This window comes from Mauremys mutica, chromosome 12 (assembly GCF_020497125.1).
Source record: "Mauremys mutica isolate MM-2020 ecotype Southern chromosome 12, ASM2049712v1, whole genome shotgun sequence".
Classification (NCBI taxonomy): domain Eukaryota; kingdom Metazoa; phylum Chordata; order Testudines; family Geoemydidae; genus Mauremys; species Mauremys mutica.
Window position 1 is genome coordinate 9,129,187 of NC_059083.1, and position 69,609 is coordinate 9,198,795.

Genomic DNA, 69,609 nt, shown 5'->3' on the forward strand with positions numbered 1-69,609 from the left:
GACCGCTCGCATGGGCGGCAGGTTTGTGGAAATGGTGGTGGTGCCCAAACTCCACCCCCCCCCCACCTGCCCAAGGATTTGGGAGGGAGTTTGGGTGGGGGAGGAGGTCAGGGGTGCAGGTGCTGGGAGGGAGTCTGGGGATGGGAGGGGGTGTGGAGGTAGGGGGTGCAGGCTCTGGGAGGGATGAGAGCTCTGTCTGGGGCTGGGAATGGGAGGTTTGGGGAGTGGGAGGGGCTCAGGGCTGGGGCAGAGGGTTGGGGTGTGGGGGGTGAGGGCTCTGGCTGGGACTGGGGATGAGGCATTTGGGGTGTTGGAGGGGCTCAGGGCTAGGGCAGAGAGTTGGGGTGTGGGGTGTGAGGGCTCTGGCTGGGACTGGGGATGAGGCATTTGGGGTGTTGGAGGGGCTCAGGGCTAGGGCAGAGAGTTGGGGTGTGGGGTGTGAGGGCTCTGGCTGGGACTGGGGATGAGGCATTTGGGGTGTTGGAGGGGCTCAGGGCTAGGGTTGAGGGTGTGGAGGGGGGGGTGAAAGCTCTGGGGTGGAGCAGGGCTGGGGATGAGTGTGGGGTGCAGGCAGGCTGCTCCAGGACAGGGGCCAGAGAGGAGGCCCCCCCAGCCCTTTCCTTGCCAGCAGCAACGAGCTCTGGGCAGGGTGATCAGATAGTAAGCGTGAAAAATCGGGACAGGGGGTGGTGGGTAATTGGGGGGAGGGATAGCTCAGTGGTTTGAGCATTGGCCTGCTAAACCCAGGGTTGTGAGTTCAATCCTTGAGGAGGCCACTTAGGGATCTGGGGCAAAAATTGGTCCTGCTAGTGAAGGCAGGGGGCTGGACTAGATGACCTTTCAGGGTCCCTTCCAGCTCTAGGAGATTGGTATATCTCCAATTATTACCTATTACCTATATAAGAAAAAACCCCAAATATTGGGACTGTCCCTTTAAAATTGGAACATCTGGTCACCCTAACTCTGGGGGAGGAGCCCCCTTTTCTGCCCCCCCCCAACACCACACTCACCCACACCACTGTCACTGCATGGGCTCCTAGGGCCCCTCTCAGGTCCAGGAATCTCCCTCACCTCGTGCAGGAGCCGGGGTGGGGGGGATGCTGCGTGCACCTCCGCCCCTGCTGTTGCCCCTGACTGTAGCCTCACTGGGTCTGAGGGATGGGGCTGCCTCCGGGCGGATGGGAGGGCGACGGGGCTGTGCTATTGGAGGCAGGGCGGGCTCCAGGACCCAGCTGACCAATCACGTGCTTGGGGGCGGCACCTTGGGGCGGGGCGGGGTTGTGGGGTTTTTTTGGTTCCTCAGGGCAGCGCTGAGGGGATTTTTTTTTTTGTTTCTGTGCACGGGCGATGGGGGGCGGGGCTTATGGGGGCGGGGCTTGGGCGGTTCATGGGGTGCTTGGGGGGCGGGGGCTTGGCGCGTCGCTCGGAGGGGGGCGGGGGCTTGGGGCGGGGCGTTGGGGTGGGCGGAGGCTGAGCGCGGCACATTGCTTTAAGGGGGCGGGGCTTCGGGCCGCTTGAGGCTGTGCGGGCGGGACTGTGCTTTGGGTACAAAAATAGGTTAGTGGCTCAGTTGACCCCGGTTACCCGGAGGGTATAAAAAGGCCGGTGCCGGAGTCTCTGCTCCCATCCCGCTCCCGGGGGCATTTCGCTGTGGGGGCTGCTGACCTGCTCCGCTGAGCGGGGCTGCAGCAGCGGGACCCTCTCCCCGAGCCGGGCAGCTCCCGGCCGGGCAGCCCGTCCCCTCGCTGCTCCCTCTGCCCGCCAGCCGGGTTCGCTCCTAGCCCGCTCCCCGGGGGGCTCCGGGGGACACGAGCCTGGGCGAGCTGCGAGCCGAGCTCCGGCTGCCCGCGGAGCGATCGGGGGCTGCGGGTCTGCGCCGACAGGTGAGGCGGGGCTGGCGTTGTGCACGGACCGGGGAGGGGGGCGAGCAGGGAGCTGGGTGGGTGCATCGATCACACTGGGGAACCGGGGTCTATTGGGGAGGGGGCTGTGCGCTGATCGGGTGGGGAGGGGTCGGGCGGGGGGTAGTGGGGAGGGGGCTGTGCGCTGATCGGGAGGGGGTCGGGGGGGAGGGGGGTGGGGGCTGTGCGCTGATCGGGTGGGGAGGGGGTCGGGAGAGGGGGCTGTGCGATGATCGCGGGGGGAAGTGGGGGAGGGGGCTGTGCGCTGATCGGGAGGGGGTCGGGCGGGGGTAGTAGGGTGGGGGCTGTGCGCTGATTGGGTGGGGAGGGGGGTCTATTGGGTTGGGGGCAAAATAAGTGGTTAAATTGCAGGAGCTGAAGTTTCCTCCTGAGACGAGAACTCCGCTGCCCGGGGAACAAATCACGGGAGCGGATGGTTTTGGGGTGGGAGGGAAAATGACGTTTCTCTGTGCTGAGAAAAGCGTCCCCGTTGTTCCCCTGCTACCCGGGGCAGACTCTGTTTCTTTGCCTTTGAACTCATGGGCAAAAGCGTCCTAATGCCCCCTCTGAACTGCATCCCCACAGCCAGGGGTGGCTCCAGGCACCAGCGCTTGGGGTGTCAAGGGGGGGGGGCTCTGCAAGTCGCTGCCAGGGCGGCAGGCAGGCTGGCTTGCCTGCAGAGGGTCCGCTGGTCCCCGCTTTGGTGGACCTCCTGCAGGTACAGCTGTGGGAGGTTGGGGGGGGCAAAATGCCTAGAGCCCCTGGCTGCAACAGCCGCCAGCGCCATTGGGCTCCCCAGTCGCTCTCCTGCCTCGTGCCGCCGCTGGCAGGAGGCTGCCAGGGACCAAGTGCGGACACATTGTGAGGACACATTGCGAGGCACATTGTGAGGACACACCGGCTTAATTTACAAGATCTGGAGCGCTGCCCGGGAGCGTCTGGGGTGGGTGTGACCAATCGGATCCCGCATCCGTGAATAAATTAGTCCAGGTCAGGTGACTCCCAGCTCCCGACTTTAACAGCCACCCCCCCAGCCCGCTCTTGGCAGGAGCAGCTTCACCCCCAGCGCTCGCCGCCTTGCAGTTGCGCCGCGTCCCCTTTTCTTTTTCTAACTTGCTACGTTCTCTCCCCTCCCTCTGGCGGAGGGACGCTAAGCAGCGCGGTGCCTGGCGAAGTGGAGCGGGCTGGGGCCGGGTTGCTCCGCTTCGCGCTGCTGCCAGGGAGTGTGGGGTCGCTGGGGGAAGAGGTGGAATGGGGGCGGGCTGGGGGCAGAGCAGGGGGGGAGGGTAAGAGGTGGGGTGGAGGGAGTCCCCCCCCCCCCCGGGACGGCCCTAACCCCTGCAGTGGGCGCAGCCCGTGGGGGGGGGGGGGGGGGATGTGGCCAGGGCATAGGGCTGGTCAACGGGGCTGGGGCTGCCGCGTATGCAGCACGCAGCTGCCATGGGCACCATGACATTTGGGGCAATGTAGTCCCCACTCAGCTGCTGTGTGCTGCGTATGCCTGGGGATGGCCCTGCATGGGCGAGGTGGTGTCACAGATCCACAGGATGGGAGCTGCACCCCAGCTTTTACCCAGGCTCTTGGAGGGTGCCAGACCCGCAAGGGGTCTCACTGCCTCCTAGCTTGAGCCCCTGGGCTCCAGCCCTTCTGGGTCACACTGACACAGGCTCCTGCTCAGAGACTTTTACTGGCTTCAGGGACCAGTGCCCCAGCCAGTATTTGCAGTGACTAAAGCAGCGTTTTCACAACAGCTGGGTTTGTTATTCGTCTGGCACACAGCGAAGTCCTTAGCTTAGCAGAGCCACAGAAAGGTGGGACCAGAGTAAACCAGTGGCCAAGCTGTAGTGGTTCCATCTCAGGCTCTGACTCCTTTGTGAGTGGAGGGAGAGAGCAGCCAGCTTGCTCCAGGAGCTCACACTTTCTCCTCTGCTGGGCAGGTCTCAGTCCTTTTGTCCTCAAGCTGGTCTGCGCTCAGGTTCCCTGCAGAGATGTGGGAGGAAAACCTCCTTGTGCTCCTTGGTTTTTAGGTGTCAGTGTTTTGGTCAGTGGGGGGTTTTCCATTGTCTCTTTGGGCCCCTTGTTGATCTGGGTCCCTTTCAACCAATTCCTTAATGACCCTGTTTGCTGCAGCCCAGACATCAAGGCGACACCCACACCTTGTGTGCTGTAGTGCCCCCAAGAGAAGACTTAACCCCTTTCCCTCCACTGGGTAACAGGTCTGAGTGCAGAGGGAAACTGAGGTAGACGTAGGATTCATGAAAATTACAGAAAATTCCAACTTTGTCATGGGGGGGGGGATAGATGCTGATGGGTGGGTTCCACAGCAGATCAGATCTCTGACGCTCTTTGGGGTTGGAGGGGCCAATGGGGTTTCAGGTCGTGGATAGTTCTCTGAAAACATCCACTCAATGTGCAATCAAAAAAGTGAACAGAATGTTGGGAATTGTTAAGAAAGGGATAGATAATAAGACAGAAAATGTATTGCCTCTATATAAACCCATGGTACACCCACACCTTGAATTCTGTGTGCAGATGTGGTTGCCCCATCTCAAAAAGATCTACTGGAATTCTAAAAAATTCAAAAAAGGGCAACAAAACTGATCGGGGTATGGAACGGCTTCCCTATGAGGAGAGATGAATAAGACTGGGATTCTTCAGCTTGGAGAAGAGACAACTAACGGGGGATATGATGGAGGTCTGTAAAAATCATGATTGATGTGGAGAAAGTAAATAAGGAAGTGTTGTGTTATGAGAAGGAGTAAACAAGAACCAGGGGTCACCCAATGAAATTAATAGGCAGCAGGTTTAAAACAAAGTATTTCTTCACACAACGCCCGCTCAACCTGTGGAACTCCTTGCCAGAGGATGTTGTGAAGGCCAACACTATAGCAGGGTTCAAAAAAGAACTAGATAAATTCAGGGAGGACAGGTCCATCAATGGCTGTTAGCCAGGTTGGGCAGGGATGGTGTCCTTAGCCTCTGTTTGCCAGAAGCTGGGAATAGTAGGCGATGGGGGTGGATCACTTGATGGTTCCCTGTTCTGTTCATTCCCTGTGGGGCACCTGGCATTGGCCATTGTCAGAAGATGGGATATTGGGCTGGATGGACCTTTGGTCTGACCCAGTCTGGCCGTCCTTATCTTATGTAATCATTGTGGCATCATCTCTGGCAGAGCGTTGGGCTGCTGGGCCGGGAATGAGAAACCACAAATCAAACCCCCCCCCCCACCTCTGACCTGTCCTGCTTGTTCCGTCTTGGCTTTCAGATCAGCTGCAGAGTCCGGCGCAGGGAGGAGACCAGGGCCAGGACCTCCGCCCTGGCTTGGCTTCGTGGCTGCCGGATCAGACTCAGTCAGACAGAGGAGCCAACCTCAGCCCAGCGCCTGCAGCAGCGTCTCTAGCCTGAGTGTCGCTGAGAGACAATGGGGCCAGCACCTGGGGCTGCTGAGAGTGAAGTGCCGCTGCAGGAGTTGCGTGTTGATGGCGATGGACACCAGGAGACCGGCAAGGAGCCAGGTAATGGGGCGTCGCTGCCTGGGACCAGGCTGGAGAGAGACCCTGAGGCTGCCCCACATGGGGCCATGTTCTCAGTGGCAGCAGCCAGTGCCCAGCAACCCCCTGTCTGTGGGCAGCAGGGACTGGGTCTCCCCCAGGGGCTCTCAGAGCTCCGATCCCGGCTCACAGCTGCTGCCTGGCGCACACAGCGGTGCCCATGGGGCTGTGCAGGAGCCTCCTGGGCTGGGTGTGTCAGACCCCCTGGGACAGCCCTGGCCCAGCTCTGCCTGGTTCCTTCTCCCCCCTTCTGCTGTGTGTGGCCAGTGCGAGACCCCAGTGTGCGGGGACAGGTGCACTCGGCAGTGTGGGCCCAGCCAGCGCTCGGCAGGGGCAGAGCGGGGGTGGGGATGGGGGGGGCAGCTTGAGTTCCTGCCACCAGAACATGCGGGTCCTTGTCTCTGTGCCCCTGAGCTCACCAGGCCCCGTGACAGCCTGGCTGGGGGTGCCCGGGGGGCACTGGGCTGAGGGGAAGGAGGGACTGTTCTGCCAGCCCCAGCCTGCCTGAGCCTCCGGGCTCCTCTCCCAGAGCGTCTGACGGGAGCAATCGACAGAACGGGGCATGTTCTAGGGCAGCTCCAGCCCTGGTGCTGTCGGTGAGACGTGTCCTTGCAGCCCAGGCTGACGGGTCTTTGTGTTTCAGAACCTCCTCGTAATGGCAAGAAATGTAACTACAAGAAAGTTGTGCTCACAGTCGCCCTCGCAGTTGTGTTCTTGGGTCTCATCATCGCTGTTATTGTCCTGGCAGGTGAGTTCTCAGCCCTCCCATCCCCCTCTCTGCACATCCCATTCCCCCTGGAGCCACCACAGTCACAGTCTCTCCTCCCGGCCTGTCTGGCTTCTGCCCCTGGGACAGAGGATTCCTGGGGGATGTTCCTCCACGACCCTCCTCCTGCTCCCCCCAGACCCCGACACCTGGGCGCTCTCTGTGTTGGACGATCTGACTGACATTAGCTCCCCCCAGTCCAGCTCTGAGCACTTTGGGCCAGAGTCACCTTTACCATGTGCCATGAAGCAGTGACTTACCAGGGTGTCCCATGGGACAGGGCGCAGAGCAGCAATGAGCCCTTTGCCTGCACTGTGTTGCTCTGAGGTTACCAGCCTGGCCTTCCTGCATCTTCAGGTCATGCCGGTGGCTGGGTGGCCGGTGCTGCCGTATTATTCAAATGAGCTGTAAAATTCAGTATAGACCCCTCCATCAACGCTGCATTGAAACCCACCAATCGCTGGTCTTGGCCATGAAGGGTCCCTGAGCACCATTCACTCCCCCGGGCTGCACAGACTGCACATGCTAGTGCAGAGGGTATGCGGTGAACATGAACCCTGCTGTATCTGCCAGTAGTCTGGGGCAGGGGGTGTTGTAAGATGGTCAGGGGGGTTGGATTTATCTATTGCCCTGGGGTCAGATAACTGGACCCCAGGAGGGTTTAGTAGCTGGCAGAGGGTATTGAATCCGGGTCTGTCTGCTTTAGGAATCCTTTGTGCCAATGTCATGACCTCAGTCCAGTTGAATTGGTGCAAACGGCTACAGTAGACGCACTGCACTGGGGCACAAAGGAGCTTGCCTGGGTGCAGTTCGCTGCAGGAGTTACCAGAGTGAGCCGTGCTCCTCCAGCACATCTCCAGGAGGGTTTGCCCTGATGGAACTGCGTCACTGTGATTACACTGGTGCAAATTGCTCTGATACAGATGGGCCTTGAATCCCGGCTCCTGCTGCAATGGCGGGCTGTTGCAATGGGCAGCATTGGCTGTCACTCTGTAAGGTGGGATCTGTGAGCTTAGGGTTGGTTACACTCCTACAGGTGCAGGGAGCTCTGCAGAACATGTGGCCTCTGAGCTGGAGATGGATGGTAGAGACAGCCTGTGCCATCAGCTGTTAGTCACTGACTTCTCTGCTCAGTTCTGTAGGGGAGGGTGTGGCTTACTGTGCGCTGCACAGTTAAAGCTACAGGGTGAGACATGTCTTGTGAGTGAGGGGAGCCCATGCTCATATTTTGATCACCGCTGCCACATTTCCAAACTCTTCCAGACTTAGGGTGTCTGTTCCTCCCTGAGCACCAGCCACATGGGAAGGCTTAAAAACCAGCTACCGAGTTACTGTGGTGCAAAAAAAAGTGATGTGCTCAAAAATGTCTGGAGGGGTTTGAGTGAGACTCCTCTGAACCCCAAAAAGGAAACAGCAGGAAATACCCCGAAGGGTGAAAATGAGCAGGAGTGATTCTTGCAGGGTTGAGAATGGTTTTGTGGCTCTGACCCACCATGATCTCATAACTCTGCCTCTGGTTATTCACCAACTAGACAGGCATTAAAATAACTCCGTTAAGTACACTTTTTTTAAAATTAGACATAAGTATGTGTCTAAAGCTAAACCTCCTGGAGACAATGAACTCTTGCTCTTGTTTGTTACTGTTCTGATAAATTCAAATTTTAAAATATTCGACCATTTTTTGACACATTCGACTGGTCAATTGACCGATTATTTTTTGTACTAGTCAAATGCCCAATTCTAGATGCAACTCTTACCCCACATGTTACTTTCTCATTCTCAGTGCAGGCATCTAAGCTTTCATCAGCTGATCTGTGTCCTGCATGCCCGGACGGCTGGATGGGATACCGAGGGAAATGCTACTATTTTTCTGAGACTGAAGGGAACTGGACCTACAGCCAGAGCCGCTGCTCTGCACCGGGTGCCTCCTTGGCTGGGATTGACAGTGAGCAGGAAATGGTGAGAGACTCCCTCATTGCGATACACTGGCCTTGGCACAGTGACGGCTGCTGCTGCAATAGGACCTGGGCTCTGCCCCTGCAGGGCCAGGAGCAGCTCTGACTCCTCTTGTGCTGGAAGGCCAGAGCGAATGGACTTCCAGCCCCTGAATGCCAGGCCTGGCTGGGCCCAGGGCCTTAGTGTCTGTGTGTGATCACAGGGATTGCCCATTCTCAGCTGCCCCGTCCCAAGATAGGGAGACAGCCCCTCTCTAGGGCAGGGCTGGCTTGGGCGTCTCCTGGCTGCTGGAGTGGGACTGAGAACACAGGCAGCGCTCCTGGTTTGGGGATGGGAAAGGAGCAGCCAGCTGAGGATGGGGGGGGGGATCCTCTCACGTTGACCCCTCCCACTTCAGCATGACTCACTTCCTCCTCCTACCTTGCTGTAGTGAGTGGCAGGTGCTCTGTGAGAAGAGATCTCTGCAGAGAGCTCAGACCCAGCAGCTGCCCCCAGCCCAGGGGAACTTGGGGTGCAGGTGACTGGGAGCACAGGGGCAGGGCTGCTGTGTGCGGTGGGAGGGTTAATACTGCCTGGGTGATCTTGTGCTTTGCAAGAGGGAGGGGGAAATCCAGCGTCCTTCTGAAAATAAATTGAGCCTCTCAATGTGTGACTGGGATTCTCTGCAGCACATGGGCCTGGAGGGGAAGCACCAGATCTGAGGCTGATCCGTGCTCTCCCTCGGCTTTCTTTAAGGCCTTTCTGCTGCGCCATAAGGATGCCCATGACCACTGGATCGGCCTCCGGAGGGAGCAGGGGCAGCCCTGGAAATGGACCAATGGCACCATATTCAACCACACGTGAGTCTCTCTCCTCCTCTGTACTAATTCCCTGGGCTTGGGGTTTTTGGTGTCTGAGCTGTTTGAGTTCAGGCAGATCCACCATTCAGTGCTAGTGAAACAACCAGACGTGACCCTGGTCCGTTCGCGTCCTGCGTGTATCCGAGACCGATGGGAGCCGGTGTGTCCCTGGAACTCTCGGCTCCTCCCCGCAGCGCGGTGCTGGGCCAGAGACAGAGCCCGCCATAGCCAGAGGTGCCCTCGCCGTGCCCAGCCCTGCATGGTGGGTGCGGGTCCTGCTGGGAATTGCAGCCAGCGGGTTTGAGTGACTCGGCTGGTGAGGCCTCTGAATCCACAACAAGGCACCGACATTAAAGGAGCCTGCGGTTCACAGGTGCTGGACGCCTGGGTTTCCCACAGTAGTGATGGCTGCCCAGACAACACCCCATGTGGATTTCAGTGGGCTCCAAGTGGGATCACAAAACCAGCGCTGCTCGAGCCCAGAGCAGGGATTGAACCCTGAGACTTCAGCACTAGAAGCATCAGCCTCTGCCATTGGAGCTAAAGAATCCACTTCTTTAAGTGAAAACCCCTCCTGATTGATAAAGCTCTTACACAGGCCAGGCACTAGCGGGGGATGGAGACCCCCCACTTCCCTGGTCTGGGTTATTTCAGTACTTTGAAAAATCAGGCTGTTATGGCCCTGGGTCAGTGCTCCCCAAGGCCAGTCCCCATTGTGCTGTATTGGACCCAACCTTTGGATCCCACCTGCTTCCAGCTCCACTGGGTCTGAATAGCTGCCAGACACTGTCCCTACTTCAGGCCTCTGTGGCACACTGTTGGGGTACAGACTCCCTGTCTGGTACCCTCCTTAGGATGTGGGACCCTGCAGTCCAGCTGCTGTGGGACCCAAAACCAGTGCTGAACCCTCCCAAACCTCCCTAGAGGCCATGCTGTCCCTAGAGCTCCACCCTCCACTCCAGATGAACTCTGGGAGGGTCACGTGACGGTTACAAACAAGGAACACCTGCTTTCGCAAAGGAACTTCTCAAACACTCTCTTCCCCCATTCCCAGTGGACAGCTCAAGAGTTAGATCAATGGAAGAGGAAACCCCTGAATGCAATTTCTTCTTTCAGTATCAGAGGGGGAGCCGTGTTAGTCTGGATCTGTAAAAGCAGCAGAGTCTTGTGGCACCTTATAGACTAACAGACGTTTTGGAGCATGAGCTTTCGTGGGTGAATACCCACTTCTTCGGATGCAAGGTGTCTTCTTTCAGTGTCATCTTGGTTCTGCTCAGAGTGTTTTAAGGAGGCAAGATCCCTCCTGCCCCCCACTTTCCCTGCTCAGTCATCTAGTTCTGGTGATGATCTGCCCCTCTTGTTAGAGGACCGGTCCCTTTTGAAAATCAGTCTCTCAAATTCTCTCCCTCCTGCTGGGGACTTTCCATTCTCCAGCCCCCCTGTGGGCTGCTCAGCATAGAGGGTCACTAACAGTCAGCGGTTCTGCAAAGCCCCCACTGCCCCATTGCATTGCTGGTGGCCCGGCTGTACCTTCCCAGATGTAGCACTCTGTGCCAGGGCCCTGCTAGCAAATGGATAAACTAATTCACAATCAAATTACCTGTCACAAAGCAAATAGGAACCCAGGAGTTGATGCAGGTCTATATTCCCCAAAACTGTCACAGGCCACTGCCATTCAGGTGCCCAGTATAAATCTAGGAAGCGAACTCATATGCCCAGTCAGGGCTGGATTAGGGGCCGGGCACTATAGTCTATTTCTGGGGCCCCAGATCCTGGAGTCATGTGATTGCAGTTGAGTCACATACAAAGAAAAGTGTCTTCTCTTTGTGGTTGTTGGGAAATGTGACCTGAGTGTAACCAACACAGCAGCACCTGCCTCAGTCTGCAGAGAGCCTGAGCCAATAGCTCAGAAGGGGGAGCTGCCCCGTACATCTCAATGGGATGTTAATTCTGAAACTTGCTGCCCTGGGGGGCTCCCCCAACTCCCAAGCCTATCCCAGTAGCGGACTCTTTGTGGGGAGTCCTCGCTGCTGCCACCTCAAGGCTCGACTTAGGTGGTGCCAACAGGGGATCCCACCCAGCATCCAGAGTGGCGCTGCCCCCCTTGCAGACGACTATTCTGTATGTGACCCCTGCCACTAGTTAGGGTGGGAACGTGGGAAGCCCCATGTGGAGGTTTGCCTTGATCCTGCCCTTCACCCAGGTCTGAAGTGCTGCCTCCAGCGCTAACGTGAGGCACTGCAAGAGCTGATGTCATCTCTCAGCGCTGCTGGGTTTGTGCTGCAGTCCCTGTGCTGCCGCCATTTCGCTCCAGCCTCCCCGGTGCAGTGTGTCCTGACGAGACGATGGAAACTGTCCAGGGTGCCCCCATCTGGCTCTTCCACCTGGTGGTTACAGCTGCTCCCTGCCGTGCAGACGCCTCTGGAGTCTCTGCCCCGGGGCAGCCTGGCTGGGTTGTTCTGGGGAGTCTGGACCTGCAGGGGCCCATCCTAACCCAGGCTGGGCAGGAGTGAGCTGGGAGTGGGATCAAAACATCCACCCATCTTCATGGCGACCAGTCCATCTTCTTACACCCCCCTCCCTGTTCTGTTGCCCCCTGTGTAATGGTCCCTGTCTGCCAGGGTGATGCTGGGCCTGGAGCCTGTCGCTTGTGCAGTTGGGGGAGTCCTGAATAGAGTCAGGCCAATATTATCCCCCCAGCAAATGAAAAATGCATTTTGGAGTGGGGGAGGGGGCGGCGGATGAATTTTTAAAACGGTGAAATGGTTGGTTTTGGCTGTTTCCAAGCTAAACGTTTTGACTTTCTGGTTTGCACTGATGTTTTGTTTTCGAAATTTAGCGATTTCTTTAAAAAACCCCAAAAGGTGAAAAACACCCAAAACTGAAATGAAAAACTGAAAAACTTGGTTTTGGGTTAAATAAAATGTTTCTTTTGACCAACGTCATTTTTTTTTCCTTGGTGTTTCATTTTGTTTTCGGGTGTCTTCTGACCTGAAATGAATTGTTTTCATTTCAGTGTGGGGGGAGGGGTAGGACAGACCAAGAAACAATCAGTTGTGTGTGTTTCAGTTTGGCCCCTGAGCTGAACGATGAACGATTTGCTCCGCTCTGCTCCTGAGGGGCTGTGAGAGTAGCTGCTCCGCACTCAGGCCTGCACTGTGGAGAGGCTCCCCTGGCTGTGACGGGTGTGAAATGCCCGGGCTCTGCCTGACTGCAGCTCCCCGGCTTCTGTGTTGCAGGTTTCAGATAAGAGGAGGCGGTGACTGCGCGTATCTGAATGACGAGAATTGGGTCAGCAGCTCACGGTGCTACATGGAAAGACGGTGGATCTGTAGCAAACTGAGGTGTATGTGATGGGAAAAGGGACGGCACTGGAAGGAGCTCAAAATAAGCCTCCTAGAAATGACACTGATACAACTCACACGTACTGTTCTTGAATGAGCCGTGTCCCCATTTATCAGCCTGGCCAAGCTCAAGATCTCAATCAGGCAGTGGGGCCCTCAAGGTGTGTGTAGTTTAAACTGTGGATTCTTTGTATGTGCTTCTGCTTCTGAACCTTTACACTCAGGGACACATTGTCAAGCTTTTCTCTGCAGCTGAGAGGGTGAGATCTTATGATCTCTCGCTGGGGAAGTAAGGGAAGGGGAGGCCTTGCTGACAGGGGCGGCTCTAGGATTTGCGCTGCCCCAAGCACGGTGGCATACCGTGGGGGGCGCTCTGGCGGTCGCCGGTCCCGCGGCTCTGGTGGACCTCCCGCAGACGTGCCTGCGGAGGGTCCACTGGTCCTGCGGCTCTGGTGGACCTCCCGCAGGCACCAGCGGACCCTCCGCAGGCATGTCTGCGGGAGGTCCACCGGAGCCGCCTGCCGCCCTTCCGCGGGACACCGCCCCAAGCGCACACTTGGTTCGCTGGGGTCTGGAGCTGGCCCTGCTTGCTAGTTTGGACTCCAGAACAGCATTTCTGAAATGTGGCCACCAGCTGATTGTTTTGCAGCCACGAGAGCCTCCAAAGTGGTCAAACAATCGCTGAGATGTTAGGTATTGAAGTTCCTTGTAAATGCCATAAATCATAATGCGCGCTCCCCTCTAAATAGAGCTAAACTACACGGGTGTGGTTTTCTTTCAAGTCACAAAGTATATTCATTGGCTAATCACTATGTTTACATCTCATGTTACTGTAGCTCTGTAAGCGGCTATTGGCCATCTCCCTGCGTGGTGTTTGGGTAGGTTGCAATTGTTCATGGGAGGAGGTGAAAGTTAAAAATGTGAACGGGGATCAGAAAGTATTTCAAATAATCTAGTGCCAGAAAATGACCCTGTCATAAGCAGATAGTTAAGGGTTAAGGTCTCTTTTACCTGTAAAGGGTTAACAAGCTCAGTAACCTGATGAACACCTGACCAGAGGACCGATTAAGGGACAAGATAATTTCAAATTTCTGTGGAGGGAAGCCTTTGTCTGTGTTCTTTGTTTGGGTCTTTGTTCTCTCTTTGGATCTAAGAGGGGCCAGACATATTTCCAAGCTCTCCAAGTTCCCTGAAGTATTTTCTTCTATTCAGTATAGTGAGTATTAGAAAGGCGGATTAGTCTTATAATTAATTTCTGTATTTGCAAATGTGTGTTTGCTGGAGAAATCTCTTTATTTCTGTTTGCTGTTACTTTGATTATTCTGAGAAAGGAGATGGGGGCGGGAAGTCTCTCCAGTTTTATAAGTTAGACCCTGTAAATTTTTCCATCCTGGTGTTACAGAGAGAGTGTACTTTCTTTCTTTTAATAAAATCCTTTTCTTTTTGGAACCTGATTGATTTCTTCCCTTGTTTGGATTTTCAGAGGAAGGGGAGAGGGGGGAAAAGTGAATCCCTCTTTGTTTTGATTCAAGGAGTTTGAATCAAGGTGATCTCTCCCAGCGACTAGGGGAGGGGGAAGGAGGTGGGCGGAATGGTTTATTTCCCTTTGTGTTAAGATCCAAGGAAGTTGGGATCTGTGTTCCCCAGGGAAAGTTTGGGGGAACAGGGAATGTGCTAGACACTGGAATTTCTAGCTGGTGGCAGCTTTTACCAGATCTAAACTAGGATTTCAGTTTAGAGGAGCCCATGCAGGTCCCCATCTTGTGGACGCTAAAGTTCAAAGTGGGAAATAAACCTATGACAGACCTTGAATGTGATAGCAAGTGGCTCCTCTGGGACAGTCTGCTAAAAAAGGAAAATCTAGAAAGAAAAATGAACAGTTCAGCACCAGGGGGAAAGGCAGTTTCTTGTGTTTCTGAAGCCGTCCGATTCCCTTTCTGAGCAAGTTGCAGTGTGCGCTGTTTGTAAGAGAGAAATTCATCACATTGAAATGTATGTAGTGCAGTGTCCCTATAGCACTCATGCAGGGGAAGTTGAACAAAATTACCACAAAAAAAGAACTGGAGTATTTGTGGCACCTTAGAGACTAACAAATGTATTTCAGCATGAGCTTTCGTGAGCTACAGCTCACTTCTTTGGATGCACAGAATGGAACACACAGACAGGAGATATTTATACATACAGAGAACATGAAAAGGTGGAAGTATGCATACCAACAGGAAGAGTCTAATCAATTGAGATGAGCTATCATCAGCAGGAGAGAAAAAAACCCTTTTGAAGTGATAATTAAGATGACCCATAAAATTACCACGGTGAGTTTCAGAGGTGCAAGCTGTTAAATGATGCAAAAACCAAGCTCAAAAGACAACAGCAACAGCTCAGATTTTGTTGTTACTATTATCTTTATTATTACTGGTCATATTTTAGATTGGTCTTTTTGTCTGTGAAAGAAATTTTGGACATTGGCAGATACATTCTTTCATTATTATTTGGACTTCTGTTATGTAAAGCACTTATAATTCTAAACTAAATGTATTGTACAGCCATCCACCTCTTACCAAAAAAGCAAAAGAACAACAAAAAAGACCAGAATGTGCAAAGCACTTGTTTGTTTTTAGGTCCACTAAAGAGTAAACACAACTGTGCCTCCTTATTTCTTATTGAATCTGCAAAAAGCCCCAGTGTAAATATGCACATGTAATTTATTTGTTTGTTTTTCCTACAGTTAGTTAAGTATTGTCAGAGCTGCATTCTGAGGCGGCCAAAAATTTGTGAGAACCCCGGCTCTAGAAAGTATTATCATTTTGTTTTCTACGTAGGGGTGGCTCCAAGCACCAGCAGGCTCGTGCCAAGGGCCGCAAGCCGTGGGGGGCGGCCTGCCGGTTGTTGTGAGGGTGGCATGCCTGCAGGAGGTCCACCAGTCCCGCAGCTTTGGCGGTAATTCAGTGGCAGGGATGCTGAAGGCGCGGCACTGGCGGACCTCCAGCAGGCATGCCGCCGAATCCGCGTGGCCAGCGGACCGCCCGCAGGCGTGCCATCGGAAGCCGCCTGACTGCCATGCTTGGGGCAGCAAAAACCATAGAGCCGCCCCTGGGTAGAGGGGCCTGCCGGAAAAGGGAAAGGTCTGAGGGGGAAGGGGAGGTTCAGAGTCAGTCTGCCCTGGCAGTGAGGTGGGCGGCACTAGGACCCTACGGCAGCAGTTGCTGCAGGGAGGCACCATGGAGCTGCAGGGAAGAGGGAGGGATGCTCTGCTCCTTCTGGGGCCAGGGACGTGCACGGGGCCAGCAAGGGGGGGGTTGGGGGACACTCGAGGGAGGCGCGGGGGGGGAGACCAGATGGGAGACCCGGCCCCCAACATTGGTGGAGCTGGGCCCCCGGGCACCATGTGGGTATATAACTTGCCGCCCATGGTGATGTTGGGACCATGGGAAGCTGGATCTGATCAAGCGCAGCCCAGGCAGCCGTTTGACACCCATCGACAGGATGAGATGAGGGTGGGGTGATGGTGCACGTGGGCTGGTATCGTACGTGCCCCCAGCTGCACTGGACAATCCCAGCTCCTTATAGGGACTCTTCAGAGCAGGTCCCTTTGCTCCTCCCCCGCCCAAGGGAGGAGGGAATCTCAAAGACTTCCAGAAAGAAGGATGCCCCAGAGGAAAGGTCACTGCTTCAGTCACTGCAGGGTGTGCGGTATCAATCTCCCGGGGGGGCACTGGTAGGGTGACCAGATGTCCTGATTTTATAGGGACAGTCCCGATACTTGGGGCTTTTTCTTATATAGGCTCCTATTACCCCCCACCCCGGGTCCCGATTTTTCACACTTGCTGTCTGGTCACCTTAGGCACTGGGGGGGGGAGAGAGAGTAGGAATGAGCGGGTCTCTCTCCAGCAGTGCTGGGAACTCTGGGTGGAGTCCCTGGATTGCATCGGCTGTGCAAGGAGTAGGACCCAGTCAGCCTCCGAGACAGAGCAATGGGGAAACAGGCTTGTTTCAGTTGAAGAAAATTGTTGATGCCCGTGACCCAGTGGGTGTGGGAGGGGCTCAGGGCTGGGGCAGGGGGTTGGGGTGTGGGGGTGAGGGCTGGCAATGAGGGGTTCAGGGTGTGGGAGGGGGCTCTGGGCTGGGGCAGGAGGTTGGGGTGCAAGAGGGGGTCAGGGCTCTGGGCTGGGGCTGAGGGCTGCAGGGGGCCTCAGGGCTGGGGCAGGAGGTTGGGGTCAAGGAGGGGTCAGAGCTATGGGCTGGGGGTGCAGGCTGTGGGTGGGGATGAGGGGTTTGGGGTTCAGGAGGGGGAGCTGGGTTTTAGGGGGCTGGGTAGGGGTTGGGATGCAGGGGGGTCAGGGCTCTGGGTGCAGGCTCTGGGGTACAGCTGGGGACGAGGGGTTTGGGGTGCAGGAAGGGGCTCTGGGTTTGGGGGCAGCTCAGGGCTGGGGCCAAGAGAGGGAAAATTGCTTTTGTAATGAGCCAGCCACTCCCAGTCCCTATTCAAGCCCAAATTGCTGGTGTTAAGTTTGCAAATGAAAAAGCAATTTTCCCTCTATTGGTATTGACACCTCCTCATCAATTATTGGGAGTGGACCACATCCAACCTGATTGAATTGGTTCCCCTCTTGGAAGGTAACTCCCTTCTCTTCAGGTGCCAATATATATTTATGCCTCTATCTGTAATTTTCACTCCATGCATCTGAAGAAGAGGGTTTTTTTACCCATGAAACCTTGTGCCCAAATAAATCCATTAGTCTTTAAGGTCCCACTGGGCTCCTTGTTGTATTACTGCGGGCCAGGGTTGTGTGTGATCTCTCTCTACAGGGAAGATGTGATGTGAACACTGGGAACTTCAAAGGACTGTAGCCAACCATGGTCCGGGCAAGAATTGAGTTTGGGACTAAGCAGGTCAAGGGGTTTGCCTGTGGGACCTCTAGGGGGAGGAGAATGCACATTTCCCAGTTCCACATAGGCAAAGCCCAGGCTTCCGAAGCTACGCCCCACCACGGAGAGGGGCGTTGTCTGCTGATCGCCTGATGCGGGAATCTGAGCAACAGCGGCTCAAGCAGGATTAAGGAACTTACTGATCTCTCCATGGGCTGCCTGGTCTGAGCTAAGGCTGTTACAAACTTGTAACTACAGAAACTCACCGTGTGGGGTGTCAGGGACTGACTCCTAGCAGAGGCCCGGGTGGTTGTTGCAATGGGGGTGATCTCTGCTAGGTGTATTTGTATGTGTGTTGGTTGTTTTAAATATCACATGTGCTGACTTTCATTTTTCTGGGTGGCTGCTCCACCCCAAAGATGTGGGGGTGGGGCTATGAGTTGCATGTGTGTGGGGGTAAGGGGGAAATGGACCTTCCCCTCTTGGGTACAGGACCAGCCCAATCCCCTGCACTATGGGGCTTGGCTGGACCCGGGACTTGCCCTAGGTGACCCTGGTGTGCTCGGGAGGTGGGGGGGCTCCTGCCCATGTGTCTTGTCCTTACCCAGCTCTCACTAAACAGGCCTGAATCGTCCCTGCGCCGGCCTGGGCAGAGGCCAGGTGGCTGCCCTGGGGGAGCTCTCCTGGGCGCGGGGGTCTCCCTCTGGCCTGGATGGAGGGACGGGGTGTGTGTTCTCTGCTCAGCCACGGACTGGACTCTACGCTGAGTTCACATAGCCTGGGTCCTGCTGGTTCTTCCTGGCCCTGAGCTCTCTGGCCTGGGGGCAAGGACCAATCATGGCAGCAGCACTGCGGCCCCCTCCTGCCCCTTGGTGGCTGGCTGGCCCCATTCTCCCCCAGGGCTGGGGCTGGGCTGGCTCTAACTTTTTTTCCACCCCAACCAAAAAAAAAAAAAAAAAAAAAAAAAAAGAGCACCGCCCAACCGTAACACCCCTCCCCGTGAACGCCACACCCCTGAACCCCCCACAAGCGCCGCGCCAGCCCCCAAGCGCCACGCCACCGAAACATGCCCCCTCCCTCTGAGCGCCGCCCAGCCCAAACAAAAAACAAACAAAAAAAAACCCTCCAGCGCCACCCAGCTGAACCAAAACCAAAACCCAAGTGCCGCCCTGCCGCAAGGTGCCACCCCCAAGCACGTGCTTGGTCGGCTGGTGCCTGGAGCCGGCCCTGGATGTGAAACAATTACAGACCTTGCAAAGGATCGGGCCCCGCTGAGAGGAGGGAGGCAGCTGGCTCCTCTCAGAGCGACAGGCGCAGAGCAGGGAGGCGGCACTGCCCACGGTCACACACATTGTGCCAACAAAAGCCCCCAAAGAGACACTTCTCCAAAGTGGAGCCAGGCTGAAGCCGTAGCAACCCCGGGTGCCTGTTTCGAGCCGGCATTCCCCTCAGGGGCGCTTGGTGCATTCAGGCCATGGGGCCCAGTGCTTGCCCCCTGCAGACACCCCACAGCACCCTGGGAACGTCACAGGTTTATTTTCACTTTGTAACAAAACATTTTAGAAAATTCATTTGAAGCAGCTCCCCTGAACCTGCAGCCCCTGCATGCCTCCAGCCAGCCCCTCCCCCATTTCCCACAAGCCTGCATTGAGTGCTGGCGTCCCCCTGCTTCTGGGCCCCGGCCCCACGCACAGCTGGGCAACTGCAGGGCAGGTTTTGGCTTGGCTGGGCCACAGGGCAGGGCCCAGGGGGTTGGGGCAGCAGATCGGGCAGAACCAGCCAGCAGAAGGGGAGAAAAAGGGGGATCAGGCACTGCCTGGGCACAGCCCCCATTCCCTGAGTTCCACCCCTGAGCAGGGCCCTACCCTGCAGGAAGCTCTGCCCCCATGTTGCTACGTGGGGCTGGAGAAACCGTGACTGCTGGCAGCAGCTTCACTCACACTCAGTACCCGGCCGGGTCCAGCCACCCCCATTCCTGGGCAGTGGCCATGCAAGAGTGCGGACTCCGGTCAGGGCCAGGCCAGGCCCATCCCCGCATGCGGGGCGTGGGAGGCACCGGATGCCGGTGCTGTCCTGGAGGCTGGGATGTCACTCAGCAGCATGCACCCGCTGGTGCAGCAGGAGGTTGGAGCTGCGGGTGAAGCCACGGCCGCACTGCGCGCAGCGGAAGGGGCGCTCCCCGGCATGGGCGCGCTGGTGGCGGAGCAGGGCCGAGTGGTGGCGGAAGCAGCGCCCGCAGCGGGGGCACGCGTGGGGTTTCTCGCCCGTGTGCCGCCGGCGGTGCTCCACCAGACTGGCCAGCTGGGCAAAGCGCCGCCCGCACTCAGCGCAGGGGTGGGGCCGGGCGGCCGTGTGGCCCCGCTGGTGCCGCAGGAGGTTGGTGCGGTCGGCGAAGGCCTGGCCGCAGTCAGGGCAGGTGTGGGGGCGCTGGCCAGCGTGGGCACTGCGCTGGTGCTGGCGCAGGTAGGAGCTCTGCGTGTAGCTGCGCCCGCACTCCTCACAGCGGTGGGGCCGCTCGCCCGTGTGCACCAGCTGGTGCCGCAGCAACGTGGCGCTCAGGGCAAAGGCTTTGCCGCAGACCGGGCAGGGGAAGGGGCGCTCGCCCGTGTGCGCCAGCCGGTGCCGGAGCAGGTGGGCGCGGTGGCGGAAGCGGCGGGGGCAGTCGGGGCAGGCGTGGGGCTGCTCGACACGGTGCGTCCGCAAGTGCTGCGCCAGCGTGCAGCGCAGCCCGAAGCTCCTGCCGCAATGAGCGCAGGCGTGGGGGCGCGGGCCGGCGTGGGTGCCCTGCTGGTGCTGCGCCAGGTGGGCGCTCTGCCGGAAGCTCTGCCCGCACTCCCCGCAGCGGTAGGGGCGCTCGCCGGTGTGCACGCGCTGGTGCACCAGCAGCGCCGAGCTGCCGGCAAAGGCCTTGCCGCACGCCAGGCAGGGGAAGGGGCGCTCGCCCGTGTGCCCCCGTTGGTGCGCGGCCAGCGCCGCGCCGTCGCAAAAGCCTTTGCTGCAGGTGGTGCAGACATAAGGCCTCTCGCTCGCATGCAGCAGCTGGTGCCTGGTCAGCGTGGCGCTCTGCCGGAAGCTCTTCCCACACTCGCCGGATTTAAAGGGCCACCTGACGGTGGGGTCTCTGTGCTGCGCCGGCTCTGCATCGGCGCTATCTCCCGGCACCGCCTCCTCCACCGTGGCGCCGCCTCCTGGCACTGCCTCCTCTGCCCCCGCAGCAGGGTCTTTGTGCCACGCTCCTCCCACCAGCTCCACATCAGTGCTGGTGCTGCCCCTTCCCGGTGCAGCATCCTCTGCCCCGGCCACGCTCGCCAGCCTCTCACCTGCAGGAACAAACGGGCAATCAGGCCTGAGCCACCCCCACAGGAAGACAGGGCCCCAACTACGGCAGTCGGAGCCCCAGGCATCGCCATGTGGCCCCGCCCCTCCCTGGAGGGGGTTTCCGAGCTGGGATTGAAGGGGGCGGTCCCACCTCTTGCAGCTTTTTCAGGCTGCTGCTGACTCAGGCAGGCATCAGCACCACCCCGCTCACGTTCACAGGCCTTTCTTCGCCTCTGTGCGGGCTGGAAATATTATTGGCTTTTTCAGTGAGAGCCAAGACCTGGCTCTCATATGGTTCTGGGGGCCCTGGCACAGGTGGTTGGATGGGTGCCAGGTGCACACAGACCATGGAGAGGGTGGCGACAGCCTCGGAGAGGAGCTGGGCCAGGAGGGCTTGCAGGGGTGGCTGTGGGGGTCCCAGCTGCCCCCACCCCTCTCAGCTGGGCTTATTTATCCCCCACCTGTTTGGGGGCTCGGCCAGCTCTCGTCGTCCGCGCCTTTGCTGAGATCTGGGACTTGCAGCTCTTCCCCTCGCTCCATCCGGTATTGGGACTGGGACCCTGCTGGGAGAGAACAGAGCAGGTGGGATCCAGGCAAACACCCAGCTCAGCGTTCATCTGCCACTCGGGGCTGGCACAGACGGGACAGCCAGGAAACGCCCGTGGAAACACAGGAGGGTCAATTCAGACACAAACAATCAGAGTGGAGAGGAGGGGCCATAGTGCCAGCGTGGCCCCACAGCCGCTCACTAACACAGGGGTAGAAAAGCCCCTTGAACCAAACTGGCTCAGTGCAGTGCCAGGACTGAGCCTCTGAACGGGACGGGTGGGAAACAGCTGGCCTGGCTACGGCCACCCAGTGTGGTGAACACCAACTCTGTGCAAAGGAGCAAGCCAGGGAAACGCCAGTTACCTCAGCCCACGTACCGTGAGCCAACGGCCCCACCGGGGACCCCACTGCATGGGGCAGAGCCAGCGATCCCCGCGGTCACAAGGGGGTGGCAGAGACGCCTGCACTTTCCAGAGCAGACTGTGTACTCAGGCCCTGCAGGTCCTTCCCGAAAGAGCCCCCAACCAGCCCCAGAGCACAGGGCCTGGCCACCAGAGCTCTATGGGGAATAGTTGTGTGGTCTTCTGAGCCACAGAGCCCTGAGCGTGCTCCTGCTGGAAACATATGACAGCATCACCCCACTGGATTCGACCTAGCACCTCACGCTAATGAGGAAACCCCCCTTACTCCACAGAACGCCCAGGGACCCTGCTCTGCCACCCCTGCCGCTGGGACAGCACCCCAACTCCTTGGCACAAGGAGCGTCCTCGTTCTGTGCTCATGCAGGGCCCAGCGCCGTGAGGCCTGATCTCCAAACGGCTCTGAGTGCTACTGCCGGCCAAAGAGCCATCGCAAAGCAGCACCTCTCCTGACTCCCCCTCATCATAGGATTGGAAGGGACCTCGAGAGGTCATCGAGTCCAGTCCCCTGCACTCGTGGCAGGACTAAGCATTATCCCCGACAGGTGTTTCTCTAACCCGCTCCTAGAAATCTCCAGTGATGGAGATTCCACAGCCTCCCTAGGCAATTTATTCCAGCGCTCAACCACCCTGACAGGAAGTTTTTCCTAATGTCCAACCTAAACTGCCTTTGCTGCAATTTAAGCCCATTGCTTCTTTATCCTCAGAGATTAAAGAGAACAATTTACCTCCCTCCTCAGGGTAAGAACCTTTTTATGTACTGTTAGCATGTCCCCTCTCCGTCTTTTCTTCTCCAGACTAAACAAACCCAGTTTTTTCAATCTTCCCTCATAAGTCATGATTTTTAGACCTTTAATCATTTTTGTTGCTCTTCTCTGGATTTTTTCCAATTTGTCCACCTCTTTCCTGAAATGTGGCGCCCAGAGCTGAACACAGTATCCAGTTGAGGGCATATCAATGTGGCGTAAAGCGGCAGAATTACGTCTCGTGTCTTGCTTACACCACTCTGGCTAATACATCCCGGAATAATGTTCGATTTTTTGGCAACAGTATAACACTATTGACTCATAATTAGCTTGTGATCCACTCTGCCCCCCAGACCACTTTCCACAGTTCTCCTTTCTAGGCAGTCATTTCCCAGTTTGTACGTTGTTCAACTCATTGTTCCTTCCTATGTGGAGTACTTGGCTTTTGTCCCTACTGAATTTCATCCTGTTTACTTCAGACCATTTCTCCAGTTTGGCCAGATCATTCTGAATTCTAATTCTATCCTCCAAAGCACTTGCAACCCCTCCCAGCTTGGTATCATCCACAAACTTTATAAGTGTGCTCTCTGCCCCATTATCTGAATCATTGAAGATATTGAACAGAACTGGACAGAACCCTAACCCAGAACTGATCCCTGTGGGACCCCCACTCGTTATGCCCTTCCAGCATGACTGTGAACCACTGATAACTACTCTCTGGGAAAGATTTTCCAACCAGTTCTGCACCCACCTTATGGTAGCTCAGGGTGGATAATCAATTATTTAAAAAAAATCAGATTTTTTTTATTTAAATCAGATTTTTTTGATAAAATGCTTTTTGAGGAAAAATCCTACCTAATGATAGTTTTAATTAAGATATATTATAGCGCAAAGATATCTCATCATGGAACAGGGATTATAAATTCTAATCCTATAGTATGAGACAATATATTCATGTCATGTTTAAGAAAAGTTTTGTAAATGAGTTCCAGTAGTTCATGGATTAGGGATCCAATCTTATGGGGTTCCAGGGGCTTCTGTATAGATTATTTAGGTTAATCTTGCTATCTACCCCCTGGGACTCAGTGCTCAGTCTAGAAGATACCATCAGAGACCCTTAGTTTTGCAGTTCTCAAAATTTGGATTTGTCTCTCCAGAGATAACATGCTTGAATAGATCTGGACAAGGAGAAGAAGTCTGGAGATAAACGTGAGAAGGGAGGGACAGGCAATAGAAACAAAAGTGAAACTGTTTGAGCAGCATATTCCAGAAGTCTTGAGGTCTTTCTGAGTGGAGCCTTCATTGATTTGAGATCTACCATTCCATTCTCTCACTTGAAGGGAAAACCTATAATGGCAGCAGGCCATAAAAGAGACCCAGTTTGGGAATATTTTAGTGAAGTTCCTCTACCTGTGGGTAGGACAGACATGCGTGCAAAATGCAAACAGTGCAACAAAGACATGCAAGGCCTGGTTGAGCAAATGAAACATCATGAGAAGTGTTCCCTCTCAGGAGGAAGCTGCCTTGAAGATGATGAAAGCAACATGACTGAACATGCAGGATCTTGAGGTTGGTAAACTTTTTTATTTCATACTTCTTTCTTAAGGACTGCCTGTCTTCCTTCTGGACTATACTTGAATTCTCATGTTTGAGCAAAAAATATAGTTGTTATTTTCTGGTACTATCATTTTAGATGCAGTTGTGATAAAAAATAAATAGCTGAAATAGGCAGATCTTCCTTTTACAGATCTTCCTTCACCTTTAAAGTAGTACTGAGTGTCAGTGAATGCAATGAGTAATACTAAATGAGCAGTACGGTAATAATGAAATAACTGCATTGCCTTATTTCATTTAGGAGAATCCATCCTCAACATACAGGATTCTGAAGACTATCCACCTTCAAGATCACCATCATTTTCTATAGTTTCAGAGTTATCTGCCAATGATAGTGTTTCAGTCACATCATGTAGGTTACATAGCCACAGTAGATCACCTGTAGCAAAAAGAAAAAAAACCCTCCATTACCCAGAAACAACCATAGATAAGTTTGTGATAAGAACCAGCAGATTACAAGAAGAGGTAATTGATGAAAAAAATGCCCGGTTTGTTTATGCAACAGACTCTCCTTTCCGTATGATTGAGAACCGACACTTCATTAACATGGTTCAGTCATTAAGACCAGGATACAGTCCACCCAACAGAGCAGATGTCGCAGGCAAATTGCTCGATAAAATGTATGAAAGAGAAATTGAGCAGTGTGCAAGAGATCTAGGGGGTGAAATTGTTAACCTGAATCTTGATGGGTGGAGCAATATCCACAATGATCCTGTTATATGATCTTGTGTGACAACAGAAGAAAGGAATGTCTTCCTTACAGAAACAATGGATACATCAGGAAATGCACACACAGCAGAATATGTACAAGAAGTAGCAGTAAAAGCTATAACAAACTGTGAAAAAAAATTCAAATGTCTAGAAGCAGTTTGGTCACAGACAATGCTGCTAATGTATCCAAGGTGAGAAGAAATTATTTAGAAGAGAGTCCCAAATTAATAACATATGTTTGCAGTGCTCATTTGATGCACCTCCTAGCCAAAGACTTCATTGTTCCAGAAATAAAGGCTAATGTTGAAATTCCAAAATACTTCCCTAACAACCACTTTGCAGCAGCTGCTCTGAAAAAAGTGGGAGGAGCCGAGCTAACTCTCCCACAAGACATGGGATGGAACTCAGTAGTGGACTGTTTTGAGCACTATATCAAGAACTGGCCTAATCAGATGACAGTTTGTGAACAAAATCATGAAAAACTAGATGGCACCGTCACAGCCAAAGTTTGGAAGGAACTGAGTGAGACCTTAAAAAGAGAAATATGCAATGACAGACTTAAATTACAAGCATTAAAAAACCCCAGATGGACAAGGCACTATCTCCAGCTCATTTTCTTACAAATATTCTCAATACTCAGTACCAGGCTCAAACCTTAACTGCTGAAGAAGAGGAGTTGGCTATGACATGGACATGCAGCAATCATCCCTTCATAATGCCAACTAGAATAAACTTCAGAGCTAAGGGGGAACCATTCAAGAAATACATGTTTGCTGATCTTTTCAAGAAAGTCACACCAGTGAACCAGTGGAAGTCACTTAAGTACTTGGATTCGGAGACTGCTGAAGTAATAATCTCACTTTTAACAGCAGTAGCTTCTTCTTCTTCTGTCAGTGTAGAAAGACTATTTTCTTCATTTGAACTGATTCATTCCAAACTGAGAAATTGTTTGGAACCTGACAAAGCAGGAAAGCTTATTTTTCTTTTCCAGAATATGAAAAAGCAGGTTAAGACGACTGAGTTAGCTGCAGAAGCCAGTATTTTAAGTTTTCATGTTGACCTGGTGGACAGTCGATTTAATTTTTGTTGGTTTTAATTTTTTTTTAATATTTTCATTTAACTATTTTAGTGGGAAACAATTTTAACAAAAACAAACCTGATTTTAAAAAACTTGAATGTTTAACTACATTTAAAAATTCATATGCTTGTTTTGTTAAAATATTATGTTTGCGGTTGAAGAGAAAAATCCAGAATACATAACATTGTTGTTTTAGTTAAATACAACAATTTAAATGTCTGTCTGGTGATGTTTTCCTCCTAATATAGCATAGCAAGAAATTCCTCCAAATATTAATGATTAATTTGTTGAACTGGAGATAGTTCACATTCCAATGACTTCATAACTATCTGCTTCAATTACCTTTGGTAAACAAAATTCATTTTCTGATATAACTGTAAAACTAATCTGAAAAGTTTTCAAAATAAATCACTGTTTAAAAATGTATAGTGTGTACCTTCTAAAAATGAAACCTACATCTATCTCCGAGTTGTGAAGAATATGTATTTAGGTTATAACAACCAACAAGAATGCACTTTTATGTAGAAATCTATGATTTAAATCACTAGTCAAGAAGACTTGATTTAAACCATGAATTAAATCATGATTTAAATCAATTTGATATAAATCAAATCCAACCTGTCCCCCCATAGAGCCCTGCACAGAGAACACCCAAACCCGCACACACACCCCTGCACAGACACCCATCCCTCCCCCACAGAGCCCTGCACAGAGAGCACCCAACCCCCCACCATACACACACCCTGCACAGACACCCATCCCTCCCACACAGAGCCCTGCACAGAGAGCACCCAACCCCCCATCATACACACCCCTGCACAGACACCGATCCCCCCCCCAGACAGAGCAGCCATACACACCCTGCACAGACACGGACCCCCCCCAGAGCCCTGCACAGAGAGCACCTAACCCCCCCACCCTACACACCCCCTGCACAGACACCGATCCCCCCTCCCCCACAGAGCAGCCATTCACCCCCTGCACAGACCCAGCTCACACACTCCCCCCGAGCCCTGCACAGACACAGGACACCCCCTCCCACACCAGCGCACCGTACCAGCTGTCCCGGAGCTGGCTGGGGGCGGGGCCGATCCCGCGGGCTGGAGTGCAGCGAGCTGACCGACGGGGGGACGGACCCGGCTGGCTGCAGCGAGCCGCTCTGCAGGGGGCTGGGGGCCGCTGGGCTGCGCGCCCCGCCCCGCTTCCGGCCCCCCCGCGCTCAGCCCGGCCCCCGCAGGACCCGCCTTTACCGAGCTCCGGCCGCAGCCCGCGCCCTCCACCCCGCTCGGCTCCAGCCTGGCCTCGGCTGTTTACCAGGGGCCTCGCCCGCGGGCCGCGGCGCTGCAGCGCGGGGACCCCTAGCGGCCGCCGGGGGCAGGGCCGGGGCAGGGCTGGGGCCTCTCCCCGCGGGACTGGCTGCGCTCACGCGGGTCCTGCCCCCCCCCCCCCTCATCGTCTGGCCAGGCCCAGCGCCTATGGAAAGTCGCTGCTAGATACAGATCTCAGGGCAAGAGCCCGTGTTCAGAAAGGTCACCAGCGTCCAGGACTGGCCTGCACTGCAAAGCCAGCGGCCTCATTAGCGGCCTGTTGATGCCAATACTCCACTACAGAGCAGCGTGTGCCCGGTGGGACGTGACAAACTGCCACCCCATGTAGCATCATAGACCATTAGGGCTGGAGGAGACCTCAGGAGGTCATCATCTAGTCCTAGGTCTCAGGGCCCTCCTGCCTTTTGGATAGAGCCTGAGCCCTTTGCAGAGGCACCCAAGGGAATTAAATTATCTGGGCAAGATCACTCCCTTAGGGACCTTTGAAAAGCCGAGCTTGGAAGACTTTCGGGGTTGTGAAAAATGCCTGTATATTTAGGTTGTAAATCCTCGACCCTGTGTTCAAATCACTCCATGTTTCCCAGGAAAATTCCAGCCTAGATCCAGTCTTGAGGCTGAGCTGATTTTTTTTTTTTGTTTCCAGCCCTACGTTTCTATGATTCTACGTAGCTTTATAATGTTTCTGAAGTAATATGATAAAACAGCCGTATGGTGGGCTAACATCAGATGCATATCTGGGGGCTGTTGTACTAATGGCTTAATAGCTTGTCCGTGGTCAGTATCTAGACACACCCACACATATATAAACACTGTTCTCCCAAGAGCAGGAATATTTACATTTACAGGAGATAATATATATGGAGATATACCTATCTCATGAAACTGGAAGGGACCCTGAAGGGTCATCGAGTCCAGCCCCCTGCCTTCACTAGCAAGACCAAGTACTGATTTTTGCCCCAGATCCATCAGTGACCCTCAAGGATTGAATTTACAACCCTGGGTTTAGCAGGCCAAGGCTAGCTTTGTTCACCTGACCAAACCCCAGCCCAAGATCTGGTCTCATTCATTCAAAGTCCAGTGGAAGTATCTGCGGGACACAGGCGTCTCCTTTCTGGCTTTTCCAAAATTGCTGACTCATGTTGCTGGCAGCTGCTGCTACATTCCGTTCCACTCCACTTCACAGATACAGACTAACAGGGCGGCTACTCTGAATCCACTTCAGTGGAACGTGACCACATCTCTGCACAGCCCAGCGAGCTGGGTCTTTAGGCGCTTGGGGATTTTTAGGGAGAGTAAGGGGGCTAATTAAATGGAAGATCATGAATTTACTGATAGCCAGTCTGGATGTGTGCATTGGTAAGGGGAGCAGTGAATGAAAAGAGGAATCCCCAGGCTTAGCACACTAACCCCAGACTGGTCCATCTGGAATTCCAGGAGTGGAAGAAGCTGTGAAAGGGGAGAAATTCTGGGTCCCAGTCTCTGCAGCTGATTGCAACCGACTATGCTGACTCGGCCTCAGAGGAGCCCAGGACTCACTCCCCAGGGCCTCACAGAAAGATTGGGGAGAAACAGCAATTGGAGCAGCCCCTGAAAGGCAATGGAAACCCAGAGAGGTCAGGAGAAGCATTCAGTGAAGGGAGACTACAAGAGGATCTGGAACGGCAAAGACCCAGAGACAGGCCTGTGTGAGGCTGACCCATTATGAAGCTACAGCAATCGCTTGGAAGGTCAATTTGCAGCTGAATTCGGATTTCATTGTTAGCCTGATTTACTCTCCCTTTCAGGGCCGTCCTTAGGGTTTATGGTGCCCCTATGCCCAAGGTTCGCATGTGTATTTTAGATAAGGGGGGGTCTTTTGAAGGATGTATTTAAAAAACAATATGGCTGTAAATCCAAGCATTAAAGGCTAAAGATGAATACTCAGATTGCACATCTAAAAATCTATGCAAGGATTTTTTAGAGAAGTGATTTTATTTGGGGGGGGGGTGCTCCATCTCTGCCCCAAGGCCCCACCCTTGCTCCACCTCTTCCCATCCCAGCCCCCAGTGCCCTGCCTTCACTCCACCTCTTTTCTTTGTAGTTTTTCACTGTAAGAATCAATGCTTGCTTATAAAGGGCTGTGGAGTAACTTACAACTGCTGGCAATTACAGCTGTTCCTAGCCTCTGGAGAGACACCGAGGTGCGGACACTAGCCTGTTTAGGCCGTCTGGCTTGCTGGGGGAATGTCACACTGTAAGGCAGGGAACTGTGGAGCCTGGAAAAACCCTGGTCGGGAGGGAGAGAGACGTGGGGCTCTGCCCAAGAGAGGTGATGGCTGAGGAGCCAGGAGCCTAGAACGCGTGTGCTCGAGGGACCACAGAGGAGGAATATAGTTGCAGTTGCCCTGGACTGTGACAGTCCCATCTTCCCAAAGCAGAGGAGAATAAGGCCACATGATTCTTTATTTGGCCAGGAGGAAAAATCCAGACTCTCACTTTCCACGTAACGGCCTTACAGCGGAGGAGGAAGGTTTGCAAAGGAAGCAGATTGGTAGCACGTAATCCTGTGCAGCATGTGGAGCTGGCAGAGAACCAAGGAAAACAGAGACTGGGGTGGAGGGAAGAATGCAGGGGGGGAAAAAACAACAACCCTGGTACTAGAGGAGAAAGAAAACCAGACAAAAACCAAACATGAGAGCACAACATTTTTTAAATTTTTTTTTAAAAATGCATCAGATGAAGTGGGTTCCAGCCCATGAAAGCTAATACCCAAAGAAACGTGTTAGTCTCTAAGGTGCCACAAGAGAGGGGCAAGGTTATTTTAGGGTGGTCGAGGTATTGCCACCCTTACTTCAGTGCTGCTGCCTTCACAGCTGGGTGGCCAGAGAGTGAATTTGGTAGGGCCCTAACCCTAGTGGGGGTCAGGTGTGGCACGGTCAAATATAGTGATTGTACCCTCTGAAGGATAAACAGCAGCAACTTTTCTTTAGTCACATTGATGGATTTAAAGTGCAGGGTGCCACTGCCAGCAGCTGGATCACAGGCACTGGCTTTTGTTTTTCCCAGTGGGGGCTTCACCCCTGCTCCACTCTCCCTCCACCTCGTCCCACCCGCCACTTGCTCCTCCCTGAGCACCTCCTGCTAGCCGCTTGCGGATCCACAGCCAGCCCTGCAGGTTCCGGAACAGTTGAGGAAAAAGCAGATTCTGAGAGGCTCTGGACCACCTTCACTTGCACAGAAACAAGATACAGCACGTCACTAGCGCCCTCACCCTCCTGCTGCCTCAAATACGTTGAGTAGAAAAGTCGGGGCGGGGGTGCATGTGTCCCTGTGCATACAGTAGCACTTCAGCTGAGCTCCGACATCTCTGCTTGCCCTTGTGCGCCATTCTCCTCTCTCAGCGTAAGTCCGGCAGGCTTGCTGCAGATCCAGTAGCGCACCGTGTTGCACCAAGAAGAGGTGACGGCTTCGTCGTTCAGATACGCGCACTCACCCTGTGCTCTGACTTCGAACCTGCATTGCAAGCACCACGGAATTAAAGTCAAGGCTTCATATTCTATGCAGCTCAGCGGACAGAAAGCAAGCGGCTAGGGCCTCTACGTTATGAACACCGTCCCCTTTCACTTTTGTATAGTCCAGTTAGTCCAACATGCCTGGCTATGGTTCACATTCAACGCTGCTCTCCAATTTTTAATTGCACTGTGATGCACAATTTTGGTGCAAAGTTCCAAACACAATTGCATCACAGAAGTTGTCAAGGGAAACTGGGAAGCAGCTAGGATAGGGACAGCTGGGGCTTTTCTTATCTAGGAAAATACAGAGTTTTGGGACCCAGCGAGCAGTTGAAATGTTTGTCACCAGGAAGGGGATGCATCACCTTTGTCTCTCCCCATTTTGGGGACATGAAGGAGAGGACTACATTTGGGGAAGGGGGTTGAATTTTTCTTGCACGACGCCAGCAACCCTTGATAGCAACTATCTGCGCCAGGATCTGGGACTTCATCCAGTGGCGATAGGGAAGTCTGCTGGCTTGATGCTTCTGTTAAGATGGTCAGCAGCAAAACAGTTACGTGTGGATGTTGAAAACGGCCTTAGTAGGGTTGGGTTAAGTCCAGCTTGAATCAGCTGAGCTATTAAGGCTCGTCTCAGAGCTATCACAACAGCAGTTCTCTCCATTTCCTCAGGGATACGTTTTACTACTCAAAGCAGTTCAACATCAAGCGAAGAACTAAACCGGGCCCTGCCTCCAGCAAGCACCTACCTGCTCCCGCCAGCTCTCAGCGGAGCAGTTTGCTGGCCTTTGAACTAAGCCTGCAAGTCACCTGATCCTCTCTTGTGATCCCTGGCCTCAGCCCCATCAGCTGGGAGGCAGCTAAAGAGTCACATTTGTGGCTAAGCCAATTTCCCTGATAGCCCCCCGTCCGTCCCCCCTCCGTCCCCATTGACAAGAAAGAGAACTCACCAGTGATTGAATTCGGTGCCGTTGGTCCATTTCCAGACCTGGCCTGGTTCCCTCCGGAGGCCGATCCAGTGCTCAGAGAGGTCTTTATGGCGCTTAATGAAAGCCTTTCCAAAAGGGGAAGTGGGGAGATATTATGCACCACAACCTGCATTCGAGTCTCTCTGTGCTGCTGACGGGGCCCAGTGCAGTTTGCAGCGCTGTTCTAGCTGCCAGCGACGGCAAAGCCTCCTCGTTAAGGCTGGGGCCTTACCAAAGCCACGGCCGTGAAAAACGCATCACGGACCATGAAATCAGTCCTCCTCCGTGAAATCTAGCTATGTGGGGGGAGGGGCAGGTCCGGGGGCGCCCAAGCTGGGGGCTACCACCACGTCCCCATCTCCAGCTGCTAGTCCCCGGGATGGGGAGGGACAGGACTTACTCCTCCCTTGCACAGCGGCTCTCAGGGGAGATCAGACTCCCTCTGGGTACCTCCTCCAGGGCTGGGTGGAAGCTCCAGGGCTTCCTGCAGCCGTAAGAGGTTGCCAGAGGTGGAGGTAGAGGTGGATCTGATCTCCCCTGTGCTGCTGGGAGCGCCCTGCAGCCGGGGCAGGTACCCAGAGGTAGGTCTGAACTCCCCTCTCAACTCCTGCCTGCAAGCAGCTGTGCAGGGGAAGAGCACGTCCTGTCCCTCCCCAGCCCACCCGGGGCTAGGAGCTGGGCTGGGGGAGCTATGGGGGAGATCAAACCCACCTCCACCTCTGCGGGGGGTGACGGGGGGGGGCACGGTCAGGAGTAAGGCAGGGGAACAACCCTCAAAAGTTTGGGGGCCACTGCTCTAAAGTCGGAAGGGGTCTCCCACCATTTCCTGAGGGGTGTCGATCCCAGCCAGGGAGGCGCCGAAGGAGGAGCAGTGGCTCTGGCTGTTGTTCCAGTTCCCTTCAGCCTCGGAGAAGTAGTAGCATTTCCCTCCGTACCCGACCCAGCCGTCTGGGCAGCAGCCGGCAGCGGCTGGAGGATCTGGACCAGCTGAAGGTGGGTTAGACGATTTTCCTACTGAAACTGAGAAAGTTAAACAGGGTCAGAGATTCGCTCCCTCTCTGTATGGGGGAGGGGAGGGGTAAGGGGCAATAAATATTCTCAGAACCAGAGACCCCCATTAAACCAAGGATAGTGCAGCTGCCTCTCCCTGCCTCGGTTCCCCTCTCCCAGGCTGGTCTCCTCAGCTTCCCAGCCACTGCTCTGTGCTGCAGATGGAGCTTCGCCCTCCATTCAAGTCCACGACAAACATATCCCCCCTTCCAGGTTGCCAAGGGTCCAAATTAAGAAGACCCAAACAAACAAAGAAAGGTCCCGCCGAACCTCAGGACTTCCCGTCAGCTCGCCCCCTACACCCAATTCCCAGCCCTTTTCCTTGCAGATCCTTGCTCAAGGCCTTCCTAAGGGAGCCTGCCTGGTCCCCGCGTTCCCGCTCTCAGTCCCTTTATAAGGCCCAGGTGATCAAGCTCTCACTTGACCCTCCTTAGTCTCCCTCCCTCTGGCTAGGCAGCAACTAATTAACTATGGCACCGGTGGGGCTGGCCCCATCTCCCCTTAAAGGGACCAGTTGCCCCGTGACACGTTGATGCCATTTCATGTTACTGATTGTCACAGCGATTCCAGACCCTGTTTATGGTAAATCTCTGCCCCCCATCTACCATAGGCACCGACTTCCTGCATTCCCGGGGAGGGGGGGTGCTCGACCCCCACTCTGCCCCAGGCCCTGCCCCCACTTCACCCCCTCCCAAGCCTCCACCCCTCCTCTTCCTGCCCCATCTCTTCCTGCCCCGGCCCCAGCACCTCCTGCATGCCATCGAACAGCTGATCACGGGAGGCGCTGGAAGGGGCGGGAGCAGCTAATCGGCGGGGCCCACTGACAGGTAGGAGGCACTGTGGAGGGGGGGCATCAATCTGTGGGGCTGCCGGTAGGTGCTGAGCACCCACTATTTTTTTTTCCGTAGGTGCCCCATCCCCGGACAGGAAAGGGCGCACAGGAAGTTTCTGCACCGAAACCAGCGCCTTAACCCTTGGACCATCCTTCCTCCCGTGAAAGCCCCTCAGAAATGGTAACTGGCTGTTCCACTCTCCAGAGCCTGCCTTCAGCACAACCTAGGAGACTCAAATGAGCTGGCACGACCGACAGTCGACTGTACCATCAATATAAACAGAGGCGAATCAGTGTCAGCAGCACTTTAGCTCACTTGACTTTTCAAGGTGATGCGTCCTGGCTGAGACCAACCTCTGACAGGCTCCTGGAACTGTCTATACAAAAGGTGGAGAGAATAAAAAAGGGAAGATTTATTTTCTCCCCTCGGGTGGCAGAAAAAGGGGGCTACACAGTAAAACTAGCTGAAAACCCTCAATGAAATGCAACCCTTTCACTGCAGTAGAGGAGGCACAGGGATGGTCCCACCGATGGATAACACTAGACAGCTGGTTTAAAGAGGAAGGAGCAGAAGCTGGAGGCCGGGGAGGACTAAATATGTGACTGTGACAGCTCCAAGGCAAAACAGGAAGCGCAGAGACTGAGGACTGAGAACTCACCAGCCAGAGCAATGATGATAATGATCAAAACTATGAAGACTCCAGCTACGAGAGCGGGTTTCTGGAACTTGCGGTTACATGAATAACCTAAAATAGGGAGAGAAAAACAATTAGTGCTCTTAGGGGGAGTGGTGTTATCTAAATAGTAACAGAAATGATTTGATTTCCAGTGAGACAAGGAGTGTGAGGTAATAGCTTTTAGTGGAGCATTTCTGTTGGTGAAAGCGACAGCATTCGAGCTACACAGACACCTTCTTCAATTCTGTGTAAGCTCGAAAGCTGGTCTCTCTCAGCAACAGAAATTGGTCCAATAAAAGATATCACCTCCCCTGGCTTGTCTCTGTAATGTCCTGGGACCAACATGGCTACAAGTACATTGCAAACAACAATGGTTGATTTCCAGTAACATCTAGAGACTCCAACTGAGATCAGGGCCCCGTTGTGCCAGGCGCTGCACAGACACAGTGAGAGACAGTCCCTGCCCCAGCTGAGATCAGGGCCCCGTTGTGCCAGGCGCTGCACAGACACACAGGGAGAGACAGTCCCTGCCCCAGCTGAGATCAGGGCCCGGTTGTGCCGGGCGCTGCACAGACCCACAGGGAGAGACAGTCCCTGCCCCAGCTGAGATCAGGGCCCCGTTGTGCTGGGCGGTGCACAGACCCACAGGGAGAGACAGGCCCTGCCCCAGCTGAGATCAGGGCCTCGTTGTGCCGGGTGCTGCACAGACACACAGGGAGAGACAGTCCCTGCCCCAGCTGAGATCAGGGCCCCATTGTGCCAGGCGCTGCACAGACACATAGGAACAGATTCGAGTCCTCTGTGGATCTGGCACAAGGGGGCCTGTAACACACACTGACCAGAGAAGTGGTTCTCAAGCTGTGGCCCATGTGACATCCTCAGGGCCATACAGGTAGTATGGGATGCAGCCAACAATGGTAAATAAGTTGAGAATGACTAGACTAGAGAGTTGCATACACACAGACCAGAATAAGAGAGTCCACAGGGGGGTTGTACCGGGGTAGGTATATCCGTTTACATTCACATCTTAGTGTATACGGGGATAACTTTCCCATGTGGCCAAGCCCTTAGCCTCTGTCTCTTCCGCTAACCATTTCCTAGAGAGTGAGGGTTCAGGGTGCTTGTCTACACAGGAGAATGTACTGGTATAGGTCACGCCTGTAATATTATACCACTATGGTTATACCAGGCTAGTTCCCCATGAAGATGCATTTATTCCAGAATAGGAGTGTTCACACAGGGAGTTATACTGGTATAACTATAATGGTATAATTATACTGGTAAATTTCTCTGTGAAGACAAGTCCCAAGTTACCTGGTTCATCTCCTCTGTCCGGGTGTCCATTACAATTAAGAGGCTCCGTCAGCTGCTGTTGCTGCTGAAGAGAATTCTCTCCTCCTCCCTCTGCGTTTTCATTGCCGTTAAGATGCTCTTCCATTTGCAGTTTCCCCCCAGAACGATCTCCGTGTCCTCTCTCTGAAAGGCAGGGGCACAGGCATGAGCTAGCAGCATGAGCGTGCGTACGCAGGAGACCGACAGCGCTTGTGCAGGCCCTGCCGCCATGGCTATGCGGCTCTTGTTACTGGAGCTAGCTCTGGTATTCTAGCTCCGTACGGCTTCACAAACTGCAGTCACACCTCCCAGCTGCAGTGGAGACGTAGCCTAAAGCCCAGGCAAGAGGTGAAGCACAAGGTACCAATGAGATAGTTATGCGCAGTGGGCTGGGCAGTGGTCACAGCAATCCCGCTGCCTGACCGTGGCCATGTGGTGTGTCAGCAGCAGGGCAGGAATTTGGGTGTTTTTCTCCTTGCCCCAGCTACTGGAATATGTGATTGTTTCAGTTTTCATTAAAACAAACGTACAACCCCCCCCCGTCAAAGTGTCTAGCCCCCGTGCTCGGGGAGAAAAACTCGAGGCCGTGATGCGAGGGCAGCTCCAGGCTAGGAGAAGACCCGCCGGGGTGACTTTTAAACCTCATTGCTTCGTTTTAGGCCAATCTCGTGATGACGCGTGATTTTTGGCCCCTTGGGGTTGGTGATACTGTCTCTTCTGCATGTCGCCCAGCCACACCTCACCCCACCCTAGGGTGACCCGATGTCCCGATTTTATAGGGACAGTCCCGATTTCTGGGTCTTTTTCTTATATAGGCTCCTATTACCCCCCACCCCTGTCCTGATTTTTCACACTTGCTGTCTGGTCACCCTACCCCACCCCACCCAGCTCAGCCCGGCCCCTCTCCCCCCAGGCACCCCCACCCCAGGACTCCCCCTCCATACAGCCCCCCCCCGCCTCACTCTGCAGTGCGCAGCCGCAGTGCTCAGGCACCGCTTCGGCTGTTGCATTCTGTCCCCTTCGTCGCCCCGTAGGACGTTCGTCGCCGTTTCGGTATTGGCATCGGCCGGGCCTGGGACTCCTCCTCGGGTCTGCGATGGTTCACGCAGCAGCGCCCCCCCCCCCCGCCCGACAAGGTGGAGCCGCCCCCGCCCCGAAGGCAGGAGCGGCGGGGGGTGGGGGGGGAGGGAAGGTGGCGGTGGGACCCAGGCGTCCTGCCCGGAACACGAGCGCCTCGCAGCCCCCCCCCCTTTTCATCTGCAGGGCCCAGCCCCCCCCACCTTCACTCCGAAAGCGGGGGGTGAAACGCCAAGCCCCCCCCAAAGTGCGGGGGTGAATCGAGGGTTCCTCCGCTTCACCCCCCCAGAAATAGAGGTGCACCCCCCAGAGCCCCCCCCGATTAGTGCAGGAAGAGGGGAGGATTAGGGGGCCCCAGCACAGCTGCCCCTATAAACGGGGGAGGTGCACCCCCCAGAGCCCCCCCGATTAGTGCAGGAAGAGGGGAGGATTGGGGTGCCCCAGCACAGCTGCCCCTATAAACGGGGGAGGTGCACCCCCTAGAGCCCCCCCGATTAGTGCAGGAAGAGGGGAGGATTAGGGGGCCCCAGCACAGCTGCCCCTATAAACGGGGGAGGTGCACCCCCGAAGCCCCCCCCCCGATTAGTGCAGGACGAGGGGAGGATTGGGGTGCCCCAGCACAGCTGCCCCTATAAAAGGGGGAGATGCACCCCCCGAGGCCCCCAGGATTAGTGCAGGAGGAGGGGGAGGTCTCTAATCCCCCCCCCCCCCAGTTGCTCTTCTCCCACTACAAGACACAGGGGCAGCTCCCCTCCTAGACAGTGAGAAAGTTACCAACTTTCTATCCGCTGCTGCTGCAGTGCTCGGTGGCCCAGCAAATCTCCTCCGGATCCTGCCTGCAACTCCCTCGCCTCGGTAATAACCTGTTCCCTAAACCTCGCTCCTTCTCTTATCTAAACTCTGCAGGCGCATCCTTGCCCCAGCCTTTGTAATACATCTCTAAGTTAGTCTTTTCTCAGATGTTTTTTTTAGGTTGAGACTGGGACTCCCAGTGAGCTGTCATAAATCACTTACAGGCGAGAAGCCAGAATGAGTCAGTCATTTCATAATCAGTTCTGATATAGTCTCAGTTTGAAAAAGTGCAAAGCAATGTGGGACAGTGCGAAATATGGGCCGTGAAAGGGTCTCATCCAAGTGTGTGTGGGGTGCCCCTCAGGACACAGGCGTATAAGGGGTTGGGATGGATTTGCTATCCCACACCAGTGTGAAATGTGGGCTCTGAGGGCAGGGCCGGATTAACTCTCCTGTGGGCCCGGGGCTATTAGATTTTGCAGGGCTGCAGGTGATTTGGAGTGGGCTCAGGGCTGGGGATCGGGGTGCGGGAGGGGGTGCAGCTCCAGCTGGGGGGTGGGGCCAGGGATAGGATGGGGTTGTGGTGCAGCAGGAGGTTTGGGTGCAGGAGGGGGCTCAGGTGGAGTAAGGGGTTGGGGTGCAGGAGGGGATGCGAGGTGCAGGCTCCAGCCAGGAGGCACTTACCTCGGGCAGCTACTAGTCAGCAGCACAGCAGGGCTAAGGCAGGATCCCTGCCAGCCCTGGCTTCGCGCTGCTCTGCTCCCTGAGGTGGCCGGCATGTCCAGCCGCTAGGCAGAGGGGCCAGGCTGCTCCTTGCGATCCACATTGCCTCTGCAGCTCCCTTTGGCTGTGATACCCAGCCAATGGGAGCTGCAGAGCTGGTGCTTGGGGCAGGGGCAGCGCACAGAGATTCCCTGAATACCCCTTGCCTAGGGTCTGCAGGGACACATTGGGGAGACGGCGCTTGTGGCTCCAGCCCCAGGGTCGGGGGAGGCTTGGGGACTGGTGTCCAGACCATGGCACAGAAACTTGCAGCAGGCCGGATGAAAAGAAGCAGTGGGCCATATCTGGCCTCCGGGGCCCTCCTTAGCCCGAGGCCCTGGGCTGCAGCCCCTAAAGCCCCTGCATTAATCCGATCCTGTCTGAGCGGGTCCCAAATGGATTTGAGTTTGAAGTGATTTTTACACCTTGAGGGCATTTGGGTGTGTAAGCAAATGCAGGCAGGCTGTGAGGTCCTTAGTCCTTCTCTGTCAGAGGTAGATTCAATCAGGCATCTTCCCCAGATGTAGCGTGTGTTTGGGGTTTGAATCCCCACTACATCAAATGTCGTCTTAACAAATGTTGGAAAGTATGGAAATGCAGAGTTAAATTAATCTAAATAACCTGAAATCTGTCCCATGTCCCCGTCACTCCAGTCTGTCCTATCCATGACATGGGCCTTTTCCCTTGGAATTTCTGCCCCCCATGGCTTGAATTTTTTGACTTTCCTGGCACACTGCAAAGCTCATATGCACCGAGGGTGGGATTTGTGGCTAATGGGAAAGTGCACTGGGGGATTTTAAGGTGCCTTGATCACATCTGGTGATTCAGTGGTGTGGGGGGGAGGAAGTGATGCTGCTTTGGTCACATTTTACTTCATATCTCCATGTGTTTTGTACATGTGTGTTCAGTCCGGGTCCTGTTTGACGTGAAACTTGTTTAAATCTGAAATCTAAATAAAGAAATAGATACATGCTGGTGACAACCATCAGAACTAGTTGACATCTTAATCCCTGTCTGCCTTGGCAGTTTGTCATGGTCCTTGGGAACACAAGCACTGTACACTTTAGTGGCTGGCTGTGAACTCTTAAGAAGCCTCCAGTTTTCAGGTGTTGGTCTCATTAGCTATATCCCCCATCGTTTATGGAGCAGGGTATGTGAAATTGAACCACAAGTGTATACAGGATTCAGGGCTTCCAGGATAAAATAGAGTCTAACCTCTTGTGTATAATAAAAACTGTGAAACTCCCCATGGCTGGTGTGAGGGAGTAATGAGGGAGAGATGGGAAGAGGCTGGATAATTTTTGCTGTGTAACTGAAGCGTAAAAGGAGAGCAAGCGGCTTGGTAAATTGGGCCTTCTCTTCACTAAGAACAAAAAGCGTCTTTAACATGTTAGCACCTTAGTGCAGACAGAGCCATTTGTATTTTAACATGTGTTAGCTGCTCAAAGTAAAACCTAAGCTACCTCCAGTGGTTGATCCCCATCAGCTAACACGTTAAAATATAAATCACCCTCTCTATATTAGGGTTTTAACATGTCTGCAACACATCTTTTTTCCTAGTGAAGACCAGGCCTTGGAGAATAGTCTGATCATGTAGGGGGGCAGATACAGAAACAGAGTTAAGGCCGTTTGTGGGAGCCTGAACTCTTCACTTCAATGCTGTCCAGTATTTTTTTTAAGTTTCCCCTTAACTGCAAAACTTCCTGTTTCATTTTTAGAAATGACGTACATTTTTTATTAATAAAAAACGTGCCATTGACTAACGCTCAGACATGGGCACATAATTTCATAATGCACTGCCACTCACCCTGCTACAGGATGTTGCTGGGAACGTTATGGCACACCAGGCTCTTTAGATGGCTGATTGCATGCTCTGTGCACAGCAAACTCAGAGGCAGGTCCTGTAAGCACTGCAGACACTAGGCTGTACAGGCTCCAACCCTGGGTGGGTTCCCTTTACATACACCCAGTAAGCAAGGGGAGGAATCTTTAGTAGGGCTGGCAAGAAAGAAAAGTCATTGGCCCCAGATCCTACAAACATTTAAACACCCGCTTAACTTTATGCACATGAGTATTCCCACTAAGTGGGACTGTTCATACATTAAGTCAAGCAGATATGCAATGCATAAGTATTTGTATGGCTCCATCCCTAGACTGTCTCAGTTAAGCTTTGGGTGTTACGTTTATTAATCTCCTGCCTCTGGCGTTTCAGGAAATTCCCCAGGCGCATGGAGGCAGGCTCAGTGAGCAATTTTTCATCATGTCAGTGTCATTTCATAATTCCCCTCGCTCAAATTGAAACCTCAGTTCAAGCCCAGTTCTCTATTCAACGATTCGGATATTTCTGTCTCCTCAGACTCAACGTAGGCGATGACTAGACTACCATGGTAAGTCGCCCTACGCTACGCAACTCCAGCTACGTGGAAGGTGGTACCTATAGCTGAGGCTGCAGAAAGGTTTTCTTTATAAACCCAGCAAAGTGTCCTGTGGCACCTTATAGCATGCTCCAATACTTCTGTTAGTCTATAAGGTGCCACGGGACTCTTTGCTGCTTTTACAGATCCAGACTAACACGGCTCCCCTCTGATACTTTATAAACCCAGTTTTTCAGATACTTCACTTCTTAATTTTGGCAGTTTTCCCAAAGTGGAGAAGGCACAGACTAAGGTGTTGTTTAGTTCTAAATATTTGTTGTTTATTATTTATATTGTGGCCGCACCAGTCACAGACCAGGACCTCATGGTGCTGTTTTTAGCATTAATTTAAAAGGGGGTTGCTTAATAGGTGGAGATACAGGTTTGCTATATCCTCTCCGTAAGTAGGTAGGAACATAATGTGAAATTAGGACTGGTTGAAGCCATGAATACCTCCCTCTAATGAGCAGAGATCAGAAATGAGTGTCTGTGGTTGGGATTGATTTTCAGGAATGCTGTGTTAGTGTGAGATTGCTGGAAGGTTTATCCTATCTTAGGGTTTTCTGTTGCACCCATCCCCATACTGTCTAAGTTTGTGGTTACTGCTTTGAAGGGTGTTTTCTCTTTTCTGCGAAAGCAAAGCATTCTCTGTCATACTGATATCCCTATTTGTTTTGATTGTTATTGCTTTGAAGTTCTCTTTTTCTTGGTGGAAACACTGTCATACTGAGATTCCTATTTGTACTGATGGATTATTTATATATTGGTGTCTTACAAATCGTTGTTATTGTTTGAGGATGCCTCTTCATGTTCCCACCGATGGGTAAGAAGTCCTTGGGTGGCTGAACCCTTTCAGAATTAAGCTCACTGGGAACCTCATGACCCTTATGATACTGTGATACGAGATTATATCAGGGATGTGGCCTTATCACTGCATTTCCTTCCTTTCTGTGGGCATCTCTTTATTCCTGCAGTCTAGTTTGACCAGACTTCAAGCCCCTTTGTACCTTTAATTTTATAATAGGATAGATCTTCACTGCAGAGTTAACCCAGGTGATGGGCACTGGGGTCTGAGCACCTGGTTTAGCCTAGACTGGGTGAGATCAGCCACACTGGAAAGCTATACTCAAATCACTGTGTCCTTGTGTGAGTCACTAGGACTTCTGGGGCCATATCCCAGGGTCCTTTGTGCTGCAGGAAGGTGAGCTGCTCTGTGATTCTTTGCCAGTGAGTTGTGGGAGAACTTGTCTCCCCTGCGGGGCACACAGCAGGGATTGTGTGAAGCCATTGGAGGATTATCAGCACTGGAGTGGCTTAGCCTGTATCCTCACTGCAAAGTAGACGGGTTACCAGACCTAGTGAAGTGAGCACTTAGGCTTTTGCCTGTAGCCCCAGACGGGCCAACTAACCTGGGTTTAAAGCACCACCAAACTCAGGTTAGAATTTTGTGTATGTGTCCGGGACAGGGGTTGGGGCAACATGTGAGTAAAAGCCCGAGTTAGCTCTGCAGTGAAAACACACCCTGAATCATAAGATGGCTGAAGTGTGGGGCAGCACTGATCTGACTCGATGCCACTCTGACAGACTACGGCGGGTGCTTTTAAAGACAAGAAAAGCCTGTTTAAAGGAGCGTTGTTCTCCTGAGGATTGCCAAGGTTTTATCTCCCAAAGGCCAGGGATCTCCTTAGCTCAAGTAGCTCTTCAGAACTGGGCATTGGAGCAGGCAAATGCTGTGGTTCCAAGATAGGCCATCTTTGGCTGCCAAGCCCTCATCCTCAGGTAAAGGGAAGCCTCTGGATTCCTTAGTCAAAGGTTTCAATGCTAAAGCTTGGAACCAGTTCTCGGCCAGGCTCTACACTAAAGAACATAAGTCGTCTGCGTGTGGTGGTGCAAACTTACCACCGGCACTTTCTCCAGTACCAAAGTACCGTAGCACTGCTACGGCAACAGAGCTGTGCCAACAAGCTCCTTAAGCATGGACAGGATCCCAGTTTGCTATGTCCGCTTGGAATTTGATGCTTAAATTGTGAGATATTGAGATTCTCTTGTGAGAGGCTGCCTGTTTCTTTGGTTTGTTTCTCTGGTATAGAATTTTGTTTTTATGGGTCTAGTTGTGAACTGGGAGAAACGTTGCATTGTAGCTGCCTCCCCGAAATATGTAATGCCGTGTGTGTGTGTGTCAGTCTGACAAGACATTTGCGATCTAAGCCCTGATTCTGCAAGCTCTTAAATGTTATTTGCTTAACTAAGCATAAGTAATCCCACTGATTTCAATGGGGCTATGCGTGGCCTTCACTTAACCCCACGGAAATCAGTGGGATTACTTATGTCAGTGGTTCTCAGACTTTTGTAGTGGTGACCCCTTACACACAGCAAATCTCTGAGTGCGACTCCCCTTATAAATTAAAAACACTTTTTATATTTAACACTATTATAAATGTTAGAGGCAAGCGGGGTTTGGAGGTGGAGGCTGGCAGCTCGTAACCCCCACTTAATAACCTTGCAACCCCCAGAGGGGTCACGACCCACAGTTTGAGAACCCCTGATTTATGTGCTTAAAGTTAATCGTGTCAGAGTTTGCAGGAATGGGGTTCTAATTTGCAAGGTTGATGACAGTGAGTCTGTCCCTTGGTGTAAGACCTCATTGGTTTATGGCAGCGGCTGTGTAGAATACATTGTCGTGTGTGTGTGGGCGGGGAGATTGGCTCCAAAATACACATTCTTGGAGGCTTACATTTTACTGCTGGGTTTTGGCTGTTGCCAAAAGTTGTCACTCTTTCAGTGGAGGTTTAAGAAATTGTTTAGAAGACATGGCTATAGTGAGATATTAAGAACATTTGTGACTTTTGAAGCTACTTATTCAGATTTAATGTTTAATAATTTCTGTAATTAACTCAATCGTAATCTTTCTCCAACAGTTTTGAAAGGGGGAAAACACTTTTTAAAAGATGGTACAAGATTTCTTTTCACTCATATTTTTTGTGGTGGTGGTTTTGTGTCTATTATGTGTTGCCACTTAAGATTTTCCGTTAGTCTTTGTGCTTTAGCAGTGATATTACGCAATCTTGGTGAAACCCTGGGCCCACTGAAGTGAATGTGAGTTTTGCCACTGACTTCACTAGTCAGGATTTTATTCTGAATTTACCTTGCCATGAATTTGGTTCCGTTTTCTGAGAGGGAATCGTGAGTATAGCATAGCAGCTTCTGTTGCAATTTGATTTTTTGTTTTAACTACAGTTTTTGCAACTCTTTATCTGCATGATTTGTGTCAGGTTTTCAGGTGTTTAACAATTCAGACTCTGTATGTCGAAGAATGCTGTGACACTAGTGTAAGAAAAGCTTTTGCAATCCAGCACGGATTATTAAAATAGATTTTTGGGATGATTATTTGCCTAGTGTTGTTCAGTTATGATGGCCTCTGGGACTTGCCTCCAGACGAATTGTAAACAGCAGAGAAATGCTGAGTGGGAACGGCCTGGAGAGTTTTAGATCTGTGGTTCTTAACACATTAAAGCATGAAAGTGGATGTTGCCCAGTTTATGTTTGTGGTGTGGTTTGAGCGGGGATCGAGAATGTGGATTGCATCTGCTGCTGTTGCTGGAGGCAGGAAGGTGGCTGCGCTGTGTTTAACTGGTTGGAGTGTGGGAATTGATTTCCGGAGTTAAGGGAGTGGATGCGAGGACCAGAGGCCATTTGAGATAAGCTGATAAAGTAGCGGGGGGCGGCCGGGGTTAAACAAGCAACTCCGTAGGCATCACAAAAACACCCCCCCTCCCCTCCCCGCCCCCCGGCTCGTGGATTTGGCTCTTGCCAGCAGCAGCAGCTGGAGTCGGAGAGTTTGGCCGCGTTGTACAAGCTGCTGCCTAGCTCAGGCCCTGAGCTCCGCACGCAGAGCTGCAGCCTGTAGCAGGGGGCCGGTGTCCATCCAGCCACACCCGGTCTGGCGCCGGTTCCCCCATCTGCCCCCAGACACGCGCTCCAGCCCTCCCGGGACAGGGGAGCAGCAGCCCCGGCCGCTGTCAGCTCCTGCCGCGCGGGCTCGGCTGTCCCGGGCACGGCTGGTTAAAGGGCTGCCCCAGCCCGGTGCCCCCGCGCAGCCCCCGTTACCTTCTCGCCGCTGGGGCTGGGAGATCCCCGGGCTCAGCCCTGCAGCCGGTGCCGCTCCACGCGATCGCTCCTGGAGGGAGCGGGGCGGGCCGCCTGCCGCCGGGCTTCAGGAGATGTTTCCTCCCTCCCCTGCCTTGAGGTTTCCACTTTCCTGCTCCCAGCCGGGGACTTCACCGCTCCCTCCTCCGCCCCGCCCCGCCCCGCCCCGCCAGTTCGGGGTGCGCCCCTCTCTCCCCGGTGGGCTGTTATGGGGGCCAGAGGGGAATTCCCATTTCCTGCCATAGCGATGGAAGCACCCAAGGGCGCCCCTCCCTTCAGCCCTACATATACTGTGTACATGGGTGGCAAGTTTGTAGAAATTTTGGTGGTGCCCAGAACCCGCCCCCCCAACTCCGCCCTCCCAAACTCCACCCCCACCTGCCTAAGGCTCTGTGGGGGGGCAGGTCTGGGGTGCAGATCCTGGGCTGAGGATTAGGGTGCAGGAGAGGTGCAGGGTGCAGGCTTTGGGATGGAGTTTGGGTGCTGGGTGCAGGCTCTGGGCTCGGGCAGGGGGTGGGTGTGCAGGAGGGGGTGAGGGGTGCAGGCTTTGGGACGGAGTTTGGGTGCAGGCTCTGGGCTGGGGGTGGGGGCATAGGGAGGGGTGCGGGCTTTGGGAGGGAGTTTGGGGGTGGGAAGGGGTGTGTGGGAAGGGGGAGGGGGTGCACCCTCTGGGAGGGAGTTTGGGGATAGGAGGAAGTACAGGGGTAAGGGCTGTGGGGCTGGTGCTGAGGGGTTCATGATGCAGGAGGGGGCTCAGGGAAGAGGGTTGGGGAGTGGGGTGAGGGCTGTGGGGCTGAGGATGAGGGGTTCATGCTGCGTGGGGTGCTCAGGGCTGGGGCTGAGGAATAGGGTGCGGGGGGATGAGGGCTCTGGCTGGGGCTGAGGATTAGGGTGCGGGGGGATGAGGGCTCTGGCTGGGGCTGAGGATTAGGGTATGGGGGGAGGAGGGCTCTGGCTGGGGCTGAGGATTAGGGTATGGGGGGAGGAGGGCTCTGGCTGGGGCTGAGGATTAGGGTGCGGGGGGCTGAGGGCTCTGGCTGGGGCTGAGGATTAGGGTGCGGGGGGCTGAGGGCTCTGGCTGGGGCTGAGGATTAGGGTGCGGGGGGCTGAGGGCTCTGGCTGGGGCTGAGGATTAGGGTATGGGGGGAGGAGGGCTCTGGCTGGGGCTGAGGATTAGGGTGCGGGGGGCTGAGGGCTCTGGCTGGGGCTGAGGATTAGGGTATGGGGGGAGGAGGGCTCTGGCTGGGGCTGAGGATTAGGGTGCGGGGGGCTGAGGGCTCTGGCTGGGGCTGAGGATTAGGGTATGGGGGGAGGAGGGCTCTGGCTGGGGCTGAGGATTAGGGTGCGGGGGGATGAGGGCTCTGGCTGGGGCTGAGGATTAGGGTGTGGGGGGATGAGGGCTCTGGGTGGGGCTGAGGATTAGGGTGCGGGGGGATGAGGGCTCCGGCTGGGGCTGAGGGGTTTGGGGCATTGGAGAGGCTCAGGGCTAGGGCGGAAGGGCAGGGTAAGTGCAGCCTGCCCTGCCATTAGTGAATGGCGGGCGCTAGGACCCTGGGGCAGCAGACAGCCGTTCTGCCGGGAGCCGATCTCTGACAGCAGGCGCAGGCAGGGGAGAGGCCCTGCTCCTTTCTGTCAGGCAGGGACACAGCGGTGGTGGGGGGTGGCAGGCAGGGGCCGGGACCCGATCCAGGCAGGGCCGGGGGAGAGACCCAGCTCCAAATATTGCTGGAGCAGGGCCCCCAGCCCTGAATATTCCTGGAGCCTGGGCACTGCAGGTGTATATAACCTGCCTGTGACGGAGCGATTCTGGCGGGACCCAACTGAGAGTGCCAAATCAGGACCAATTGCTCAAACAGGGCAGTTACAGCCCTAGGCTGGGGTTTTTCCACCTCTAAGGCAAACCAAACCAGCCAGACAAAAGGACTTTGGTCTCACCCCACTGGCTAACCACAAGTCACACAAGTAATTTCCTTAGACACTCCAGTCTCCCAGTATCACCACCAGTGCACTCGTCCTGGGGATAAATGGTTATGAAAACCAACACCCCAATAAAAGAAAAAGGTTCTCTCAATCCCAAAGGACCAAGCCCCAGACCCAGGTCAATATACACATCAGATCTTACCCACAAATCACGCTGTTGCCAATCCTTTAGAATCTAAAATCTAAAGGTTTATTTACAAAGGGAAAAAGGTAGAGAAGAGAGGTAGAATTGGTTAAATGGAATCAATTACATACAGTAATGGCAAAGTTCTTAGTTCAGGCTTGCAGCAGTGCTGGGGTAAACTGCAGGTTCAGATTAAGTCTCTGGAACATCCCCCGCTGGGATGGGTCAACAGTCCTTCGTGCAGAGCTTCAGTTTGTAGCAAAGTCCTTCCAGAGGTCAGAAGCAGGATTGAAGACCAGATGGAGATGATGCATCAGCCTTATATAGACTTTTCCAGGTGTAAGAATCCCTTTGTCCTCACGGTGGAAAATTACAGCAAAAATGGAGTTTGCAGTCACATGGACAAGTTTCTGCATACTTTGCTGAGTCACAAGGCGTGTCTGCCTTCTCTCCATGGGTCAATTGTGTAGCTGATGGCCCTTAATGGGCCATCAAGCCAGCTATGCAGGGCCAACATCAGCTTGTCTGGGACACTTCCCAGAGGCAGAGCATAATACAAAATACAGATAGTACAGAGCCAATACTTATAACTTCAACTACAAAACGATACACAGACATACAGACCGCATAATCATAACCAGCAACCCCTAACCTGGTCTTAGACACCTTAGATGACCCCCTTTACCTAAGGTTTGGTGCCACTACAGGACCTTGGTTGCAACCCATGGTCTATATGGTCCCCATTTATATCAATAACGTCACACTGCCGCCTATGACTGTGTAACTGCCCTGCACCCACGGGTGTGGGACGAGGAGTTCAAAGGCACTGCTCACGCTCCTGAGTCTGACCCTGCTTCCTGTGTATGGGTTTGTACAGGATCCAGGGCCCACAGCAAGGCATGTGATAAGCGCTTTCTCGTGGCTAAGGGAAAGTCCCCACCTCACTGGGCAAGGGTTCTCTGCCTCTATTGCTAGAGGGACTTTTTTCCCCTAGCTAACAGCTGTAACAAGAAAACCTGGTTGTAGTTTGAAGATGCCACTAATAATGGTAGAAAGAAATGATCCTCCACAGCCTAGGGGATAGGGTATCTTGTTACTCCCACCACTGCGTGTTACAGTGGCGTAAATCCACCTTACGACAAGGTGTAAGTCCTTGTAACTTCACCGGCGTTCACTGATAGTTAAACAAATAAAAACAAAGACCCCAAACAAATGCATAATGCAACTATTCAACTGAACAGAAAAATAACTTTGCCCTAAGTAGAGTTTCTGTACCCCAAAAAGGGAAAAGACCCCATTAAGTCCACTAGGGAGCTTGTTATTCCCATCACTGTTTCCCTGCTGAAGGTGTTGTGATATTACAGGGATGGGCAGCTGTAAAAACCTCAAGACAGAGATTTATTAGGAAAGGTTCAAGGAAATCTTTAGCTTTTACCACTCAACAAACCCAACGATCTTGGAGTCATTGTGGGTAGTTCTCTGAAAACATCCACTCAATGTGCAGGGGCAGTCAAAAAAGTGAACAGAATGCTGGGAATAATTAAAAAAGTGATAGATAATAGGACAGAAAATATCATGTTGGCTCTATATAAATCCATGGTAGGCCCACATCTTGAATACTGTGTGCAGATGTGGTTGCCCCATCTCAAAAAAGATACATTGGAATTAGAAAAGGTTCAGAAAAGGGCAACAAAAATGATTAGGGGTATAGAACGGCTTCTGTATGAGGAGAGATTAATAAGACTGGGACTTTTCAGCTTGGAAAAGAGACGACTAAGGGGGGATAAGATAGAGGTCTGTAAAATCATGACTGGTGTAGAGAAAGTAAATAAGGAAGTGTTGTTTACTGCTTCTCATAACACAATAACTAGGGAGTCGCCAAATGAAATCAATAGGCAGCAGGTTTACAACAAATTAAAGGAAGTATTTATTCACACAATGCATAATCAACCCATGGAACTCCTTGACAGAGGATGTTGTGAAGGCTAAGATCATAACAGAGATCAAAAAAGAACTAGATACATTCATGGAGGGTAGTTCCATCAATGGCTATTAGCCAGGATGGGCAGGGATGGTGTCCCTAGTCTCTTTGCCAGAAGCTGGGAATGAGTGACGGGGGATGGATCACTTGATGATTCCTTGTTCTGTTCATTCCCTCTGGGGCAGCTGGCACTGGGCAGTGTCAGAAGACAGGACACGAGGCTAGATGGACCTTTGGTCTGACCCAGTAGGGCCATTCTTATGTTCTTTGTTCTTATGATACCAGATGCAGAAAGGTTCTAAAACTGTGGAACCAGGTAAATAGCCTGTCCTAATGCATTTAACAAATGTCTAATACAACCACAGGGAACAAATAAAAAGGATGCTTAGAAGGTTTTCAGCGTTGCAAGTCTGGGAATGTGTATCTTTTTGGAGGAACTGGGCATGCCCAAATTTTAATGCAGGCGCTGCCTCCTACTCCCAGTGTGGCCTGACACAACATAAACTTGCCGTACCTCAGTTTTCCGATCTGTAAAATGGGGATGGTGGTAATGACCTAACCCACTGCTCTGTTGTGAAGACTTCATTCGTGGGCCAGATTTGTGAGAGGTATGTGCTAAGTCTGCTCATTGCTGAGTTTGTTTAACCCACCAGCACATAAAGTAGCTCTGTCTGGGCCTATCAGTATTGCCAACTTGCATGATAACATCATAAGTCTTTTGATATTTAGTGTCTTTCTTACAGCTACAGCTCCCGGTGTCAAGTGATGACAGAATGTCAGCTCTCATTTTAAAAGAAAAAGTAAATTTCTAGCCCTCTGTGACTGCATGTGACTGCTAACGGCTCAAAAACCAGAAGGCAAAGAAAGAACCCACCCTGTATTACTATTAATCCCATGATTTTTGGAGGCCTGCCTCAGCATTTTTGAATCCTTGGGGCTGACAATGCTGAATAAAACTGCTGTGTTTAAAATTTGACAACTAACACGTCTTAACATGCCAATGCAGACAGGGCAAGTTGCATTTTAACATGTGCTAGCTGGGGGTAGCCTATGGTTCACCTTGACCAGCTAACACATGTTGCAAAACAATGCGACCTATCTACACTAGAGTTTTAAACATGTTAGCTCTCGCAGTCTTAAAACACCCCTTTTATCCTAGCGTGTGGACAGGCCCTCTGAAATACTGGTTAAAAGCCCCCAGTACAGGTGGTCTGCTCATTCCCTGAATTGACTGACTGCTTATGCAAAACCTACCGCTAAGTGTGAAGGGAAGAAAGCGCATCCGCCGTGGTAACCACAACAGTGACATAAAAGATCGTTAAAGGAAATAAGGAAAGCCATGAGCTCCTTGCCCTTCCTGCTCTTTCAAGCAAAGATAAAAATAGAGAAGATCTTTGCAGAGTAAGATCAGTCTCAGTCATGAACGCCATTTCAGGTGTCGGTAAGTGGGGACGACTTTAACCATGATTGCAGGGGCTACTTAGGCAACTGAAAACTCTAGGGTTTTTTTGCAGACAATAACTTAGAAATTACCCCTCTCTCTCCCCTCTCTGTAATACTCAGCTCTAATACGAACACATTCTAATATCTTGTGTCATGTCACTTAAGGGACACTGGTTAGGTTTAAAATTTTAAAGTATATTCTTCTCTTGAATACAATTGTAGAAAAATCGAGCTTACTTTCTATCATTTAGGCCACTTACTTTTTGCAGTTCACCAAGCTTGGACTAGATCATTTAACTTTTGAAAATATCCTACTAGGGTAAGGCCCTGTGAGTTTATACTTGCACCTGCCTGGAGTGTTACCCTACTACATATAATAGACCAGAAATTGACTTTAAACAGGAAGGAAACTGACACTTTCAAGTTACTTTCACAGTATCGTCAACTCCAGATGTTTAAAAATCATGAGTCAGGCTCACAAAAAATCATGAGATTGGCTTAAAAATCATATTATGTAAAGAATAGATTTGGGGTTCTTTTTTATTTGCCTTCTGCTTTTTGAACATTTAGGGTGCACTAGGGTCACATTGTGACATTTTCTCCACAGCTACAAGGGCCAGTAACTTACTTTTTCTTTAAGAATGAAGGCTGAAATCATCACATCTCCGCTTGACTCCAGGAGCTGGAGCCTTAAGGAAAACAATAATTATCGGGAGCCCCACGACAAAATCAGGGGAGTTGAAAACACTGCTTTCGCTTTTGTTTAAAGACTAGTTACTTTCCTGAAGGCTCTTAAGAAAAACACTACGGTGATTGAGTTGCAGTTCTCACTGGAGAATGCTTAAAACCAAGCACCAAGAAAATTCCACATTTTAAAGTTGAGGAAAAATGGAGTCTTCTGAGATCTATCAGGGCCACTGCTGGCAGGAAAGGAAAATAAAAAGGCCCAGGAGCTCAAGAGGAAGAGCTGTCCAGAAAGAAAGTTGGAGGGTCAAATCTTCCAGTGCTTAATCAAGTAAAGCTTCTATTGCCATCGGTGCCTTCACTCTTAGCTATTAACGTGTTCAATAATTATGCGCTTCGTACTTAAATATCTTGAGCCACCTTATCCAGGCCTACACATTTTATACGCATTGGCTCAGGGACTGTATTTTCTGGCCTATTCTGAACAGTGTTGAGCAGACAGATGGTGTCAGTGAATAGGAACGGCCATACTGGGTCAGCTAGGCATCCTGTGGGGTTTACAAAGTCTTCTAGATGCTTTTGAAAATCCCACTAGGCACCCCTGCACTTAGCCAGTTCCTGAAGCCAGTTTTCATCTAGTCAGTGCTCAGGTCGAACTCCCAGCAGGGCCTTGTCTACAACTAGCTTCTCTCGATTAAGCTAAATTGAGCAACAGAATTAAACTAAATTGATATAAGGCAGTTGTAAACCGCTTTAAGAACGTCCACCCAGGAGTGTGCACCAGTTTAATTACATTTAGTTAAAAACCAATTGTGGTTAAGCCGGTGTGTGTAGCCCAGGTTTGATTCTGATTGTCTGTTGGCTTTAGTGGAATTTACTCCTTATATGCCCAGGGTGAGCAAGAGGAGAATCAGGCCCAGGGAGGGGCTCCAGTGCGGTTGCTCCCAATTCACACTGAGAGCGAATGAGAAAAGAATTCGGCCCAGTGACTCTCATGAGAGCAGAACTTGTGGCACCTTAGAGACTAACAAGTTTATTTAAGCATAAGTTTTTGTTGGCTACAGCCCACTTCATCGGATGCGTAGAATGGAGCACACAGAAAGAAGATATTTATACATACAGAGAACATGAAAAGGTGGAAGCACGCATACCAACTGTAAGAGGCCAATCAGTTGAGATGAGCTATCATCAGCAGGAGAAAAAAAACTTTTGAAGCGATAATCGAGATGACCCATAGAAGGTGTGAGGGGAACTTAACATGGGGAAATAGATTCAATTAGTGTAATGACCCAACCATTCCCAGTCTCTGTTTAAACCTAAGTTAATTGTATCTAATTTGCATATTAATTCGAGTTTAGCAATCTCTCTTTGGAGTCTGGTTTTGACTTTTTTTGTTGCAAAATTGCCACCTTCAAGTCTGTCACTGAGTGGTTAGAGAGGCTGAAGTGTTCTCCCACTGGTTTTTGAATGTTATGATTCCTGATGTCAGATTTGTATCTGTTTATTCTTTTGCATAGAGATTGTCCAGTTTGGCCAATGTACATGGCAGAGGGGCAGTGCTGGCACATGATGGCATATATCACGTTGGTAGATGTGCTGGTGAATGAGCCCCTGATGGCGTGGCTGATGATGTGATTAGGTCCTATGATGGTGTTATTTGAATAGATATGTGGACAGAGTTGGCATCAGGCTTTGTTGCAAGAATAGGTTCCTGGGTTAGTGTTTATGTCATATGGTGTGTGATTGCTGGTGAGTATTTGCTTCAGGTTGGGGGGGGCTGTCTGTAAGTGAGGACTGGCCTGTCTCCCAAGATCTGTGTGAGTGAGGGATCATCTTTCAGGATAGGTTGTTGATCTCTGATGATGCGCTGGAGAGGTTTTAGTTGGGGGCTGAAGGTAACAGCTAGTGGCGTTCTGTTATTTTCTCTGTTGGGCCTGTCTTGTAGTAGGTGACTTCTGGGTACTCGTCTGGCTCTGCCAATCTGTTTCTTCTCTTCACCAGGTGGGTATTGTAGTTCTAAGAATGCTTGATAGAGATCTTGTAGGTGCTTGTCTCTGTCTGAGGGGTTGGAGCAAATGCGGTTGTATCTTAGAGCTTGGCTGTAGACAGTGGATCGTGTGGTGTGTCCTGGATGGAAGCTGGAGGCATGTAGGTAAGTATAGCGGTCAGTAGGTTTCCGGTATAGGGTGCTGTGTATGTGCCCATTGCTTATTAGCACTATAGTGTCTAGGAAATGGACCCGCTTGTGTGGACTGGTCTAGGCTGAGGCTGATGAGAGGATAGCCTGGAGTGAGGACTTGGTAAAAAGAGTGTCGGGGCTCCCAGACTCCAGTCATCTTGCTGGGGTGGGACTCTCTGCAGAACTGAGGGGCTGGGAGGGGAAACTTCTGAGCCTGCTGAGGGATGGGGCAGGTCCCAAAATTATTCTCTGATCCTTCATTTTAAAAAAAGGAAGGAAGGAAGGAAGGCAGGCAGGCTGTGCTGTTTTACAGCATGGTCCAGCACTGCCGGAGCCTTTGGAATAAGATTCAGTGTTTGGGACTAGAACTGTAGACTACAGTGGATGTTTTCTCACTGGGAGAGGGATGCATCAGGGGGTATGCGGAAAATCTCATCCCTCCCAGTGGAGTCTCCTGATTCTGTGTCCTTTTCCGCCCTAGTGTTATTCCAGATTGTAACTTCTGGTGCCCATAATGCCTGGGGTGTGGTGCTCTCTCGCCCAGCTTGTCTGGACCATTTTTTATTCCCCACTGTAGCTGGTCTGCCTTGTTTTCTGAAGTCTTACTGCATCCCAAAGAGGAATCACTGAAATATTGGAGCATATACATCAGGCTCCAATTCAGGGAGAGTTCAAATGGGTTCTGCCCGTATGTTTAAAAAAAACCAAACAAACCCACAACAGAACTAATCAATAAGACCTCACAGTAATGACTGTGAGCACAGAAGTCCTGGTATTCAGGTTATGTACCATTAATGTTGAGTATTGTTGTACTTCCTTATAAGCATGTTTCCACCAGGATGTGTAGAAGTCTGTATTAAATATCAGATCTATTTCATGGCCAGCCTGGTAAGTTTCCATTGTTGCATTTCGGTGACTTTGTGATGGACTCACTGTGGGGCTCTTGTGTTGGACACGTAGAATATCCTGAATTCATATCTAGCCAACCTATGTCACTGGTCACTGAGCTGATCCCCCCCGCCCCCAAGATATGGAGAAGAAGCCATGCGACTGGAATAATACAGCTTTTGTAGACTAAACTGAAAGAATTTCCCTCTGTGCTAACTTTAACCCCGTTCTTCGCTCTTCGGACTGGAAATTGACCCAATAATTGAAATAAAAAACCTTAGCAGAGAATCTCACAAATTACCCCCAAAGGTGGGAGTGACTAAATCTATTAGGATGTAAAATCTTTACACGGGGGAGGGGAAAATGGTCACGTAGATAATTTAGGGTTCCATTGAAATCGATGGGAGAGTTGTCATTGACCTCAGCGGCAGGCCCCCAATGGATTACACATTCAGGACCCTGATCCAAAGCCCACTGAAATCAGCAGCGATATTTCCATTGGCTTCAATGAGACCCTTCTATAGCACCTTAAAGGAAGAAGGGTTTCCAAAGCACTAAAACCTGGGTGGTGTCCTTGGGTGCCCAACGTGAGAGCCCTTAAAGAAGCCTGACTTTCGGGGGGGGCACTCAGTGCTTTTTGAAAACAAAGCCCCTTTCAGATGTCTCAAACTGGGACCCCAACATCACTTGCCAAGATTTTTTTTTTTTTTGGAAGTGATCACCACTCACAAACTAGCCGCCTGCGCCTGGTCCCACTGAAAGGCCAGCTGACTGAAAGGAAGCAGGAGTGGGCCGTGTAGGTAGTAAAGGAAGCATTTCAAGCACCACTGAGGTGCAGGCAGCTTCGGGGCTATCCGTGGTGGTGTTTAACAGTGCATTGCAACAAAGCGCTTTTTGGACTAGCAAAAGAGACTGCACCCAAAGGGAATAACAAATACCCAAACAAGACTTGTTTGGAACAGAGCTCATTTCAGCTCTGAGTAATGGGGAAGCCTCTTCTCTTGCTGGTATTTTGGTAAGTTTGTGCATGAATTGAGCAACAGAAAAAAAATATGCTGGTGCCAAAAGCACACTCTGCCTCACCTCATGCAATATAAAATCTCTAGAGAAGCTGAGTCACTGGGGTTTAAAAGCAGGCGGAGCAACACCTGCGCTAGAAAGCAGGAAATCCAAATAATGTTAACAAGGGCTTTTTTCTCTAGCTCGGGGTGCTTTTCTGTCTGTAGCATTTGGTATTTATTCCCCCGCTTTTCATGATGGTGCCCTCACAAAACCCAGACTGCGTCACAGTTCCTGACAATCTGGTTTGCTCTGCGTTCTCGAGCTAGGGAAGGTAGACGCTGACGTCAAGCTCTTTACTGTCTCAAAAGAAGTTCTGTGTTTCCTACGGTGGATCCTAAAGTGATGAGACTAAATCAGAAGAGCGTTGGGGTAGCGCTGAGGGTTTAAGGGCTCTAGTCCTAAGGGGGGGTTATTTTTTAACGTCTGTGGATAATACTGAGATCCTGCATCTCTAGAGCTAGGCCCTGGGGAATTCCCAGTCTCTCCCCAAGGCCTCAGAGAGGCAGGGTGTAGTTGTTAAGCACGATCCCTTTAGTGCAGATACTTCCTACCCCCACCTGCAGACAAGAGGGGATGGTGGGGGCACAGGTTAATTTATAACCCTGAGCAAATGTATTAGCCCAGCATCAGCAGCTGACAAACTAGTTCTTGTGCAGTGCGAAGCAGGAAGCCTGGGCTCGGGCAGCGAGCAGGTGTGCACTGTATCGCACGCCACTGGGAACTGCTGCTGAGGGACAGGGAGTTGAAATCTTCGTGAGCCACCCCTCCCCAGCCTCCCAAGCCTCTCTGCACTAGTTGGCATCTGCAGAAGCTGTGCACTGATTAGCCAAAACCAGGGATACGGGGTGTCATTGCAGCTGCATCCCGGCACTGTGAACTTTCACCCTAGCTTTCATAGGCTGGTGTGGGCTTTACATTGAACTCTGGCGCCAAGCAAAATGGTATCTCAGCCCTGCAGTGTTTCTTATGAACGTGCCCCGGCGGTGATAAAGAAACATCACGTGCCCCGGCGGTGATAAAGAAACATATCGAGGGTGGGGCAGCGAGGGGAGGGCAGCTCTCGCTGCTCCCTGGAGGCTGTGAGCCAGATTCTCATCCTGGTTACCAAGGTAACTCTGAGGTAACGTCAGTGCCCCAGAACTGGTGTAAATGGGAGCAGGATCTGGCCCTGTGTGTCTAACTCTGCTGCTCTGGGCCTTTTATTTACTCAGGAGATTCACCCCTTCTTCATCAGCACTGAGCATTCTTCAGGCGCCTGGATTATCCTCCACTCCTAAACCCCAGTGGGATTCTTTCCTGTCACCTGCAAAGACCTAAAAAATAGCCCAGTCATTCATCCTAACGCCAGCTCTCCCTGCCTTCCCCAGCTCCCTGAAAACACCCCTATGGGGCAAGCTGGAAACAGGGTTGATGTAACCCTGTCCACCTCACCTCTTTCTGTCCCAAACAAGCCTCCTCTGCAAACACTGAGAAGCTACGTGATCCAGCTTGCATCAGATTCCTGTCACGTAGCCTCACCAGAGCACAGTGGCACAGCACTCAGAGAAATAGCTCACCCTGGATGTTGTGACATCATACACGGTTCCCTGCCAAGTGCTGAGGCAGCAGGAGCCAGGGCTGCCCAGAGGATTCAGGGGGCCTGGGGCAAAGCAATTTCGAGGGCCCCTTCCATAAAAAAAAAAGTTGCAATACTATAGAATACTGTATTCTCATGTTTCAGAGTAGCAGCCGTGTTAGTCTGTATCCGCAAAAAGAACAGGAGTACTTGTGGCACCTTAAAGACTAACAAATTTATTGAAGCATGAGCTTTCGTGAGCTACAGCTCACTTCTTCGGATGCCTTCTCATGGGGGCCCCTGCAGGGCCTGGGGCAAATTGCCCCACTTGCCCCCCCCTTCCCCTCTGGGCAGCCCTGGCAGGGGCTGCTGACTCCAGCGTCCTGGGAACGAGCCCCTCAATGTTTCTGAGCAGGATTTGGGAGCAACCAAAGAGGAGACGGTCTGGAACAATGCACTAGGCCCAGTGCACTGTGGGACAGGACTTTGGCAACAGCCAGTGCTGAGCGGATAACCGTGCGGTGCAGACAGGTTTAGTGACATTTCTAGCTAGGTACCTCCTAGCTCTGCGTCTCAGTGCCGAGTGCTTCGATTCAAGGAGCCCCCAGTAATCAGGGACAGGAGAACAGCTGAGAATCACCATTGGCTTTCTGCGCCTCCTCCCCCATCCCAAGAGCACTGGCACCAGCCGAGAAACTCCTACCTGCTTGAAGCCTGTGGAAAACGTGGAAAGAAAATGCATGGGACTTTGTCTATCGACGTCTGTTGCAGGGTATTGAGGGAAGAGTCATTCAGATTTATAGGGCCCGATCCAAAGCGTTTGTAGTGCTGTTTGACACCCACTTTGCTCAGACAGAAATGACCACACAAGTGGCAGGGCAATGGGGAACCAAGCCCAATGTTTTTTCTTGCTCCTGACTGACTACACCCCCCATCTCTTCTTCCCTCCCAATTCTGTTTTTTCTCCATTTCCCTCCTACCAAGTTTACCTCCCTCTCCCTTCTTCACACTCCCTTCTGCTCTTCCGCTGCCAGATCCCCTAAATCCCTAGTCCTCCTTCCTTCCCTGATCATAAATACACCTCCTCTCTCCTCCCGTCCCAACATGAATTTTCCCAGGTCTCTTTTGTCTGCCAGGGCCAGAATTTTTGGATGGCTTTAACTTGTAGCCACTGGTTCTTGTTATGCATTTCTCTGCTAGGTTAAAGACATTGGCGGCGATATGTGGAGGGTATTTATGTATCCTGTTTGTAACAAGCAGAGGTTGGTTAATTAGGAATGGGTGTTTGTGGCTGGCTGGCAAGTCAACCACAACTCTCGCTGCTTGGATCGTGGTTTACGATTTGGTCAGGAATGCTGTTTGCTTGGGGCTGGTTGGTTGGTTTGTTTTAGACCAGGTAGGTGTGGATGAATCCAGTGTGGTTGACTTCAGGATTCAGTGAAAAACCAAGAGAGTGAGAGAGAGGATAGAAGGTAAGAAAAGGAGGGTGGCATAAAATAACACAACAAAGGAAGGGAAAACGGTGCAGGATCTTGCATACCTCTGCAGTGCGGGAAGTTGGATATCCCCACTGGGGGGCTGAGGGCTGCGTGACATGATAATGTGATGACTTTCAGCACTCACAGATGAAAACAAAGTTCCTTGAACAAGATTATGGCCAGCCGGCCGGCCTTCCTCTCAGGCCGAAATTCCTTTAGGTGAGTCAAGATGAGTGGCAGTGCTGGCAGTTCGGGGGATGAGCTGTGATGCAAGGCAGGACCGAGGATGAGAGGGAGAGCAGAAGTGAATTGATCATGTCGTTTGTTTGTTCGTTTTTGTTTTTGTTTCCTCCAAAGTCTCTTTTAAAGAAACCCCAAAACCAGGAAAGTGAGCATCATAGTTCATCCCCCTCCTTATTTTGTCTGCCAGTTAGGCCTAATATCCGTCACACTCATTTTGGTCCATTAACTTCTGGTTCCACGTCTGTTTTTACCACACATAATTTTAGCAGCCCTTGGATTTTATTAATGTGGCCTTTTCAGTTTAGACTAATCCAGCTTTTTTTTTTTTCTGGTTCTCTTGCACTCGTGACAACATTCAGTGTCATAAGCAACTTGACCCTATTTTTCTTGGTTATTGTAACATCTTACGAACTTTCACATGTTTTTTTTATAGTGCCGCTCACAATAGGGGTACACTTGGTAGGCCCAGTAGCCACAACAGCTCTCACACCTTAACGGAAGTGTCACATCTCCTACGACTGCTTCCTTTTTCCAAATGTTCATTCGGCTTTGAGGTAAATAACAAAAAAAAATCAAAACGTAAAAGAAAAATGAGCAGCCCCACCATTATCTGCCCCAGCCCCAGTTGTAAGCAGTCTGATACTCTCCTCTGGCCTTCTCGCTTAACTTCCACTCTCTTGCAAACTTGCAGATTATTCCATGTGGGGAGAGCCCTGTTGATTCCCCACTAAGGACGGTTCTACTCACCAGGGATTTTAGTTGGCAGCTCCTCCATGGAACCGTGAGCCCGGGCATGTACTGGGCGTGGTTCACGAACTCCCCCGACACCTGTCCCTTCTGCAGTGAGAGGGAGACCCTGGCGCACACCCATGTAGGGTGTGTCAAGTTGCAGTTCTTCTTCCGACTCCTCCAGAACCTCTTACTGTGGTTCAGGCAGCACTTCTCCCATCACCTTCTGATCTGTGCAGACCCCATCTCTAGCCCCACAAAGCTGCGAGATCTCCTCTTCAGCCACCTCCTGGCACTGGCCAAGACGGCCATCCATCACACCAGGAGGAGGAGGAAGCTGGACAGGGTTTGCTCTGTGACTGCGGGGCCTATTTCCAGCCCGTTGCACAATCATGACTCCAGGCAGAGTTCCTCTGGGCAGTGCCCGCTGACTCCTTAGACATCTTTGAGGAGCGGTGGAGGCTGTCGGGGGTTCTCTGCTTGGTGTCCCCCTCCGGATCCCTGATTTTCAACCTCGGACAGCGCTCCCATCCCTGTTTTTTCTTTTGTTGTCCCCACTATTCAGTTGTGGCCAGGGTCCAATTGGCTCCTCCCTCTTGGTTGAGGGGACGGGCCTGTAGCTTTGGGCAGGCCTAGACCCGCCTGTCACAGTAGCTGCATATAGTACTACGGGTGGTTCTGCTTAACCACTGATGGCCCACAGAGTCCTAGGATAGTTTGAATTTCTGTACTTCTCTGTGGAAGGGTGGAGAGATGCTGCAGCTCCTGCAGGCCTTCTCCCTGGTCTTCCGGGGATAAGTAAGGAGAGGCAAACTTATCATTGCATTTCAGAGGGGGCTGCTCCCCTTGGAAGTACTGGTGTGGGGCAAACCCAGACAGGTGCCTCAACAGAGCTCGGTGGTGGTGTCCAGGGAGAAGGTCAGAAGGTAGAACTGGAATTGTAGGGGATGGTATACATCAGGGTCAATATGCATCAGCAAAGCTGTGGGAAGGTCTCAGGAACTGACGAGGAGGGTGCCGGGCGAGGGGGTAGGGTGGGGTGGGTGCGGCTTGGGATTGAGGGGCATCGGCAGAGCCTAGGCAGTGGGGAGGGGAAACCAGGACTGGAAAAGCAGGGAATGCTCTGCATCAGGATTGTGTGGTGCATTTGCAGGTGTTGTCACAGCTGGATTGGTCCGGTTTCTAGTCTGCGCTAGGTCCTGTGAGCAAGGGGGGCGTGTGGAGCATGATCGGTGATCGGTGATCTGAGCTGGGGCGTGATCGGTGATCGGTGTCTGAGCTGGGGCGTGATCGGTGATCGGTGTCTGAGCTGGGGCGTGATCGGTGATCGGTGTCTGAGCTGGGGCGTGATCGGTGATCGGTGTCTGAGCTGGGGCGAAGGGCTGAAGGAGAAATGGAGGGCCCCATGTGCAGCAGGGGAGAGAACAGATAATTAGGGTAGGAATTTCCTGGGGGGGAGGGGGGGAATACACAGCGAGCAGTGGCCTGGGGACGCTTCCTCCTTCCCACTCTCCCTCCCCTGAGTGCGCTCTCACATCTCTCTCTCCATGTCTGTGCAGCCAGCCCAGCTCTTACGCGCCCATCCCTGGGGCATGTGCAGCCTTACAGGAACACGGGCTGGGTCTGGCTCTGTGCCCGGAGCAGCACAGGGGCCCCAGGGCTCAGCAGTTCCAGCAGCCACTTTGAGTCCTGCCCTGCAAGGCTGCTGAGTCAGGGAGGCTCGAAGAGGGACATGGGTGCAGGCGGTGGGGACGCAGCGTGCAGGCCCCTGCTGCTGCTCCTGCCCCGGCTCCTTGTGGCCCCGCTCCAGGGATGGGAGGGGTCTGGGCTGAGTCATCTTCCGCTACAGCTGCTGCTGCATCGTTTGGTTTTTATTCCCCTTCCCATTCCCCCCAAGGGTGGAAAAGTCTTTCCAAGGGGGGGAGAGAGAAATAAAACGACTGTCCCTGCTGCACCAGAGCTGGGATGGAGTGAAACAGCCTCCCCCTGCCCCCCTCTAACCCCATCTACAACCCTTTCGCTGCAGATCCCTCAGCCCTGCCCGGGGGCAGGGAGAGAGAAGGACGCTGCATATCCTGTCTCACACCTCACCGCAAATGCCACTGCAGAGAAACTTCATCCATCTGCCTTTCCTGGGGTCCCCTCCCCCATTGACCTGTCTCTTTTCTCTTTCTCCTCAGCCCCTTTCCCCTCTCTCCTTCTCTGTTTCTCCTCCAGCCCCTACCCTGAGGGACTGTGGGAGGGGGGATTTGGTTGCTGTTTCCACTGCCCCCCTTTTCAATGTGTTCCTGGGTAGAAAAAGGGTCTTGTGGGGATCTCAGTTGGCTGTGAGAGGATTATTTCCCCACCCTGGCGTGGGGGAGTGTTGGGGGATACAGGGCGGGAAGGGGGGATTTTTACCCTAGGGTGCATTAAGGGTAAATAGGGAGGGGAGCTCTTAGCCTTGGTCTGTGAGAGAGAAATTAAACCGTTGTCTTCCTCAAATATGACTTGGAATCAGGAGTGGCGCCAGGGTTCTGGCTGCCCTAGGTGGCAGCGTCCTCTGAGCATTCGGCGGCAGGGGTCCTTCCGCTCCGCGTCCTCGGGGCACTTTGGCGGCGGGTCCCGGAGCGAGTGAAGGACCCGCTGCTGAATTTCCCCCGAAGACCCGGAGCGGAAGGACCCCCCACCGCCAGATTTCTGCCTAGGGTCGCCTAGTGGAAGTGTCGGCCCTGCTTGGAATGTCTGATGTTTACTCCCTGGCACATCCAACAGCTGCCCAAGTCAGGGCTTCACAGTACAGTTGGGAGTTTGAGTCCTGACCTGACAAGCATGTCGTGAAGTACTCAAGTAACTCTGACAATTTCAGGTGGACTGTCGTAATGTCACTCACGCAGGGCCGGCTTTAGGAAGTGCGGGGCCCAATTCGATCAGTTTCGACGGGGCCCCGGCAGAGCTGACTATTAAAAAATATATATATATATGTAAAAAAACACATGGGGCTTGTACTCACCTGGCGGCGCTCCGAGTCTTCGGTGGCACTTCGGTGGCGGGTCCTTCACTCACTCCAGGTCTTCGGCAGCACTGAAGGACCCGCCGCCGAAGTGCCGCTGAAGACCCGGAGCGCCGCCAGGTGAGTAAAAATTAAAAAGGCGCCTCTAGCCAGGGAAGGGATTCTCACTGGGTGCGGGGCCCTCTTAGGCGCGGGGCCCGATTTGGGGGAATTGGTGGAATTGGCCTAAAGCCGGCCCTGCTCCAGAGGTAAGAAGCAGGGCTGAAGACAAGATGGAGATGATGCATCAGCCTTATATAGGCTTTTCCAGGTGTAAGAACCTCTTTGTCCTTACTGTGGAAAATTACAGCAAAATGGAGTCTGGAGTCACATGGGCCAGTCCCTGCATACTTCGCTGAGTCATAAGGCGTGTTTGCCTTCTCTCCATGGGTCAATTGTGTAGCTGATGGTCCTTAATGGGCCATCAAGCAAGCTAAGCAGAGCTAACACCAACTTGTCTGGGATATCACCCAGAAGCACATCACCAACTTGAAATACAGACAGTATAGAGCCAATATACATAACTTCAACTAAAAATGATACATGCACACAGACAGCATAATCATAACCAGCAACCCATAACCTGGTCTTAGACACCTTATATGACCCCCTTTACCTAAGATTTGGTGCCACTACAGGACCTTGGTTGTAACCCATGTTCTATAGGGTCCCAATTTATATCAATACCGTCACAGCATCCCCTTGCCCAGAGTCCTGAGGAGCAGCCCAACCTAGCCAGTGCCCTGAGGAGCCCATGGTGTGGGACCCCCGAGGAGGACCCCAGAGATGAGCAGGTACCAATGGAGGGGGAGATTGGAAGTAGCCCGGGGGTAGCTGACCCCAGTCTGACTGCAGCAGACCTCGAGCCGATGTTGGTGTGTTGCGGTCAGGACCCCACCGACACAGCAGCAGACTAACTGCCGCTGTTAGGGCCCCGGGCTGGGACACAGTGGAGTGGGTGGGCCTGTGTCCCCCCTGCCACCCCACTCACGGGTGGCAGTCTCCCCCTCACACCAGCACTCAGCCATAGAAGCCTGAACTATTGTTGTTTGCTCAGCCCCTGCCTGAGGGTCTGAGCCCGTGTACTATTATTTACTGCCCCCCCTGACCTAGGGCTCGGACTCTGGAGACTGAACTGCTTACTAGCCTCGCGTAGTGAGGCGGCCTGGCTCCCAGCCGCACGTGAGAGGGCCGAGCCCCCACACCGGACTCTTACAGGAGTGTTAGGTTATCTTTTGGTTTCGCTTGTGAATTTTCCCTTTCCTAGAAGGAGGTGTATTCCTGTTTTCTGTAACTTTGAAGTTAAAGCTAGAGGGGAATTCTCTGTGGTTTTAAATCTTTTTGTTACCCTGTAAAGTTACCTTCCATCCTGATTTTACAGAGGTGATTCTTTTACCTTTTTTTTTAAATAAAATTCTTCTTTTAAGAACCTGATTGATTTTCAATGTCCTAAGACCCAGGGGGGTTGATCTGTGCTTACTTTGTAACCAATAGGTTACAATATTATTCTCAAGCCTTCCCAGGAAAGGGGGTGTAGGGGTATGGGGGGATATTTTGGGGGAGGTAGGGCTCCAAGTGGCCCTCCCTGAATGTTTGTTTAAATCACTTGGTGATGGCAGCAATACCAAGGGCAAGGAAGGAATTTGTGCGTTGGGAAAGTTTTTAACCTAAGCTGGTAGAAATAAGCTTAGGGGGTCTTTCATGCAGGTCCCCACATCTGTACCCCAGAGTTCAGAGTGGGGAGAGAACCCTGACACCACTACAGCTGAAATCTCTGATAATCAGGTCTAAGTGCTTGAATGCACCCAAAACCCAGGAGCATTTGCTGCCATGCTCTGTGCTGCAATGATTGCAGAGTACTTGTTACTGGCTTAGCATGGTAAAGTGTCCTATCATGGAGGACGGAATAAGGTTGCCCTCCCCAGAAACCTTGAGACTCCCCACCTTGCAGGTGTCCACAGACAGAGGTGGGGTAGTGGTAGGGTCCCCGCCTAGAATTGCATACGGCTCATCATAAAACCCTGCCAAATAAGCATCCTAAAAAGAAAATGGGAAATTATAAAAAAGCTGAGAGATAAAAAGCTATCCCTCAAAAGAAAAAAGCTAATTGTAAAACAGGCCGGTGGCTTTATCGGATCTTTGCTAAGCTTTGCAGTCCCTCTACTGTCAAGCCTTTTAATTAACAGATAATGGAACACGCTGAAAAAATGTACCTCATTCCTAGCCATCAGTTAGCACAAATAAAGCGTGCTTCTAGGGGTGAAGAAAATATCAGAACCACGACAATACGTTAACTGGATTCATAATTGAAAAACATTCTTCAAAGAACCGGTTTATCTGACTGTGAGAAGGCTGAACTTTACAAGGAAGTTCTGCAAAGATACCTGGTATTGGCCAAGCATGGTGAAATGGAAAAGACTAAAATAAACCTCTCTCTCCCTGAGCAAGAGGAAATTCAACCTCCTGAAAGCCTGGGAGGCTCATTGGACTTTGTTGTTCGGGAGGTATTGGAGGGGGTAAGTTCTTGCTATAAAAAAATAAGCTAAAATATTGTAAAATAAACTTGGACAGTGTAAAGATGTTTCTTCTTGGGCCAATAATGGCAGTTTTGTGTACCGGGGGGAAACAATCAAGGGGTCTCATATACTCGATTTAGTCAGGGGGGTAACCGGCTCTTATTCTTTCACTAACAAAAGGACTCCTAAGGACTCCTAGGGCTTCAAACCACGATTTGAGGACTTCAATAACTCAGACATAGGTTAGGGGTTTGTTACAGGAGTGGGTGAGTGAGATTCTGTGACCTGCATTGTGCAGGAGGTCAGACTAGATGATCTTAATGGTCCCTTCTGACCTTACAGTCTATGAGTGGAATCTGTTTATGAAAGCCTTGGCAGAGCTAAATGTGCCTACGTCTGTTGTAGGGCATGTTACCAACAAACAGTTTTTAGAACGTCTGAAAACAGGGTTAGAGCCTGTCAAGGCCATAAGTAGCAGCAAACCTTTTAAAAAATGAAAAATCAAATGGTTAACAGCGTAAAATAAAAGATGTAAACAAAATGCAAGGTGTGCTTTATTGATGCGCCTCTTTAAACTCACAACAAGACAAACACGTCTGAACATGTTGAAACATGTTTGGAACAAATCTGGGCATGCCTGGCCTTTTCCCTTTTATAAACTGTACCACCAGGCAGGAGATCATTTTCTGGTCAATCATTGCTGTACAATTTTAAAATGCGATCAAAAGATAAACCCCTACTACGTTGTTTAAAAAAAAATAATACAGTGATAACTACAGGTTACCGCTAAAGGATCCTGTAGTTGTCTCTGATGAAACACAACGTTATTCAAGTTATGGTTTAAAAAAGTCATAATAGATTTAGGAAAAAAGTCACTGTCTGGGGAAATTCCGTGGGAGTCAAAAAACTCACCGCCCCCCTGTTTTGGTAAATAGAGGGCCAACCAATGTTCCCCAGGTAAGTCGTGGGGGTGCGTGTTAACAAAGGTCTTCTGGGCACAAAACCCCTTGGTAGCAAGTCGCTAGGAAAAACATCTAAAAAAGAAGGGTCCTTTGATAAAATACGCCTTAGCTGCACAGTGTCCATAATCACATACAGTCAAACAGCACGTTTCTTCTATGATTCACTTTAAGCACGTTATCAAAAACCCCATACACTATCACGTTAACCGTAGAGGGCAGCGCCGTTGCAAACCGAACCTCCGCTCTCAGATTTCCAGTTTTAATCAGAGAATAATGATCGGCGCACTCCTGGTCCGGGGTCAGATCAAAGGCGAACAGCGTATAGCTCTGGGCAAATTCACCATGGTCAATCAAGAGCAAACGGTCTTTTACATATATCCCAGTCGCCTGCCCAAGCTGCATGGATTCCCTCACTCAGCTTCCATTCTCAAAATCGGGTTGTAGGGGTTTCGCCGGCACCTGTTCGCCATCCACATACAAGGCCACAAAATTAATGTTATAATGTTGAAAGTTAAAAGGGTTTTTTACGTAGCTTCCGCTAAAGGTGTCCTTATCTATAAAACCGATTACGAGCTTCTTGAGTAGCTGTTCCAAAAAGAGGTTTTCCTGGTTACTGACACGACTGCCGGCCGGAATGCTGAACACACACACACACACACACACACACACACACAAAGGCCGCGATCGCGATCTGCGGCAATTCAGCAGGAGGTCCTTCGCTCCAAGCGGGAGTGTGGGACTCTCCGCCGAATTGCCGCCGAATACCTGAAAGTGCTGACCCAATCTGGAGTGGTCACCCCAAGCACCTGTTTGATAAGCTGGTGCTTGGAGCCAGCCCTGCCGGTGGCTTACATAAATTATCTGAAAGAAAAGAAAACATATTTAAGTGGCTTTTACCTCATCATGTGCTCCTGTTGCTTTGCCAGTAACAATGTCGCCGTCTTTCCATGACTCGGGGTCTATCGGTTGGTTCTCGACATCGCTCTCCTCCGATGGTCCCTCGGTTGCCATGTCCTCGTATACAGGCTCTTCTTCCATTCTTACCTATAAAACCCAAGAATATTTAACCATCAATATTTATAAAGCATTTGTAATTTTTTATTAATTTTTTTTTATAAAAAGGGTCTTACCTCTGTCTTCGAGTCAGCTTTCTCCAGAGCCAGCAACAAATTTTTTTGCACTTTATCCTTTTTTTCTTTTACAAAGGGTAAAAGGCTTCCTGTTTCTCTGGTTCGATTTCAGGATGAAATATGGGGTTCGGCAATGGTCCTGCCTCATTAGCAAAACAAGTGCAAAGGGACTTTCTCTTTTGAACACGCACTGGTGCCCCCTGGGACAACTCCAGCTTCTTGGCTTCTGTAGGTGTCTTGTACATGGACATGTCTTTGTGTCTAGGCTCCCGGTTTTAAATCTCCACTCACAAAAACATGTGGCTTTATACACATGGTCAAATACTCAGTGGTTAGAGTTGTTCAAATAGCCCACTTCACGATAGCCCATTTCTAAAAGGCTCTTGTTTAAAATCTTGGGACTACAGGATTGGTTCAACAAGTGCATTCTGTGACCTAACTGTAAAACAGCCTCTGATTAGTCCACCAAAAGGAGGGGCTCGCTTCCGAGGAGCATGGCCCAACACAGCGATCATTTCACTACCAACGGTCAACGGGGTAGGATGTTTCGCTCTGCCCGTGTTCAGTAACACCAGCATTCTATGCTTTAATAACAGAGCTCCTTACTCAATCACATCCAATAAACTTACCCAAACGTCTCTCACTCATCTTTCAATGTATCAAAGTTTCTATTCTTTTATAGAAGACTATTGCCATATATGTTGGTAATCCATTTTTTTAACAGAGTTCTGCCTGCACAGATTCTTCTCGCCATACTGTGATCTGATCCAGTACCTCCCGTTCGGTCCATGCTGGAGCTCTTTTGCGATTCTGGGACTGCATAGTCACCTGTGCTAATGAGTTCTGCATGGTCTCCTGTGCTGATGAGCTCGCCATGCTGGCCAAACAGGAAATGAAATTCAAAAGTTCCTGGGACTTTTCCTGTCTCATGCATCTGAGTTGAAAGTGTTGTCCAGAGCGGTCACAATGGAGCATTCTGGGATAGCTCCCGGAAGCCAATACTGTCGAATTGCATCTACACTACCTCAAATTCGAACCAGCAAGGTCACTTTTACCGCTACTCCCCTCACCGGGGTGGAGCATACAGAAATCAATTTTAAGAGCTCTTTAAGTCGATAAAACAGGGTTGGTTGTGTGGACAGATTGAGTTTTAATGCGACCTAACGTGGCTAAGTTCAGCCTAAACACGCCGGCTAGACCAGGCCTAAGTTCAGAGAAGACTATTGCCATTCTCTCTCTTGTAAGTCAACTGTTGAAACCACTTGGGTCATTAAACAATGTCATCCAGGCATCTGCTACAACAGTAGTAGATCTTTGTCCAGCAATAGAAGCTATCCTTGGATCAATCAATCAGAGATATCCATTGAAAATCTGGAAGCAAAGACTTCAGTCCAGAAGTTGACTAATGAAGGTACTTATATTGACTCCATAAATGAAGAGGACAAGAAGTGTTTGTTAAGCCAGCTGAAAAAGTACACAGACTTGATTCTTACAAATCTGCAGTAGAGATTTCTGGATTCTACTTAACCTCCATGTAGCTTTTACAGATGCCTATTTTATAAAACACCTACAGTTGAGTGGAGTGAGGCACTGCCAGCAATGGAGCTGCCATGTGCTCAGGACAGAATAGAGAATTTTGAACACAAAGTGGAATATCATACGATGAATGAACGAAGACTTAACTTCAACTTCAATATCATCACTAGTGGTTTGACCCGATCTTTGTGCAGTGTTTCCTGGGATGAAAGAAGTAGGAATTCATCTCTTGCTAATCCCAGTCACAACAGCTACTGCTGAGGATTCTTTTTCCTCATTGAACAGAATTTTATGTTCTGAAAGAAGTCGCCTTCTGCCTGATCATGTAGCATATAACGAAGGACTAGAAGTAATGGACACACAATAAGACACCAAAGAGTCCAAAATTACAACAAGAAACCAAGATGAATATAGATGTAGGCTTGAATAGCCAACTTTAATTTTTGGGATGATTTAAAACATGAGTTAAATCTAATAAAATGGTTGCGAAACATTTTTCACTTTTTACAATGGTGGCATACAGCCTACCTTTGCCCTCACTGTGTCAGCCCTCATCGGCCCTTGCCCCCACCCCCCGAATATTCCCACGCACCCCCTAATTTCAATTCCTGAAGAAAACACAGTTACGTCCCTTTTTACCTGAGTGTCGCCAGGGCTCTCACTGCCTGTGTTCTGCAGAGAGGCGTGGCCCTGTCTCTGGTCTGTGCTGGGGGAGACCTGGACGGTCTGGCTCAGCTGGATGGAATTAAGGGAAGCCCTCGCTGCCAGAAGGTTTAGGCTCAGTGGTATGTCAGCACATCAAGTGACAGTCCCAACTTACGGGGTCCCAACCAGAAAACTCGTTAACCAGCGTGAACTGTTTATATTTTTAATGATTATTTCTGATGTTTGCCACCCCGCCTACGGCCCGAGCCAAGCAGGGAACCGGTTCCGCGGGAACCCGCCCACACCTGCTCGGGGGCTGCGCTCTGACTCCCCGGCCACTGCCACCTCGCTCACAGAGCTGCCAAACTGTGATATGAGCGATGTGACAGGAGACCATAAGTGATCGGCTGCGCGGCGCAAATCGGTGCGACTTCGGCTGTGCGAGTAGTGAGGTGCGGCGCTATTCGCGTGATTTGTGCTGTGCGAGGAGCGATGTGGGCGCTATTCGCTGTGCTGGGGTCTGTGCGGTGCCATGGCCTGGGACAAATGGATCTGGGGTGGAGGCTCGCAGGAAGGCTGCGAACTGGGCGCTGGGGCAAATCCCTTCTCAACTGAGTCTCCCCAGGGCTGAGCGGGTCTCACTGTCTGTTGTGCAGAGAGGTGTGGCCCCGTCCCCGGGTCTGCGCTGGGGGAGACCAGGACAGGACTGAGCAGGGGGGACTTAAGGGCTGGCCTCGCTGCCAGAAAGGTGAGGCTCTTTGCCATGTCCGCCCTCCAAGTGACAGTTCCAAGGGGGACCCGACCAGAAAACCAGTCACACAGCGGGAACTTTTTACGTTTTTAACGCTCATTTCTGACGTTTGCCTTGACTCCGGTGTCGATCCGGAGGCTCTCAGTGAGGACAGTTGCTGTATCT

At 51.9% G+C, this 69,609-nt stretch overlaps 2 protein-coding genes and 1 pseudogene across 3 annotated transcripts; 1 reads left to right on the forward strand and 2 right to left on the reverse strand.

Moving 5' to 3' along the window:
• The first annotated feature begins 4,545 nt into the window (after positions 1-4,545).
• LOC123345625 lies at positions 4,546-13,652 on the forward strand (annotated as a pseudogene).
• A 5,376-nt stretch (positions 13,653-19,028) lies between these two features.
• On the reverse strand, positions 19,029-27,008 carry LOC123345613 (zinc finger protein 501-like). The gene is made up of 3 exons (XM_044982601.1): positions 26,909-27,008; positions 21,003-21,104; positions 19,029-20,543 (listed from the first exon to the last, which is right to left on the reverse strand). The coding sequence occupies exons 2-3, from the start codon at positions 21,079-21,081 to the stop codon at positions 19,312-19,314; spliced, it is 1,311 nt and encodes a 436-aa protein (XP_044838536.1). The 5' UTR covers positions 21,082-21,104; positions 26,909-27,008; the 3' UTR covers positions 19,029-19,311.
• A 2,787-nt stretch (positions 27,009-29,795) lies between these two features.
• On the reverse strand, positions 29,796-44,634 carry LOC123345624 (early activation antigen CD69-like). Of its 2 annotated transcripts, XM_044982615.1 has the most exons (6): positions 44,489-44,634; positions 35,319-35,480; positions 33,987-34,073; positions 32,266-32,465; positions 31,428-31,531; positions 29,796-30,478 (listed from the first exon to the last, which is right to left on the reverse strand). In XM_044982615.1, exons 2-6 carry the CDS (start codon positions 35,440-35,442, stop codon positions 30,313-30,315), a joined length of 681 nt encoding a protein of 226 aa, XP_044838550.1. In that variant the 5' UTR covers positions 35,443-35,480; positions 44,489-44,634; the 3' UTR covers positions 29,796-30,312. The 2 variants fall into 2 exon arrangements, with proteins under 2 accessions (XP_044838550.1, XP_044838551.1); XM_044982616.1 differs by lacking the exon at positions 44,489-44,634 and having other exon boundaries at positions 35,319-36,121.
• Positions 44,635-69,609: the final 24,975 nt, after the last annotated feature.

What these genes read in the sequence shown, in the direction of transcription:
- LOC123345613 (XM_044982601.1), bottom strand. Translation starts at nt 21,081, where the DNA reads ATGGAGCGAGGGGAAGAGCTGCAAGTCCCAGATCTCAGCAAAGGCGCG. An exon ending in CTGGCCGAGCCCCCAAACAG is followed by an intron (nt 20,544 to 21,002) that starts GTGGGGGATAAA and finishes TTGTTCCTGCAG; the next exon opens with GTGAGAGGCTGGCGAGCGTG.
- LOC123345624 (XM_044982615.1), bottom strand. Translation starts at nt 35,442, where the DNA reads ATGGAAGAGCATCTTAACGGCAATGAAAACGCAGAGGGAGGAGGAGAG. An exon ending in GGACAGAGGAGATGAACCAG is followed by an intron (nt 34,074 to 35,318) that starts GTAACTTGGGAC and finishes TCCCTATTTTAG; the next exon opens with GTTATTCATGTAACCGCAAG. An exon ending in GGCACCGAATTCAATCACTG is followed by an intron (nt 30,479 to 31,427) that starts GTGAGTTCTCTT and finishes CTTGCAATGCAG; the next exon opens with GTTCGAAGTCAGAGCACAGG.